Source organism: Calypte anna, chromosome 2 (assembly GCF_003957555.1).
Source record: "Calypte anna isolate BGI_N300 chromosome 2, bCalAnn1_v1.p, whole genome shotgun sequence".
In the NCBI taxonomy this organism is placed as follows: Eukaryota; Metazoa; Chordata; class Aves; order Apodiformes; family Trochilidae; genus Calypte; species Calypte anna.
In genome coordinates, this window is record NC_044245.1 from 86,111,174 (window position 1) to 86,183,262 (window position 72,089).

At 40.7% G+C, this 72,089-nt stretch overlaps 1 protein-coding gene across 1 annotated transcript; it reads right to left on the reverse strand.

Moving 5' to 3' along the window:
* Positions 1 to 25,540: 25,540 nt before the first annotated feature.
* Positions 25,541 to 27,397, reverse strand: LOC115597817 (endogenous retrovirus group K member 6 Gag polyprotein-like). Its single transcript, XM_030444667.1, has one exon. The coding sequence runs from the start codon at positions 27,395 to 27,397 to the stop codon at positions 25,541 to 25,543; it is 1,857 nt and encodes a 618-aa protein (XP_030300527.1).
* Between the last annotated feature and the right edge of the window lie 44,692 nt (positions 27,398 to 72,089).

Here is a 72,089-nt window from a genome sequence, read left to right on the forward strand (position 1 = left end):
TTTTAATGCTTACTGTAACCGCAGCCTGAAGCATCAGCGTTTTGGATATCAATAATTTACAGGAATAGATAATGACAATAGCTTTGTTCAACTTCTCGTATACACCATGGGATATAAATTGACTCAGGCAACTGGAGACACACTGCAGTGAGTTTTGAAATACCAAATTCTGTAAATTTGTGTCCAGCACTCTTTCTGATGCTGCTGACAGATGTGAAGGCTGGGCTCAAGCCTATTCATGTAAGGGGGAGTCTTGCCATTTATTTCAAGAGGTTTTTCAATGAGCCCCTTCATGACATTTCTCAAGAGGCTTAGAGTACTAAACCAGATCATCAGCTTAGTCTTCAAAGAGGAAATGCTTCACTTGCAAAAATTTAGGCTTCCTTGGGATGTCAGGCAGCAAACATTAAACCCAGGCAAGACATTATTTTCCCACTGAACTGAACAGTGATTTCATCATTGGTTCAGAGACTAATTTCCTGTGGCGGTAACACAGAAACACAAAAACAAAAGGAGGAGGATCCACAGGAGGTTTAAGGCAAGTCTATATGCACCATTCTTAAGTGAAAAGTAAAATCTACTTTAAAACTAAAGAATTTTAACACTGAGACAGAAATAGAGCAGCAGAAAGCTAATGCAATTGCCTTTTTCCATGATGGCAATGAATTTTTAAATTTCTTCAATTTTTTCTTCTAAATAAAATATAGTGAAATAATAGAATGAAAAAAATGCTATCAAATTATAACAAAACCAGCTACTTTAATCTTCAGGTAAAAGAACAAATGCCACCTTCGTGCTTTATTGAAACATGTTATAAATGGGATCAATTTCCTTATTCCCTCTGCTTCAGGACAGTTCACTGTTTAAGACTGAGAAGTAGCAGAACAGTACAGGTTGAATTGGTACTGGGCAAAGGAAAGTCGCTGGGATAAGCAAGATGCTGAATGTCAAATAATCTACATGTCTTTGTTTTCCTTGTCTGATGTACGTGACACTTTTTACTGATTTAGTATCTATGTTCTCATCACTTCGAACCAAACTTGCTTTTAACTGCCAGGTTTCTTTTCTGTTGGTTTGTGGGGCACCTTGTTCATGCTTCAAGTAAGCTCCAACCCCGTGCATTCAAATGCCAAAAGATTCTAATTGGTCATTATTATTTTTTTTTGAAATCATGAGAATATAAATCAAATCAGTGAGTGGTTTTTTTGTATATTTAGCCCCAGTTTTCGTGACTTATGAATGTTAGTTTCCAAATTTATCTGCAGCTCTGACAGATAGTAAGTCTTTTGGAATTGAAGCAGACATTTCTATGCACTAGTGTGACTACTGGTGATGCATGAAACACAAGCAACATCACGAATCACATAATACAAAAGTTAATAAGACAAAGCCTGTTGTGAGGGCCTTGCTATCTAAACAAAAACCTGCTTCCTGTTTGTGAGTTTTGAACGAGGTCTTAAGATACTTCTGTCCCAAACTACTAGCCCTTCTAGTTCATACTTGAATTATGTTCATGTATTTATTAACATTTATATAGGAGTAAAAGATCAGAGACCTCCTTAAGAAAGCAGGATAGATTTTTTTTTTACATTGAAAATTTAATTATTTTTTTTTTCTCTGGACTGAAACCTTTGCCACTGTGGTGCTGCTGCAGCTACATAGCAAATGGAAGCGTAGGAGGGGACAAGACAGCCCTGGAAATCTTTAGCAAGGCCTTTCCCAACCACAGCTCCTGTAGTATGAAGGGGACTAATTTCATCATGTGTCCATGAGTTGTGGACAAGCAAACAAAAATGGTGGGCCCATACCTACACATTTCTTTGGACTACCCACACACCCCATCATTGCTGAAGGTGGCTCTTATCCCACCAGGTTCCCCATGAAGGCCACACTGTAATGGAATGTGTTTTCCAGGCTGTCCTTGGGCTTTTTGCTTCTTGCTCCTCTGTGCTGTGGCTAAAGTGCAGATGCTCGAAGGTACCTGGGTGCCTCCTTTGCTGGGCTTGACTGGCCATCAAGCTGCAAGTAGCTCAAGAACAACCACACAGAGCAGCAACACACCCAACCATTTTGTCTGATGCAAAGCACAGGCTGTGAGCACCCCTCTGACACACAGGGGACACCCTAAGGGGATGCCATTTATATGGGCAGCCTGAAATGGAAAGGACTACGCTCCTGACCACTTTGGAGATCTCTACCTTTGAGTGCTATAGATGTAGTGATCCATTATTTTGGTTCCACTAGAGATGTGGGCTACATACTACAACCCACCATGTCTGCTAGATTTTCAAGTGTTCAGTGCCTGCAGTGGGTTTTGGTATGGAAAAGAATCCAGCTGGAACACTGGAGTGTTTTCTCAAAGCAGCTCTTACTGGCTGGCAAATGCATGTGTTCAGATTTGCTCTGAAATGCTTTGAAAACCTAAGTCTAAAAAAGAGTACAAGTTCTTTGAAAATCTAATGTAAAAGAAATAGATATTTGTCTCCCAGACTCTCCATGGAAGAAATAAAGAAAAAATGGGGTGAGGAACAGAGGCTTCACCCGGCGTTTACTGAGTGAACCATGAAGACGTCTTCTAGTAAATCATCTTCTAATGAATCGTCAGCTTAATTCAAACACACTGAATTTATATTTCACTTTCCTTTCAAAGTTGTTACAAGTAAATATAACAACATAGTCACTGTTTTAACTCCAAAGGGATGTTTTCAAGGCACTACATTACAATATATGAAGTTAAAAAAACCCATGATGCCAAATTTGTATTATGTAATTTAGTTCCAAGTGCCATAAATTTCAGGTGGCAGGTTTAGCATTTTGAGCAATTCATCTGGAAAAGTGACAGTATATTTATTTCTACCTTATTTCTCCTCTGAGCTCACAAAATAGAAGTAACTGGAAAGCTATAGCAGACCTGTAATGTAATAAATACAGCACTGCATAAGATATTTGGAAGCCTGTGACAAGGCAAAACCATAAATGTAGTCTTCAATAAATCTCATGTTTGGTATAGTACCTGTTGACCAATGCCATTTCCTCTGCTTAAATATTGTGCAAATGAGTTCTAGAGCAGATTTACTGGGGAAGGGAGAGATTTCAGAAGGGGGTTTTGAGAAAGGGTTTTTAGCCCCAACCCTTAATCCTAGTGGTGGAATGCCCTTATTCTTTCAGAAGACTCAAGATAAATCCAAAGGTATTTTACCAGTTACACTGGGGCTCTACCTGCCTCTAGCATGTGATGTGCATCCTAGATATGTAAAAATCATAGCCACATAATTCAGTGGTGACTCTTGTTTGTGGTAAGTGCAGGTGATATATATATATATGTGTGTGTGTGTATATATTCTGTAGTTTTCAGTGATTGGTATAGACTGACCTTCAGTAATTTGTTATTAGGAAGCTTCAGCTTCACAGAATTGACATTTTGACACCAATAATATTTTCATCATCTGTGAAGGCTAATAAGTGTTATTACAAAGCAAGCACTCCTGTCTTTTTGTGAAGTGCTTGATAGAATTGAACCTTTTCTAGAGGTAGGATATAATTAATACAACCTCACCCCCAGATCTAAGAATACTTTATTTTCAGATAATTAAAGCTGTTTAATTGTGCCATGAAAGGCAAATTTAAACAGATTGTGAACCTTAGCCTAGGGAGCATTAAAGATTTCTGCAGCTTGTTACCTGCAAAGGGTGAATTTTAATATTAACGTAATTATTTCGTCATTATGAACATCCTGACGCTCGTACAGATGCTTCCTAAAAACTGGATTATGATCTAAGTGTGCTGCAGATATATATAAATCTGTCAGCTATTTCATGAATGCGCCTCAAGGCAAGAAATAAATTATTCCTTAAGGAAATGTGGAAGACTAACTATAACCTTTAAACACCAAGGGAATGATATTAATAAGTATGCACATGTATGCAGCTTAGCAGAATGGCTAAATTACTGTCACATGGGACATCCAAACACACATTAAGCTACATGATTTCTTTCCCTGAAGGTTCTGATATCAGAGTTTTCTAATACTAAGTTCATCAGTATTCTCTTAGGCCTCGTGGGAGTATGACTTAGCAGCAGGGATGATAGCCAAAAGGCACAGGGTATATCATCTTTGCACAGGGCTGCAAGGAAAAGAAAAGGATGTGTTACAGGGGCCATGTCTGTGTCAGGAGGTTAAGCCTTTATCGGGTACAGTGGAAATCCATCTTGCATTATTTCTGGTCCTTTAAGCCTTGCTATGAGCATTCATATCCACAAGCAAGAGGAAATTTTTTGGCTGTGGGATTAACCAGAAGAGCTGCTGGGGACCAAGGAGGAGGTGATATCAGCAGCCACTGTTCCTAAGAATGCTGTCAGTTTCATGGAGGACTCTCATTAACAGATTGAGTGGGTGCTCTTATTCCCCTTCAGTGCAATTTCCAAGGTTAGACAACCTCCTGTCTTAATTTGGGTCACAAGTTCAAGGTTTTCTATATGTTTGTGGAGCTAGTGATTGCCTTAACACAAGGGAATGATAGATAGATAGATAGATAGATAGATAGATAGATAGATAGATAGATAGATAGATAGATAGATGCAGGACTGTGGAAAGATCCAAAATGTCTATCTTCACACTCAAATCTCTGCATGCTGCTTCTGCCCTTTCAGGAGTCTTAGTTTTTATTAGTAGTGAAGGACAACAGATTTTTATATCAAAGCCAGCTTGCATCTTGTCATAGAACTAGCTGGCACAGACAAACACCAAACTCATTTTGATTTATAAGCAAAAAAAGGAGTGGAGGGAACCCAGACTAGTAGTCCATTTGCAATTCCTGTAGGACCTCTCATTTTCCTCCTCTAATTGTTGGCATAACCTTCAAAATGGGATGTCACTACTGCCCAGTGTCAGAGTAAGGTCTTCTATGAAACCATATACTCCCATAGAGGGCAATTACATAGATAAAGAAAAAGGAAAATGGAAACAGTACTCAGTTAGTGAGATATAAAAAAGCAGAAAGGTAGCAAAAATACATTTGAAGGGGAATGTGTAAATTCATTTGGGGCCTATTTCATCAGGTTTACATAGCCATTGATATTTTAACAGGATGTACTGCTGGTCCATTACTGTAATACCAAGTTGCACCCAAGAATCACATAGATTTATTATTTTTCACATAAAAATACATTGCATGAAATAATTTTAAAATGTTCTTCAATTCAGGACACTGAATTTGGTCTTTGAAACTGTTACAAATTAACTAGCTAAGGTATTATTTTTCCCCTCTCCTTGCTGGCCTCTATATTTTTCAGCTAGGCATGATGAAGCATAGTCAGCTACATTATTTGTATTCTTGAGAGAAGGAAACAAAACAGCAGGGAAAGAGACAAAAGAAAAACCTGAGCAGTTCAGGGAAAAAAAAAAGAAATCTCTGCTAAATGAGTCAGCAAGGTCTAGATCCTTGCTTTCCATACAGTCATATGGAGAAGTGACTCTGTCACAAGAAATCCTTTTAAAGAATTACATTTTTAGGTAGAAGCATGAAAATCAAGAATAGCATTTTAACACCATTTGATCTCCAGTTTAATACTTTGCTAGGACTCATAGCAGAATGCAAGCCCCTTTGTTTTTAAAGTAAATAGGAAATGAAAACAAAACCAACAAAAGCATCCTTACCCTCTAACTGCAAAATTTGCTTTTCCTTTTTTTTCAGTTTAGTTAACAAAAATTAAATTTCAGAGTGAACTTCAGATACATGAAATGTATTAATTAGAGTAAGCTAAGGAGGTATCTGTCCTCAAAAGACCATATGGCTTAGAAGCAAGTAATTCCACATCACTGGTTTGCTGGCAATAATGGAGTGAGGCGGAAGAATGAATTAATTTTAAATCACATCCATAAGGGGAATGGATTGTTCAGAATGTTCTTTGTGCCACACAATGACTGTAATTTTAAACTGCTAATACCTTACAATGAGACCCATAAATGGGTTATTTCTTGCCTTTCTTGGGGCCGAATTCTTCTCTTTTGATGTTCTCGTGTAGCTGTTATTAAGATAAGTGGAAGTCAAACCAACTTTTACAAGTGTGGGATTTTTTTGAAGTCTATAGGGACATAGTCAGATAAAGCTTGACTTCTCAGCCCAGCTATTCCTCTGCAGGTGCCACAAAGTGCACGCAGCATTGGGTTGTGCAAACAGCTCCCTCTTCCCATCAATTAACAGTCTTTTGGGTGAGGGAATTGCTTTCACTTTCTTTTTGAAATCCTGGTAGGCTCAAAGGGTCTCTCTAAACAGGTTGCCTGTGCTGGGGCCAACATGCTTGATAAGCAACTTCCCTGGAGCATGTAAATTGTGAGGATGTGTCTTTGAAGCATAAGCTGATTCTGACAAAACAGCTGAAAATACAGTTATTAATTTAAATAGTTCAAAGTGGTTTTGTACGTCATTACCTGGAGAAGAAAGTCGTTCTTTTAGCATGCTATGGATTGTACAGTCAAGCTGCAGGCCTTGATCTGGGGGATCAATAGGAGGCTAAAATCCTCACTGTGTCAGGAGTTATGCTATTCACTGGCAGCATCTACCACCTTGGCTGATATTGGCTGATTTATGTAAGGGAGCACAGATATGGGCACTTAATTAAATACAACTGAATTACAATGACCTTAACTTTGAAAGACTGAAACTTAAGTGTTAGGACTGCAAGGCTTCAGTATTTTCTTCCTAGTTTTAAGCCTCTCTGACCAGAGACACCACAGGCAGGAGGCATGAGCTGTGACACACATGGAGTCAACCAGATATGATGACTGCCCACCTTGGACATGTGTGCAAAGGTAGGTACATGTCCTAACCTTGACTGGGGTCACCAATGGACAAGCCTTTCACGGTCTTGATGCTGTTAAATCTACAATAAGTTCTGCCAAATGCCCTAAGGAGTACCAGCAGCTGAGCTGAAGGTCCAAACATCATGTTTAAGTTGTAAACTCACTCAGAAGACACCTGAAGCCCAGCTTCTCATTGGAAAAGGTCCCACAGATTCAGCAATAATGCCCTAAGCAGTAGTGCACAAACTGATGCTGCCTTCAGCATCCTGACTGATTGTCTGTGTTCCATACAAAATGAGAGGGGATATGAGACAGGCCTCTGCTTTCAGAAAACAGTTATACAGCTAGAAAATTTGCGTGTAGGAGACCTAGGTTAATTTCAGTCCTCTTTCTAAGGAGTTCTGAGTCCATCTCCAGCCAACTGCTGGCTATCTTACCATATAGTAGCCAACCACAGAGTGTTATTTGTTGTTCCCTGGCTGGACCATTGCCTTTCATGTGACGAATTGAAAATACCTAGACCACAACAAAAGCAATCTTAACTCCCAAATCTACACTATTCCACATAGTGTTAAACTAAATAAAGCATTTATGGGACCAGGAATGGCACTCAGTTTTCCCTGATCCACATTACTAAATGAGAGATTCAGGCCTGAGCCCCTTTGTAATGTGGATGTTTAAATTTTTTATGCTGAGCACAGGCCCTCCAGTGAGAAGAACTGAGAGGAAATCACCTGCTGTCAGGACAGAGTAATGCCTTTTTGTACCCTGGCAGGAAAAGCTTGCAGGATGAGGTGCTCTAGCTAAACCCTGCTAATAAATTAACTGCACCTCCGTGCAGGTGTGGCCTTCAGATCTCTCCTCTCTTCCACAAAAGATAAATGTGAGGTAAGGATTATTAACTGTGTTAATGTAGAGAAACAGAAAGCGGAAGATGATATGATCTCAAGGGAGGCCATAGGAAACTGAAAATAATTCTACTGATGCTTTCTCACATTGTTAATTTTCATGTTCACGTGTAGTCTCCTCTGAAGGCATTCATCAGCAATCATATACCAGGAAAATGTGCTTTTTTTTTTCTCATTTAAAATCAGAAAACATGCACCTGCACACTTATTTTTCCTGTGTTGTTTTCCATAAAGTGCATTTGTAAAAGAGTAGAATTGACTAGAAAAGCCTGTGATGATCTTAGTTTGGAGATAAACATTCTATTCTGTTCCTTTCTGTAGCTGGTAGTGTCAAGATGATAGAAAGAGTAGTACAGAAGAACAGTAGCAGAAAAAGAAATTTGAAAGGGTAAAGGAACAGAAAAGAAAACTGGAAGACACTACAACAACCTTCGATGATCTTTGAATATAAATAGGCAGTTTACAAAACATCCCAGTTGGAATATTCCCATCAAAGTCTAATCAGCTCCTGAAATTCTATTAACAACAGCCCAGAACAACAGCTAGGTCATAAGCAAAGAGATTACCTTAACTTTCTGTGCTCCTCACTGAGACTGAAACTTCAGCTCATGTCCCAGAGGCTGAAGAATCTAAACTATGACTGGGGGGGTGGCTCAAAAATGAGCAGCAGGTGGGAAACACCATCAAGGATTTTAAGCAAGCAGCTTTTCAGCAAAGGTTCCCAACACCTCTGCAGCATTGTCTTGATGCAGGGGAATGGGTGCTGGGGTAGATGAGTGAGAGCCTGGTGTGTTGGAAGCGGGTATCCAAGCTCAGGGCAAACTGACACAGAACAACACTTGCCTCCTCCTCAAGACTGACTGACCTGGATCCTACTGCTCTTGTGGGGTACCCTCACTTCTCTGTCTTCTGCCATGGCAGCTCTCATGTGAAGCTGGTGAGAGACAAAGCACTGAGATCTGAAGCAGCTGCTGTCTATGTCAGCTGGTGTAAAAAGCCAGAGGAGGAGGAGTTCTATAGATCCTGCTTCTCACTTGCCTACCTCTGCTTTCCTCACTTCTTAGTTTTCCTTATAAATGTAATACAGATTCATCTTAGTGACCAGCTCCAGCTCAGTTCCACAAACAGAAAATGACTTGGTCTTAACCAGTTGTCTTTTTTTTCACAGTGAAACGCCTACAAGCTCCTCTTTTTCTTACAGAGCCTTCACATTTTTTTTTCCAGAATCATATGAGCACATGAAAGCTCTCCAAAAGGAAGTGAGAGATGAAAAATGAGTCATGAAGGGATTGTTGTGGGCAGAGGTAAAGGCCTTAATTCTCTCTTGCCCTGAGGTTGTTTTATGTTCTGCTGCATCTGTCAGCTGACCTCAGAGTGTACCTGAAAAAAACCTCTTTATACCTCCCTGGCATTGCTAGGATGCTGTCAGTGGGTCTTAGCATGGACTGAAGCAGTCTGTCTGTCAGCTGGGACTTTGTTTCCTGTTGTATGGGCAGTGTCCTAAGGGAAGAAAATTTTAACTGCACTGAGCATCTCACAGAGAACGATAAATCCGTCTCCTCTCCCAAAATGGGAACAAAATATCTCAAGTCTGTCCCTCAGAGAAGCACCCTATATCTTGTGCCAGTGCTTACTTTCTGAAAAACTTCCAACCACAGTGGCCAAACCTACATTGCTCCGTCTTGCAGCATCTGTTGCTGCCACACTCTGCAAACAGACTCTTCCTTGGAAACAACTGCAGTAAGTGTTGTATCAACATAGCAGACAGCCCTAACAAACTTCTTTTAGTTCTCAGATACACTCATTCAGCTGTCTTTGTTTTGCTTCACTGTAGTTTCTCATAAGAAAGAATGTCTTTACGGAGAGGGTGATTAGGCTATGGAATGGACTGCCCGGTGAGGTGGTAGATTCTCCGTCCCTGGAGATATTTAAAAAGAGACTGGATGTGGCACTCAGTGCCATGGTCTAGCAACCGCAACGGTGGTTCAAGGGTTGGACTCGATGATCTCTGAGGTCCCTTCCAACCCAGCCAATTCTATGATTCTATGAAAGGACAAAGAAATCAAAATCTTATGAAACTAGCCAGTGGTGGAGTGCTGTGAGAGTAAATAAAGTCATAGTTCTTTGTTGGGAGAGTTTTTGGAAGAAAGTGGACATGTGAACAATCCTGACCATTTAGCTTTAGCCAGAGTGAGCTGAGGGCCTTTAGGCCCAGCTGCAAGGTTACTAAAAGATCAGCTACAGGCAAAAGATGAGGGAGCTGGCAGCAGAAAAGAATAACAGGATGGGAAAGCATCGTATAGACAGCACATAAACAGTTGTATTTAACCAGTTAGATAGTGCCCTGTGGCATATGAGGAATGTGCTGTATCAATCAGCAATATGCTTATATATGTTATCAGCCTGACTGTATACAAGGGCTACCACTACTCCCAATAAACAGCAATACTTTGATTATATTCATCTGAGTGTTGTCCACTGCGGTGTTTCTGACAGCTGTTGGACAACCTTGATTCTGTCCCAGCCCCTGACTTATTTTGAGACTGTACACAAGTCATTTAATCACTTGGTCCATTTTTCACCTGTACACTCTGCCTTTGCTTTGGCTGCAGGGAATGTCCTCTTCCAAAATAAGGGCGTGTCTCTGAATTCTTGCAAAAGTCATAGGATAAGCAAACAAAAAAACAGCAACAAATGGTGTCCCTAGAGAAGTGTCTGAACAATTCAGTGGTGGATGAGATAAATCAAGGGTGCTCATGTGTGCTTTTACCAGGGGTGCAGGACGTATGAGCAAAGGTGGATGGATGTTGTCCTCCCATTCTATGAATCATGGTGGCTGCACCACATGGAAAAGGACTAAGAGTCTGTGCAGCTCTCCAACTGTGCTGCAACACCAGGCAGCCCTGGAGATGTTGGGTGGAGCTGTAGCAAGACGAACCTCTCTTAGGGAATGGCGCTTCAAGGTCCAACCAGGTGTTCCAGCAGAGACTCACGAGCAATGCTCTAAGCCTATGGCTCTCAGAGTTGACTAGCCCGGATAGGTGCTGTTGCTCCAAGAGCAACTGACCTCTCTGCTGGCTTGCTCGGGACTGAGCTGAGCCTGTGTCTCAGGCCTCACCTTTTATTGGCCCCCTAATCCTGTTCATGCGCAGTTGGGGCCTGCCCTAATCAGGCACAGGTGGGCTTAACACAAGCTCATGCCCACTACCTGGCAATTAGTGGCACCTGGTTGCCTTGTTACACTACACAGAGCATTCGGTAGCACTGTGCATCAAAGTGCTGAGAGAGGTAAACGCTTTGAGGGTAAAGTGTCCCCTCCTCCATCCCCTCCTAGCTGATGGGTGATAAAGAACAGGCCCTTACTGCTGCTCCAGGTAACGCAGCTCCTCTGAGTTATTACTGATCTTTACATGGTAGCTGGAGTGCTGACACAAATCCAAAAGAATTTTTTCAAAGGCAGCCACAAAGATACAGCAGAAGAAAAAGATAAGGAATTGGAACTAAGTCAGAAGCAATCAAGCCTCCCTTTTCATTGCTTACTGTAGAAAAAACAGACTGTAATTGGAAAAGTTTTAAGATGTATCTCACAGCAATTTGTGCAACTGAGAAGCCTGATAAACACAAATTAACTTTGCTTCTAACAATTTCAGAGTCATTATTGATATTCTTAATGCATGACACAGATAGAATAAGAATAAAAATTATGGCAACAGCATTTTGTATAATTTATGGTTTTTATCAGCTCGCAGAAGCTTTTATTTTGGGGGAAATACAATGCTGAAATGTTTTCTCATATTTTAGGTTTACATTTTCTGAGAGACTAGGTTCTATTTTCCCATTGTTAGATGTCTGAAAGGTTCTCCTTTCATATTTAAGTTAAATATTTTATGCACAGAACTCTTGCAATTTTACTTTTATGCATGTATACACCTAAGTGGAGAACAGAAGTCATAAATGTTATCAATTCAAGGATAATGGTTAGGAATTATACAATAGATTCACATACATATTCTTAGTATTCCTCTAAAGTTATTCATTTTACGGTAAATTTGAGAAATATCTATATTGCATTACTTTTTCTTTTCCTTTTTCTTATTTTTATTTTTAGATAAGTTCTCTATAAACAGCCAGGACTATAAAGCTAGCTGAAGCCTACCCTGTTTGGTCTCAAAAATTCAATACACTGCAGTAAGTGAGAAAGATTAAGTGACCTGAGTTCAGTAGTTTAAAAATATTTTTCAAGTCTCCTCTGTGAGAGGCTCCAGATTGTTCACATGACTTTATTCCACAGAAGTGTGATCGTAGAAAGAAAGCAATTACTCTTTCATACTTAGTCCAGAAAAAATGTGCAATGAAAGAAAACCACAGAAATTGTACAGTTCAGCACTCCAGAAATAAGAGATACCACATTTGCCACCCATTAGCATCTCTGTATCAGTATCTCTGTTTGACATAGAGAGATTAAGGTAAAAAATACCCACTAATTCTCGTTGCTCTGTTTGAAATACTTTGGACCTCTTTTATTTTTAAAGGATTTACTGTATGTAGCAGGTAGCGTATCAAAAGACAGTTTCCATGGATTTCAACAGCATTTGAAAGTTATCACTATTTCTGCAAACGAGACCCCGAGGCATTGAATCAGATATCCATAAAATGCAGAAAAAGCAGTAAAAAGACCACCAGTGAAATACCTTATTTATATGATCTTCTTTCTGCGGTGCGTTTTCCTGCATCTTCTTTCTGAAACATCTTTTTTCATTAACTGCACCTCTTCCAAATCCTGTGTGTCTTCCAAGTTTGGTGGCTGGTATCCTACAGAAAAGGAATTGAAGAAGGAATTTTTCAATTCATGAAAAATTGCACACTGCCAGGAGACTGAAAATTGAATCAAAAGCCAGTCAATACTTTCCTATATGATTATTTTTGGCTGTGTAAATCAGCGATGCACTGAAAGCAAATAATTTTGAAGAATGTACTGATTCAAGTGCTTTGAATTATTTTCTTTTTCTTAACTACAAAATGTTGCATTACCCTTGTTTCAGAATAATATTATTACATCTGTAATCCAAAGTCACTTTGTTTAGATGTATTTTCTTTTATGGTGTAACAGTGTTTAAAGAGAAAAATGTCAAAAAGTATGTGCAGCTTTTTGAACTTTATGAGTGAGGAGCTTGTCACCTGAGTTGACTTTTTTCCAGAATTAAAAGTGATTTATTATTTTTTAAATTATTTGGTTTCCTTTGCCTTTCCAGAATATTCCATCCTTCCTCAATCATGAATTTTCAGAATTTCCTACAAATGGGAAAGCCTAGGTCTTACAAATGTCAGAAGGTACTTTAACATACACATATAAAGTCTATTTTAAAATAAGGTCTATTTTAAAAGTTTTTCCTGTTTCTTTTCTACCAACTTCCATTTTCCTCACTGCATCCTAAGAACTCATGATATTTATTTTCCAGCTTCCTTCACCTTCTTCATCCAGCTCTGTTGGTTGTCATTCCCAGACTTTGTACCCATCCCACTTGTGATTCCTTATTTTTCTACTGCTTGCCAGCTTTCTCCCCTCTTTCTCTTTCTTAAGGAGCTTCCTGGACAAACTCCACTGTTCTCCACAGGCTCGTTTTCTTCTTCCCTTGCTTCTGGGTGAAGCAGCTTTTTCTTCTGAGGGCCAGCAGAATGGCATGGAGAGCTCTGATACAATCTTGTTACTCATTGTCCAGATGGCCAAGCAAAGCAGACAGACTGCTGCTTACATCAGTACTTGCCAGCAAACATTGTACAGCATCACACTCTGGATTGTGTTCACCATAGATGGGAAGTTTGGGGAATTTTACTTATTAGCAATAACCATGTTTAGATGGTAATTTTTAAACATCCTACACCATATAAAAATACAACATGTACCTCTCTGAAACGTCCTGACCTTGCTTCAGGTAATGAGGAAAAGGAAATTACTCTCAAGTATAGTTTTCATAGAATCATAGAATCATAGAATTAGCCGGGTTGGAAGGGACCTCAGAGATCATCTAGTCCAACCCTTGACCCACCAGAGCAGTTGCTAGACCATGGCACTGAGTGCCACATCCAGTCTTTTTTTAAATGTCTCCAGAAACAACCTACACCAGCATTATTCTTCAAAACAGATGGAATGTATGGAAATAAATGCCTAAATAAACCCTAAAACCAGAGCTGGAACCTTATCAAAAAGAAAAATTTAAATGTAACTAATTAAAAGCTTTACAAAGTTATAAGAAACTGTGGGGAGTTTCAAGGGCAACATCCACCAGTTTGAACAAAAGGCAGTGCTATCTGCTTCACTGATAATAAACTACAAAGTGAAATAACCCATGAGTAAGGCAATGTGTTAGCAACAGTGTTAGCAGATATCTCTCTCCCTCTGGTCAAATCTTTCCAGACCAATGTTAAACCTACAGGCATGTATAAAACAGTTGACAGCGTGTTTTGGGATTGAATTAGAGGCTTCTAGCTTCTAGAGTTACCTTAACCTTATTTTTGCTCAAACCACACAGGCATATGTTTTAGTTTCCACTGGTAGTATGAACCCTGCTTGAACTGGAGCTGACCTCTACAGAGCCATCTAAAAATCTTAGGTATTTCTGTTAGAATTTATAAAGAAAATCCAGCTGAACCACCCATGGAGATGGTACACTGACAGTGGAAGTGAGCAGTACATGCTACAAAATAATTTATGTCACATGGCACTCTGGACAGAGTTTCTGAAGGATGCTTTATAAGGTGTAAGCATTGTATTGGTCCTCATCAGCTCTATGAAAAAAAAAAAAAAAAAAAAAGCAAAAAAAAGAGGCAAACATTGTTTCTTAGGTATATTATGCATAAGGTTTGCTGAGAATATTCCCTCTCAGCAGAATAATAGTGACTGATAATGACTGAAATCTTATTTCTTCCGTAGCAACATTTGGCTTTATTTGCATCAATCATGAGAGTTCATTCTGACTTTTTTATTAGGTTGGGATGTAATGAATATAGAATGGTTGGCAGAAAACTCAGTCTGCTCTGGAGGAACAAACTGTGTGGGCTGAGTCTCATCAAAGCCATTGTGCTGATCATGGTTATGCAGATAATGGTTAATATCTGTTCAGGGAAAAAAAAACAACCTTCTTTTTGATTCTTTTAATTTTTCTTTTTTGTTTTGTTTTTTTTTTAATCATTTCTAAGGAGGAGTGAATGTCTCCTAACTCTGCCTAATCCCCTATTCACTTATTGAAAAAAGAGTCATATTTTAAACGTGGCTGAAAGAGGGCTATAATGGGGTTCACTGGATAAGATGAGGTTCTCCATCTCCATCCCTCACAGTGACCTAATTACAGATCTTGGACAGATCTTAACACACTATTTGACTGTGAATTAGTGCAATCATTAATGCCTTTGCTCTTGAGTCCACTGAATTGCCTGGTTTGGGATGTCAGTGGTTTTGATAAAGTAATCCATCCTCTCCGAACCCAATTTGAGAGTTACACACAAATCCACACACAAAGCAGATGCAGCCCAGTCTCTGACCCTAGTTCCAGCCTCAGCTAATATTACTTTCATGGTTTGACATTACCTGTTTATAAAATTCCCCCAATAATTACTAACCAGCATGCTCAGTGGTGGAGGAGGAAAAGCATCATGAAAAGAGATAAAAGGTGTCAAATGAAAAAATAGGACAGCTTATTAGCATACTAATGCATCTAGCATTTGCCACAGATAGAACAGACTCTTGGAAGTCATTTAGGCAAGAATTTGTTGTCTTCTAAAAGGAGAAGAAACTATGGAAAGACATAGTGAGATGAAGGCCTGTATCTATGTTAGTATATTGGGGCCAAAGAAATTATATTTACAGGATCCAGGACACATGTTTCCCTCACCAGGCTAAAACTTAGTGAAAGAGAACAAGCCATGACACAGATAAAGAAAACCCTCCACTCCTAGGAAGAGTGACTTGTTTGCAAGATAATTGGCTCATACATGAAATCAAAAAGGGAAAATTTTTTGAAGCATTTATATCAGACTTCACTCTAGCAAGTGAGACACACTGTTTGGAGGGTTTGTACAGTCTCTAATGTAAAATCAGATTGTAACAGGCCTCAGAGACATGGAAGAGAGATAAAAAATACTTCTGAAAATAGGCTTAAAGATAACAGAACAAGCAACTGAAATATTCCAGCCTGCAGAATGTACTCAGATCAGATTGCTAGTTTTGATTTCTCTTTTTTCTCCTCCTTGGTGTCGCAGTGGACTAGTTTTTAGAACAAAATAAAATAAAACCTAGAAACACGCAGAATAAAAGCTAACTTGAAAGAAGCAACATTGTTTCCAGCCTAGAACAAAGACTATGAATCAGACAGAGAGAAGCACAGGACTGAGCACTAACCTGCATTTGGCAGAGCTGCCCTCCCTGCAAAGAAATAAAGCCATTAGAGAACAGCCTCACTGACAGTACCTAAGGAGAAAAAAGGTACCTGCATGTAAGGAAATTGATTAGTTATTTGTAGGAACTGCTCAAAACAAAGTCACATCTACTGACTAGTATAATACCTGAAAGCTTCAACACTCAGGAGATCTCACAAGTGGGTGTGATATCTGAAGTCCCAGTGAAAGGCCTGAAGAGAAAACAAGCACGAGGAAAGCTATAGCAATGATACACTGCAGAGATTGTTCCCAGAGTGCATGGATCTGATGAGGAATAAAGGTGAGACATAGTCTTGAAAACAGAAAGGCTGGAATTGTTTCCAGAATGCTAGGGCTGAATACACGTAGGATACAGAATACTCACTACCCTTTATTTTATAGAAGAACAGGCAGCCAAGAAAGTGGCAAACTTAGAGAAGAGTAGCTGTGGTTTCAGCGAAATAAAGCAGGAAAGCTTTCTAAACTTTTAGAAAGCTTGGTAACAGAGGAAAAATACGTAGTAATAGATGAAAAAGAGAAAATATAAAGGCTGTCACTTTGATATTACTTATCTAGATAAAAGTGTTAAAGATAAGTTGGTAAAAGGTAGGTTTAGATCTGTTAGTGCTAGCACAGTTTTGAACCACTTTTCGATTTATATTCCTATTGCACAAAAATATTTTCCCATCTATACAACCAAGCATTGTTTTTCACTTCAAATATTTATGCCACGTTTAAATGTCATCAGTGATACTTACATGAATTTTTGGATTGCAGATGAGAAGGATTATTTTGCCTCTAGACAGAAATTGCCTGCTGGGCTATACAAATCATAAAAATAGTTGCATTATTTTTATAAAAGAAAAGGCTACCATAAAGAAGGCAGACAAAAAAACCCCACTTCTAATCTTCAATCAGCAACTCAGATTCATTAATGGAGGAATGAAAATCTGGGGAATTTATGCTCAACCTCAAGAAGAGGCATAGTTCATAAAAAGAGAGTCTTTGGAAGAGTCCTAATATTCCCTGATTGTAGCCCTGGCCTTTTAAAAATGCTTATAGATTGGTTAATGTGACCAAATTTTCACAGAGATAGCATAAGAAAAAGCTATAAGCAACAAGCATCATGGATCTCCTTGTGGGGAACACTGGGCAATTTCCTGTAAAGCAGGATAGAGTACAACTAATAAACTTTATTAAGAAAATGGACATAGACCAGAGCTTTGAGATGGCTCTGCTCAGGCTTTCATCTCCAATGAACTCCCCCTTCCTCTGATAAAAAAGTTTTAAAGTCCAAGAGGCTAGGTCTTGCTGTAATATTAACTAAGATCCTTAACGTTTTAAAAGGGAGAAAAGCTGAAGTGACTGTGCCAGTTGCAGTATAAATATCAACAATTAAAAGGTTCATAAATAACTCCTCCTTCCCACTGTGTCCTTGCAGGTGAGTCGTTTCCCCAAACCTACTTTCAGTGACAATTCAGGAACTCTCTGAACTGCAGCAAAATCTGCCTAGCAACTCCTTGACCTCAAGAGGTTTTTCAGGAGGACTTCTGTACCTGCTACCTGAATGATCTGCAGGGTCCCAGCTCTATGCTTGCAACCTCCTTTCTGTCACACACAGCAGAGTAAAACATTTTGGCACTAGAAACGCACAGGACCTATCTCCCATTTCTCCTGAGAATTTCAATCAAGTCAGGCTTTTTAAAGAAAGAGAACATCATTGTAAATACATAGGTATATATGTATATATAAAAATTTATAACAGTATTGTGCATCGCTGATGTAGCTGGGGTCATGAAACAAAATTGATAGGAACTTGATGCAAAAAAACCAGAGGAGGTTGTTCTTCACACAGAATGCAGCCTAGTCCTCAGCCTCCTTTTCAAAAGTTATTTTGGATGCCAAAAAATTTACATGGGTGCCAGGAGAGGCTGAACAAGTGTTTAGAATAAAACCCCACTGAAGGTTATCAAGCTCAGGAAAGCTCCAAATTGCTGGGGGCTGGGTGAACATGAGGGGAAATATCACGTGCCTCCCATGTTCTTTTGAACTCTCTATAGGAGTCAACTTAATGGCCACTACTGGGACAAAATACTGGACTAGCACTTTGATTTAAACCAGAACAACTCTTCATAGATTTTGCATATTAAAGAAAACCTCACAAAGTATTCATATTTCAAACCAAAGTTATGGATATTTCCAAACTCATCACACAGTTCATCTTGTAATGCTTCTCAGCACATATATCAATAGGATTTCATTGATACATTACATGCCACTGACGCATCACTATAGCTGATTCTCATGAAGAAACATAGCCACATGTATTTGTATGTACATGTGTATGTATGCATGTATATATGTTTGAATCTACCTATTATGTCCCTTTATTCTGTAGGTGAGCTTGCTTGTTTAGTTTTTGTTTTGTTTCCAGAGATGGCACATTTGCTGCTTTTATTCCTCAGAATCCCTAGATTGGAATATTTTTCCTCCACTTAAGGGCTGCTTCAAATAAGAGCAGACTGCAAACATATCATTTTTAGATGAGCCACCTGGATATTATCATTGCTGCTATAATTTCCCACTTTTGCATCATTGCAATTGTTTCTTTACCAGATGTTTGCAAAGACTGTGTGGATCAACTTTTTTTCCAGTTGTTGAGCACTAAACTCTGGTTTAATTATTTCAAGGCTGGTCATTTCTTTTTCTCACTAGCACATTAGAAGGTAGTCAGCCCATAAGGGATGGCTTCTCAGTCTGAGAAACTGATCTTCCTTTCAGCAATTCAGCAACTACACATTAGGACTAGGTCCCAAAGAGGGAAGAAAAACTTGTGCATAATGAAATGAATATTATTTTGAAAAGACTCTGTGTATGTTTTATACATATTCTAATGATGAACCAGGTGGGGAAGTTTCACTGTGTTTTATGAAAAAACAAAACTTCTACCGAGTGTTATTATTACACCATATTGTATGATGAAGTCAACACACTGGAGGGAAGGGATGCCATCCAGAGGGACCTAGGAAGGTTGAGAAGTGGGCTCGTGAAAACTGCATGAAGTTCAACAAGGCCAAATGCAAGGTTCCACACCTCAATCAAGGCAATCCCCTGCATCAATACAGGCTGAGAGAAGAAATGATTGAGCACAGCCCTGGGGCAAAGCACTTGGAGGTGATGGTGGAGCAGAAGCTTAACATGAGCCATCAGTGTGTGCTTGCAGCCCAGAAAGCCACCTGTGTCCTGGGCTGCATCAAAAGAACCACAGACAGTAGGTCAGGGCAGGAGATCCTAACTCTCTCCTCTGCTCTTATGGGACCCCACCTCGAGTTCTGTTCTCATTCTGGAGTCCCCAGTATAAGAAAAACATAGAGCTCCTTGAACATGTCCAGAGAAGAGACACTAAAACGATCAGCAGATTGGAGCACCTCTCCACTGAAGATAGGCTGAGGAAGGTGGGGATGTTCAGCCTGGAGGAGGTTCTGACGTGACCTTGCAGTGGCTTTCCAATACCTGAAGGGAGCCTATAGGAAAGCTGGAGTAGGGATTTTTATACAGGTGAGCAGTGAGAGGACAAGGGGAAATAGTTTAAAACTTGAAGGGGGGGATTTAGGTTAGACATCAGGGAAAAATTCTTTCTTCTGAGGGGGGTGAGACACTGGAAAAGGTTGTCCAGGGAAGCTGTGGATGCCTTCTCCCTGGAAGTGTTCAAGGCCAGGTTGGAAGGGACCTTGAGCAACCTGACCTAGTGTTAGGTGTCCCTGCCCATAGCACGGGGACTGGAACTAGACCTTCAAGGTCCCTTCCAACTCTATCCATATTATGATATTATGACTCTATGGTTGTTTTTATTTTTATTGCTGTTGTTATTACTTGTTTAAATCTAGCTATCACCTACTAGCCTGTGAAACGTGCAGCTCAGAGTGACATGACAAGATCCTGACACATGTGAGGACACACCGATCTGCATGGAAAGAAGATGGGTTTGGTGGTGGCTGGACCATTGGCACCAACAACCACAGTCAAGAATTATATGAAAGCCAGGCAGCTGGCAATCGAATACCAGGAAATTAAATAAACACTGCAGGATCCGAGACCTCCAAATCAGGTTCAAACTTGCAGTCTGAAGGCACAATGAATAACAAGTAGGCAATGCCTAGCTGGGTCATGTTTACCTACACTTAGTTATTAGGCAAGAAGACAGTGATGGCTGCTACTGCCATCCTTGAAGGGCTGGTGATCTAGAGAAGAATATGAACTATTGATCTAAAACTCCATGAGGTACCCAGTGCAGAAACTTTCAAATGGCAAACAGATAAGAAAGTACAAAAGCAGTACTGCTGTAATTACTACTTGTTGCAGATTTTTGAATAGAGTCCACGTAGTCTTTGTACGGCAGTATAACTAAGTTATGCAAATTGTACAAGTACTGAATTTCACCAAATTCTGTCTTTTGTTGCACTGAAGTAATTCATTGTTAGCATCACTTTGAATCATATAAGCCAGGGAGATTTTTAGTGTCTCCTGACTACCTAGCTGTGACAGAAGAGAAAATCAACTAAAGTTTTGCAATGGAACTGCCTGGAACTTTTCATTATAATGAGATCCCCAAAGAAGACCAAAAGACTTTAAAACTCAGAAAGCAATGTTTTGTTAGAGCTTGAACCAAAACTAGAATATTGAATAGAAAAAAACTAAAAATGGCCAATTCAAGCAGGATAGAAAAAAGTGCTCCTAAAGATGTCTTTCTCAGTTACAGGTGTGGTTTTGGTCAACTTGTTGATGTTTTAGATTTGTGACAGTCTTGACTTATCCCTAGGAAGTCCTTTCTACCAGCTTCTGAGTTCAGTCTGTCTGTCTGCTTCTTCTAAGCTGCAGGCTCCCAGCTCTGTGCTATAATTCTTCTACATGCCAGGCTCAGCTGTCTTGCAAAGGTTTTCCACCCACGTATTCCCAGCTGCTGGATGGACAGGAACCATCTGCTTTACCCTCCAAGGGGCTGCACCTGACCTAACCTTCCGAAAGGGACACCCTACAACTGTGAACAAAGGATAAAAAAACCCAATTCCTGTCCACTATGCAAATCTTCAACAATGTAATGACATCCAGTTTATGGGTTTTAGTATAAAGGGAAATGCTAACCCTAACAGATGCAGAATCATCCTGAAATTAGTTTTTCTGCAATATAACACTTAGACAACACAACACTGTTACTATCCATATTCATATATATTTGACAGGAGGGATGACTATGTTAGACATGGCCTTTGTAAAGATCTGATCAAGGAAGATGGGGCATAGAGCAGCAGCAATTAGATTTTACAATTCTTTGAGAAGTTGATGCAACACGAAGTTAGACACGATCTAACTTTGTTAAAACACAGCAAACAGAAAAATGTCTCAGGTGCCACCATTGTGGAGCTGGAACAGAAAGTGATACCTGAGTGAAATGTATTAGAAAAACACAAGACACTGATACACTGGGAAAGGAAAGCAGTGAAAGGTTTGAAAATGAGTATCTATGTGGAATGGCCAAAAAAGTGAGGTTGATGTCTGCACATATGCTAACATAGTGGTTCCTCTGGTTCCCTGTGAGGTCTGAAGGATGAGGGCTAGACAAAGGCAGAGAAGAGCATGGGGAAGGGTGTAGCGGGAGGAGAGCGAGGTTAGCCTGCTGCTAAGAACACAACCAGCCACTCTCCAAGCTAGCTCTAGAGTGAGCTTGGGTCTGGCGAAGTTCTGTGGGTGTGTCCCACCTTTATTGGCCCCCCGGCCTTGCTCATGCCCAGTAGGGGCCTGTGCTAATCAGGCACAGGTGGACTCACACCCACTCACTGGCAATTCAAGGCACCTGATTTATCTTGTTTCTCTACATTTCCCCCCCCCTTTTTTTTTTTTTTTTTTTTTTTTTTTTTTTTTTTTTTTTTTTTTTTTTTTTTTTTGTGGTTTTTTTTTGGTTTTTTTTTTTTTTTTTTTTCTTTTTTTTTTTTTTTTTTGTGGTTTTGTTTTGTTTTGTTTTGTTGAAAAAAAAGGGGGGGGGGTATAATCAAAAGTCATGAATTAGGTATGTTGGTTGTTCCTTGGGGGTCTATTTGTGGCAGGGCGCGTCCACTTACTGGGCACCCAGAGGGGTCCGTGGTCTGTGGATACGCAACTATAACCCCTCCCGGTGAACAACAGTGGTTTTGGCCCTAGCCACTGGCCTGTTGAAGGATCTTTATAATAGATCTGTACGTTCGGCATACGATTGATCTTTTGTGAAGAGTAGTGCAACAGCACGGGGGGTTGCTCTGAGTCGCGGCTTGGGCTAAGAAAATTTAGTGTGAAAAGTACCTTGCCCAGCCGCATCTGTGGGTCCGTCTCCTTGCTGTCCTTCTGTTTCTGTAGATATGTCTTCAGGGTGCGATGAGCTCTTTCTACGATCGCTTGGCCTGAAGACGAATGGGGGATTCCCGTGATGTGCTTTACCCCCCAAGTAGCAAAGAATTGTTGGACTTTCCCACCTGTATAGGCGGGTGCGTTGTCGGTTTTTACTACTTGGGGGACCCCCATGACAGCAAAACAGTTTGTTAAATGACGGACCACATGTAGAGCTTTCTCCCCCGTTTGAGCTGTTGCCCAAATCATTCCGGAGAAGGTGTCCACTGTTACATGGACATACTTTAATCGTCCAAATTCTGGGACATGGGTGACGTCCATTTGCCACGTCTCGCCAGCTTGCAATCCACGCGGGTTTACTCCCATACCCAGGGCCGGGCCAAATTGCGCGCACTGGGGGCAGGCTCTAACAATTCCTTTAGCATCCTCCCATGGTATAGAGAACATGCGCTTTAATGCCCTGGCGTTTTGATGAAATAGGGAGTGGCTGTCCCGAGCCTTTGCAAACTGGCTCACCGGGCTCTGAATCCCTAGGCTGACCAGGGAGTCAGCCTTTGCATTTCCCTCACCCAGTCCCAGGGATGTTTTATGACTTCGAATATGAAGGATACAGCAGGGCTCTGTTCGGACTTTTAGTGCTCGTTGTAACATGTAAAAGAGTTCTAGCAGACGCTTGTTCCGTACTGGTTTAATAATAGCATCTTCAATACGGTTTGCCACTCCGACTGCATATTGTGAGTCGGAGACTATGTTGAGGGGAGCCCGTTGCCACTGTGTGAGAGCCCAAATGATGGCCAGTAGTTCCAGCGTTTGTAGATTGTCTTCCGCAGTGCCTGGAATCAGATGATGTTTCCACCGACCTTTGTCTTGCCATACGCAGGCGGCCGTTTTTGATCTTTTTCCGGCATCGGTGAATACCGTAATGCCAGACACTGGGCGTTCTGAAACCGATGGACGTTCGATCCACTGGAACTGGCTGATCGCTTGCAGACGTTTATGTCTTGGGCCTCCGTGGCGGACTTCCCCAGAATAACCGAATAGTGCCAGTTGTAGAGGCTCGGAGCGTTGTAATAGCCAGTCGAAATCAGCTGTTTTTATGGGGATGCTAATCCATCCTGGCTCCTGACCGTCTACTTCTAAACAACGCTGCCGTCCTTTCCGTATCAGAAGTGCTATTATTTCGGTCTGCTGCCAAACACCCTTCTGTGGAGTGTGTGGTGTGAATAGCCACTCCAAGATGGCTATAGAGTCCGAAGTTGGGGACCTCTGCTTATGTTGACGTTTTTTGGTGGCGTGAGAATATTCCCCATTTTCCTTATTCCAGCAGAAGTCCTGGAGTAGTAGCGCGAATGGGTATGATGGATGGTTGCATACCCAGATCCCAATGGGTTGTGCGGCATCCCGCCGATCCGCGTAGCTGGTTGCCAGTTTATGGACGACCTGCTTTAAAGCCTTAGTGTGGTTGTCTGTCCAGTGTACTAACGTACCTGGATGCGTGCCCCGTAACAGTGACAAGAAGGGGTGGATATCTGTATTGGTAAGACCTATTATGGGTCGGACCCATTGGAGTTCACCCACTAATTTTTGAGCATCGTTCAAAGTTTTGATTGAACTTATTACTTCCAGTTTTTGAGGTCTTACCATCGCGTGGGTGACTTTCCACCCCAAGTAGCTCCAAGGTGATTTCGTTTGCACTTTTTCTGGAGCCACTATTAATCCTTTGGTCTTTAGTCGGTTGGTCACTGTTTGACTGAAGTCTTCGGGGAATGGGGCTTTTTGGCAAAACAGTATGTCGTCCATATAGTGATATATTAATGTATCTGGCATCTCATTGCGGATTGGTGATAATGCCCAGGCCACGTACATCTGGCATATCGTCGGGGAATTTTTCATCCCCTGTGGCAGGACAACCCATTCGTACCTTTTCGCAGGTTCACTTTTGTTGATTGAAGGAACTGTGAACGCGAATCGCGCTGCGTCTTCGGGGTGTAGAGGAATGTTGAAAAAACAGTCTTTCAGGTCAAGGACCAGAAGGTGCCAATCTCTAGGTAGCATCGTGAGTAAGGGCATCCCGGGTTGGAGGGTGCCCATTGGCCACATCTGGTCGTTGACTTTACGTAGGTCTTGAATTAACCGCCATTTGCCCGATTTTTTGGGAACCACAAATATAGGTGTGTTCCACGGGCTGACCGATGGTTGTATATGACCTGCGTCAAGTTGTTCTTTCACCAATTCTTTTGCGATTTGAAGCCGCTCTTTTTGTAACGGCCACTGCTCCACCCAGACAGGGATATCTGACTTCCATTTTAGCCTGGGTGTCGGCGGCACTTTCGCAGTGGCCCTTATTGAAAATCCTGGAGGGGTCGGGTGGGTTCGGGGATGGATAGAACTGCTCCAAGCTGGCTCAGAACCTCCCTCCCGATCAGACCTCCGAGTTGTCCTGGTAAGTTTAGGACATACGGACACACGGATATTTTTTGTCCTTCTGGAAAATGGAGTTGGATTGGCTCCAGGGCTTGTTGAGGGGTGGATCCACCACCCACTCCTTGGACAGCATCGCGGGCTTGTACCAATTTCCAGTGATGGGGCCATACGCTATGATTGATAATCGTAACGTCGGCCCCCGTATCCATCATCACCGAAATCGTTTTCCCTTCGTTTTTTGCGACCATTTTTATGACTATAATGGGTCTACTTTTCATTTGTTGAACCAGGCTTACTACTGTATTGCCTGATGACCCAAAGCCTTGGTCGCCCCGCAGTGTGTGGGTATTTTTTCCCAAATTTATTTTTGGGATGAGAACTAGTTGTGCTACCTTGGTCCCAGCCTTGATTACTAGGGGAGGTGCTAATGTGAAGCAAGTCACCATTATTTCCCCCGTTGAGTCGGCATCTATGACTCCGGGTAGCACAACGAGTCCTGCCATACCCGTTGATGATCGTCCTATCAGTAGAGCCCCAATCGTTCCATTTTCCTTATGTATCGGTCCGCGAATCCCAGTTGGTAGCTGGTAAATTCGAGTTGTTATTAACGTCATATCTATTGAACAGGGCACGTCGAAACCAAGGCTCCCTCTTGTGGCAGGAGCGGAGAGTCGTTGTAGAGCGCTGGCCCTGCCACTTGTGTCCCGGCGCGGGGGCCCTGCGCGCTGCCGCGCCAGTTTTTTGCCGACCAGCACGATTCAGTGCTGTGGGTGTCCGTTTGGCATCGGTCGCACCAAACCGTGGCCGAGCATCTCGTTGTGGAGTGCCCCGATATTCCGCAACGTCGGCAGAGGGAGGCGGGGTTTCTTCGATTGTTGGTGGGGTTTCTTTGGTTGTTCTTTTTCCTAGTAAACTGCCTATGTTCACCCAGACGCTGTGCTACTGCCGCGAGTAGTTTTTGGGTGGGTTCCAGGGCTGCGGCAAAGGCGTTGGCCATCCCCTGGTGTTGTTGATTTTGGGTGGCTCTAGCCGCGACCTCTAACATATCTGAAACCCCAGCTGTTTTTGGCAGCGTCGAGAATAAGGATTTCATTCTCGGATTAGCATTGTCAAAGGCCAAGAGTTTAAACATTGCGTCTCTTTGCTCGGCTCCTAGTTCGGACTGAGCCGTAATCGCCTGCCATAGCCTATCCACGAAGTGTTGGAAAGGCTCGTTCACTCCTTGCTTCACCGCGGTGAACGACGGAAGCGGGGTGGGTTCAGGGACCACATTGAACGCTTGTCGGGCCAGCCGTGCTGCGGCGTGATGTATCGGCGGTGGAAATTGCAACTGGATTTGCATGTCTGCGTACTGACCTGCCCCTGTCAGCATTTCGCCCGTTATTCCTGTTAACGGGTCGCCGGCTATTCGGGGGCGGATTGCCTCCATGTGAGCCAGTCGCTCCCATTCCTTTATCCAGACGATCTGCTGGGATGGAGTGAGCAGATATCTGGCCAAATTTCGGCAATCCAGTGGACAGTTCGTATCCGCTGTAAATAGCCAATCCAGGATGGCTTGGCCGCTTTCCGATCTCAACCCCTCTTCCCTTAAGGTCTTTTTAGCCTGCTGGAGCGTCTTCCACCCGTGTTGTTCGTAACTAGGCGGCCCATTGTTGTCATAGATAATAGGGAACGCCTTGTTACTGGGCTCCCAGCCCCCCTCGATGATGGCGTCACGGATGATACCGGACCATCGTCCGGGTTGGGACATGGGGGTGCCCTGGCTGCTCTGCTTTGGTAATATTGGCGTAGGCGTGGTTTCCTCATCATCGTCGAGGATGGGGGGTGGTTCCCTGTAAGTTTGAAACGGGGTCCTCTGCTCCAAGTTTGATATTCGCTTTTCTAGTGACTTTATCGTCTGGGCGGTTTGTTCTAGCAATGCTTTTATTGACGATTCTGGTCCCACCGGGGTGGTTGATGGGATGGTTGTTGCCTCGTTGCCCTTACTTCCTGGGTTGGGGGTCTCTCTTTCGCTTATTGATGGGTTTGCACTTCCTGATGCTTTTTCCTTCTGACGTTCGAAGTCGGAGAGGAATTCGGCCACGGTATGGTGGATCTTCCCTCTCATTCCTTTAACGGCAAAGCTGTTAGTTGTCAGAATTGGAAAAGCCTTTTTGGTTTCCTCCGTCTCAGTTGGCAGTGGAGGTGCCGAGGGAACCACGGCGTCTTCTATCACCGGGGGTGGTGTCTTAACGAGGCTGCCGTTTTTCGGTGCTTCGTCTATGGCCGTAATGGTGATCCTTACCTCCCTTTTTATCTCCTCTAGGGAGCTTATCACCATTTTCCAGGTGGCTTCCACCCCTTTCATATTCTTCTGAGCCTCCTTCTCATGAAGTTCGTTTAGTAGGTCTCGGACCTCCCTCAAAAGCATACGGGTAGCACTTGCAGAGTGTGCTGATCCCTGTTCGGAGGGGGTGCTTGTAGCCAAACCCATTTTTGTGATAATTAGAAAGAATAAGAAGTTTTCTTACCCGAATAGGGCTGTTGTTCACGCCGGGTCTTCGCTCTGACGAAAGTGTTTGGCTTAGACCGAGGGTCTATGCCCGCATTCTCCACCAGATGTAGCGGGAGGAGAGCGAGGTTAGCCTGCTGCTAAGAACACAACCAGCCACTCTCCAAGCTAGCTCTAGAGTGAGCTTGGGTCTGGCGAAGTTCTGTGGGTGTGTCCCACCTTTATTGGCCCCCCGGCCTTGCTCATGCCCACTAGGGGCCTGTGCTAATCAGGCACAGGTGGACTCACACCCACTCACTGGCAATTCAAGGCACCTGATTTATCTTGTTTCTCTACAGAAGGGAGCTAAAGGAGAAGGGGTAATGGACCTGGGCCTCATGTAGAATCAGACCCAAGCAGCTGGCACATGTCTTATGTGGAAGAGTTACTGGGCTTAAGTTGAAAGTCAGTGCTGAAAATCCTAGCATGAGCCAGTCTGTCAGACTCTGCTCTGCAGGATTTTACAGAACTGTTGTTAAAAGGAAGGTCTGGGTGTCTCCCCATTCCACAATGACTTCTGTGATCAGGGTGGCTCTGGAGAAGCTGCTGGAAGCAAGCAGGGAGATGAGCTATGACCTGATGTTCTTCTTCCTCTTGCAAATCCTTTAGCATTTGCTGAGGGGAAACTAAAAGGGAAATGCAAAAATACCCAATAGTCAGTATTGTGTGAACTAGCAGTACAACTGTCAGGAGTGGGAAACTAGTGGGCTTAAATGGCAGGGATCCAAGGGAACAGCTAAAGGCCATTTATTTGCCTGCCTTGTAAGAATTCATACCATGAAAATGACATTTTAACTTAAATAATAGCAAGATAATTCATTTCAATTTCAAGAATAATTTAAATAAACAAATGTTTAAAATCATGCCACAATATAAATCAGTAGATAGGCTCAAGTTCAAAATTACCAAATCAGTATACGATGCATTCAGGTTCAGGAGAGCTGCTTTAGCTTTATAAAGAAAAGCTAACTTTATACAGCCAGCACACCCCAAAAAGGGGGTACTTTTGTAATATCATGTAAGTGTCAGTATCACTTTGTAAGGTTGGTAGACTAGTAAAAGGCAACTATTTTGAAGATAGGGTTCTCCATAAAGAGTAAATACTTGGCAACAATATTGACTTACACTTGCCTTACACTTGACTCACTAATCATAGAATTGGCTGGGTTGGAAGGGACCTAATGACGTCATTTATGTAGAATTGCCATGTTCCTTAATGACTGAAACCTTATTATTTTTGTTAAAATTGTCTAGTATTTGGTTTTGTCTGGTGAAGTTGGGGGAATTCATTCAGTCTTTCTCTTTTATTAATTTGGGCTGTAAGGACTAGCAAAAGCTCTGTCAGCTCTGGGGGAACAAACTGTGTGGGCTGAATCTCATCAAATTCACTGATGTTATGCTGATCATGTTTAATATCTGTTCAGGGATGTAAAAACTTTTTACCAGGAGTGAAATTGTACTGACTCTGCTCAGTACCCATGAAAGGAAGCTAATCTAAGGGCAACTGAGGGAATACTGTCCACTGGTTAAAAATTCCTATTTTAAACAGATTCTAAAGTTGTCTCTAAGCAAAGACATTTTTTCCAGATTAATAACCCTCTCCTTTCTCAGAATCCTGGACAGATTTACATAGAGCCCTAAAGTCAGTTCATAAAATGTGTTTAAGCTGTCAGAAAAGAATTTTATGATAGAAAAAAGTTCAGTCTTTTTGAACCTATACACAAATATACTCCATGTCTCTATTACAAAAGGAAGCCCAAACCTATGGCTGTGTTTATTATTATTTAAGACCTCCTTTCTCTTAAAATCTATTTGTACATGTAGCCCTCCCTTACGCTCAAATTACTCAATTTCCTATCAAAGTGCTGAAAGAGATGCCTCTTTTTGCACCTGTCTTTTAAAGAAAATAAATCACAGGGCTAGAGTAGCTTCATATAGCAATTTATTCACATCTCTGACTTCCCCAAAGATGTAAAATCAGTATGAACATGAGACTTGCATATGCAGGTCCCTGAAGAGGCCAGACAATCTTTAATCCTGCCTTCTGCTTTTCAGGTGCTTGCAGATTTCCTCTGCTGTTCCTCTGCCTGATCTTCTCCCTCTGAGATCTCAAGATGCCAGACGCCCTCCTTTCCTTTCTTCCCTCTATGGAACATGCTTCCCCTACTCCTCTGCCACCACACTTTCCATGTGCCTCCTGAGGGTCTTTCTTGTTTTCAGGCATCCCTTCAGCTGCAGAAGAACTCTCCCTTTCACCCCTACAGTAGCCCAGCAACACTGGCAAGCACCTGGGGAGTGGGTGCCTGAGGGCTGCTGATGGGCAGTAGCCACACTGGCCACCTGTCAGACCTCCCCAGTACTGCCAAGGCTCTGCTGTTACCCAAGTGTCAATGAGAAGATTCCTCCTGGCTGCTGCAGCATGCAAGCTGGGCTGTCAGCGAGGCACAAAGGTGCAAAAGATGTGATTTTCATCTCCAAAATTCTCCGTGGGAGGCACAAGGTGCCCTTGTTAAGCATTTCCTTCTGTGGGATGGTGACCACGTTCAGTAACTTTTTGGGCCAGATATATGCTGCAGCTGAAAGTTCTAGGCCTGCTCAGATAACTTATTTAGCAGAACTAGAATCTCAAGTGATTAGTTTTCCGAGGAAAATTTTTTACTGAAATATTCTGTGTCACATTCATCCTATCCTTTAATCTACAGACGGTGCCTTGAAAACTTATTTGGAGGTAATTTGAATTTAAAAGAGGAAATAAATCCACCCAAATCATACAACAGCAGCTGACTTCACTAATCAAGAAAGATTTTTACATAGCCAGGGTAGTTCATCAAAGTCATCATGAAACCTTCAGCGGAGTCACTCAGGACTTTGCAGGATATTATAAAGCATCTTTCATGCAAGCACTGTCCAAAATTCATTACTGAACTAAGTCAGACTGTCAGAAAATGAGGATGATGCTAGGCAGGTTTTCTGTGAATGTAAGGGTATATGGTTTTCACAGAGCCTCAAACAATTCCAGCACCCATACTCCACCCTGACGTCTCCCATGGTGAACTCTGGAGGACAGAACCTGCCATCCTGAGCCACCTTCAGCCATACTCACCTGCTACGTGACACAAAACTCCTATGAGCATCTTTGTTCTCACTGCTGGATTTTCATACCCATATTATCCAATTTAGGAACCGTAGGGCCGCCTCAAATGACATTTTCTGTTTGGTTTTGATTTTGGAATTTTTCTCTGACAGTGCCGACTTCCTCAGTTCCTAGAGTAAAATCACAGAGGCATCTCACTGAGTGGGAGGATTTTTAGCTTGATCTGCCACTGAAATGAGGCTTGTTTCATTGCTCATTCTGCATGTGTAGGTACAAGATGATCTGCTTTCTAATCTGGTACGGAATTTCAATCAAATTTGACAAAGATTCTGTGGGTTTGGTGAAGGCAGCAAGCTAAAGGGCCACTAGTTCCCCACTGAAAAAGACTAATAAGATGATAAATTTTAAGGCAGAAACTCAAGCTATTGAGGGAGAGAAAGAAAGCAAGAGAGGTTATGTTGAAAAGCAGGTTTTTGCTTCCTCTGCCCAAAGAACTACTTGCTCTATTCCCTCTGTTCTTCAAGCCAGGACCCCCATCATCCTGCCACATCAACAATTTCACTAGTTTTATAGGCAACAGAATGCATTCTGGTTTCCAAAACTTTGTTTCAATTTTTAATTTTTTTTTTTTTTTTGGTGGTTTCACAAATACCTGTGGAGAAAGCAAGAGCTGAGAGAAAGAGAGCATTTTACTGCTTATGAACTGAAACAATGGGATTTTTCTGAAGCTGTCCTGGTGATAGCTTACATGTCAGTGGCCACTACTGGGTGAATTATTGACAGACAGTGCTCCGCATTATTTTGTTCCCATCCATTGGCTCTGTAAATAGTGTGGCAGGTGACAAACTGCATGGTTCAGTGCTCAGCTCTTACTGACCAGAAGGCTTCCAGGAAACACTGAGTTGCTCAGAGATCGAGCTGTAAAGAAAGCATGAATCATGTTTGAAAAAAAAAAGAAAAACCTTGATTAACAGAACAAATGTGGATCTTTTCTGCTTATGGTTTAGGGTAATCCTTTGTGTCCTTGAGTTAGGAAGGCCAATGTCATGCCAGCTGTATTGGCATGCTTGAAAATTCAGCCTTCAGCACAGAATAATGATGAAACTTGGCTTTGTAGGAGGAAATCTGATTGAGTTCCAAAGATGAAAATAAACCCCCCCAAAATAGAAATAATATTAGTAATTAGGTAAAAAAGAGTGAGATTCAATGACTTAATAGTACCATTCAAAGAGTTTAAAGCTGTTTATAATTAAGAAAAAGTTTAGAAGAACAGAATATGGAGTCTCCTGTTATGAATGGGGGTAGTTTGTTAGGGGTGTTCTGGCAAAGTAATTTCAAAAATAGAGACTGGATCCATTCCCAGCTAAAAGGAGCAAAACTTGCAGATGTTGCTAATGCAGAAAAAAACCCAAAACCAGAACATGCATATGTGACGAGATGTGGTAATACTAAGAATTGCATCTGGCACAGAACATGTGGCTGTTTTAGCATCACACCAAGAAGTGTTACTCAGTACTTCTGAACTGTATCTTTCAGAAGGCCCTGATTCAGCAAATAATTTAAATAGATGTTTAACATCAATATTGAAGTGGGATTACTCATACGTGGAGGGACATGTTTAAGTAACTTGCTGAATCACATCATAAAAGCCCTACCAATCTGATCTGACTACAGTCAACTGACTAAAAAGGTTCACCATCTTTTTCCTGAAGATGAAGGCTCTTATTTTTATGTGCTTTATTTGCTGCACTCTATTTCCTTCAGATTTATTTTGTCTCTTGTGTTTTCGGTTGCCTGCTTCCTATTGTTATTTTTCATCAAATATTTCATGTACAAGTGCTTTCCAAAATAAGGCAATCAATATAGAGCAACATATTTGCAGAAATATATAATTAAATGAGTATTTTACAGTCATGCAGTGGCTGTAGGATTTACAAAATTATTTTCTGCATGCATTTATGCTGATAAGCTAGAAAAGTAAATAAAATTTCATGCAAAATACTAAAGAGAGCAATAGACTATAGCTATTTGGCCTCACATTATACATAACTGTATTTTGGATTTTCAATTATATTCACAACACGATAAGGAGTTGTTAGGAAATTACCCACTTCACTACTTTCTCCATCTCTGGACTGTCCCACCTGTCTTGCATTCATGATTTTTCTGTCTGATGACAACCAGCAATGGGGCAATGCAAAGGCTTGAGGGCATTGATTGGTCATGGAAAATTAGCAGACCACAGAGTTCTCTTAAACAATTAAGAAAAACAACACATCATTTTCTTCTTCTAAAAAAGATAAAAGACTCATTGGTCAAATATTAGAATAATCTTTCCCCCTTTTTTTGTTCTGACTTCTATCTCTGTGTTTGTCTTAAACACTAATGGTGTTAAACTCTATCAGTGTGCAGGGAGCAATGAAAAAAGCATCACTTGCTCCCATTGCCAGGCAGGAGAACTGACTGGAAGACACATTCAGAGTGGTCATCGTTTTCCCACCAGCTGCCGGCCCTGCTTTCCTCACCCCTTGGTCTCTTTCCTGACCACCCTGGTCTCCTGTTTTCCCTTGTGCCAGCTCTGGCACTCCTAATTCTTCTCCATGAGCCAATTTAAGAAGCTAATGCAGCAGAGAACTAGCCAGAGCTGTCAGGAAAGCTGGGGAGGGAATTTTTTATAAGGGTATATAGCAACAAGACAAAGGGAAATGATTTTAAGTTAAAAGAGAGTAGATTTAGATTAAATATCAGTAAGATATTGTTTAGTGTGAGGGTGGAGAGACACTGAAACAGGTTGCCCAGAGAGGTTGCAGAAGCTCCATTCCTGGACACATTCAAGGCCAGGTTGGAGGGGGTTCTGAGCAACCTGATCTGGTTGAAGATGTCTCTCTCCCTGGCAGAGGGTTGAGCTAGATGACCTGTAAAGGTGCCTTCCAACCCAAACTGTTCCAAGAATCTATGAAGGTTTTAAGAACTGGAAAGACAACCTGTGGCAGTATCCACTTTTGCCATAGAAAATTTCTATGTGTGGTCAGGGGATCAAATAGTGTCATGTGTTCTAAAGAAGAATTACCAGAGCACCCACTTTCACATGTTTTGCAAACAGTGCATTGGACATCTAGGGACTGGAGGGAAAAAACCCATCATAGCAGGCTGGAAATACTTCACATGCAAAGGGGATTTATTTTTTGAAACTGTTGGTAGTGAGTTATTTATCTAGCTCTAATGCTTTACCTACAGGACTGTATAAGAACATTATGAGGATTAGCTGATGTTTGTGAAGTGCTTTATAGATGAAAGTTCTAAGTGTCCACGACAGAGGGTACTGACACCAATTGCTTTCTGGCACTCTGCATTATATATGCAAGAGAAGCAATGAATTTAAACAGGTTTACTAAAACCCATTTGATTAGAAAAGAAGTCTCTTGTGAAAATATTTAAAAGCAAAGCTCTTCACAGGGAAAGAGGGCAGTCCATTCACTCATTTTTGTGCAGTAGGACACAGTAGCCCTTAGCCCTTGCCATTTAAAGAACAAGCTTTAAATCAGCTAGGTGTGTGAAAAACCTCTAACCAGAGAGAGCAATGCCTTGAAATCCTTCCCCTGAGGACTAAAAAGCAGCAGATTGCAGTTAAAAATTTCATGATGGATCCCAGAAGACAGCTCTTTCAAAACTGAGCAGAGGGGTCACTAGGCCATATGTCCTGGGAGCCGGTCACCCAATTAATCTCCATTTAGGAGAGCAGAATAATTGGCCTCTGCAGTGAAAGGTGATCATTGGGAAAAGATGAGATGTTGTAAACTTTGAGATTTACCTATTACTAGTTACTAACCTTCATCAGATTTAATTAAGCCCTGTGGGTAAAGCACAAGCACCGAGTGATTTTATATCCATGTCATATTTTCTAAAGGGAGTCTGACTACCATGTCATCTATCCCTTTTTCTTTGCTGAGCGGAAATTCTGTCACCCAGTGTTTTCATGTATGTGGTGGAGAACATCTGAGAGTATTCTCTGTGGAGCAACCTGATCTGGAGCAACATCTGAGAGAATAACAGAATCACAAAATGTCAGGGATTGGAAAGGACCTCTGAAGATCATTGTGTCCAACCCCCATACCAGAGCAGGACCAAAACTAGGGCAGGTCACTCAGAAATGTATCCAGATGGGTCTTGAAAATCTCCAGAGAAGAAGACACCACAGGGCTCTGTAACCCTTACAGTAAAGAAATTCATTCTCATGTTGACGTAGAACTTCCTGTGCTCTATCTTGAATCCATTGCCCCTCGTCCTATCCCAGGCTATAAGTGAGAAGAGGTTGTCCCTTCCTTCTCGACACCCAGCCCTCATATACTCATAGCCATTATTTAGATTCCCTCTCAGTCTTCTACTCTCCAGTCAAAACCCCCTGGCACTTGTCCACTACATATTTATAAACACTAATGGGGTCACCCCTCATTCTCCTTTTCTCCAAGCTGGAGAAGAGAGATGTTTCACTCCCTTCATCATCTTGGTCGCTCTGTGCTGGACTCTTTCAAGCAATTCCCTGTCCTTCTTGAACTGAGGGGCCCAGAACTGGACACAATATTCCAGATGTGGCCTCACCAGGACAGAATAGAGAGGGAGGAGAATCTCTCTTGACCTACTGACCACCCCCCTTCTGATGCACCCCAGGATGCCATTGGCCTTCTTGGCCACCAGGGCACATCGCTGGCTCATGGTCATCCTTCCATCCACCAGCACCCCCAGGTCACTGTCCCCTGTGTTGCTCTCCAACAGCTCAGTCCCCAACCTGTACTGGTACCTGGGGTTGTTCTTTCCCAGATGCAAGACTATACACTTGCCCTTGTTGTAATACATTAAATTTCCCCCTGCCCAACTCTCCAGTCTGCCCAAGTCCCTGTGAATAGCAGCACAGCCTTCTGGGGTGTCAGCCACTCCACCCACCTTTGTGTCATCAGCAAACTTGCTGATAGTGCACTCTATTCACTCATCCAAGTCATCAATAAATATACTGAATAGTACTGGTTAAAGTACTGACCCTTGAGGGACTCCACTAGAAACAACTTCCAACTGGACTCCATCCCATTGATTACAACTCTCTGGCTTCTGTCCTTCAACCAGCTCCCAGTACACCTCACTACTCAATCATCCAGGTCACACTTCTTCAGTTTAGCTCCAAGGATTCAGGGAGAGATGGTGTCAAATGCCTTACTGAAATCAGGCATAGATCAGTGCAAAATGGAAGCTGCTCTTTCAGCATAAGTGCTGACCTCTTACTGCATAAGCATGAGAGTCGTTCTGTCACCTAAGTCCAGAAGACAGAGCTGTATGCAGAATGAATGGATGAAAGCTTTAAAACATTGTTTTTTTCTAGATGGAAAGAAAAACACATATTTTTTTCTGAAAATAACATCTTTTTAGAGCCTCCTTCCCCTGAGGTTTGCTGCTTGCTCGATAACCTTTCTTAGTGCCTGCCAAAAAACCCAGGGAGCTTTGTTTGCTGAGTGGGAAGCTGGAGATGTTTCCAGGAGCACTGTCATCACTATCATTTTCACCCACAGGTTCAGAGATGACTCAGTGCATCTGAGGATTCCAGTTTTGGAAACCAAGCTGAATGTGCTGCTCGTGCCACAGATGGGGCTGAGGTCAGGCTTGCTGAACAGGCATAGCCTCAGTCCCATCAGTCATACACTAATTGTAGGTTTTGGAGCTATTTATCTTCTTTAAGTGAAGAGAAAGGGGGGGGTGTATGATGGTGTTGCCAATAAGGTCATTACAAGTTAGCCTGACTAGACCTAGCCATGAATCCACGGTCAGAAATAGTCTGGATATAAGATTCAAATTATGTGAATGCATCATGGGCCTGTGTATGAACGATCCATGCATTTTATTTTCAAAGGCTGATATGTAAAATCCCAGCAGAATCTTCTGGCTTCAGTAAGAAACATAAAAATTCTATTTGACCTTATTTGTTTTACACTTCTAAAGATACCTGCTATTTCTAACAACAGTTAATGATCAGTTACAGTTAATAAAAATATCTAGAACTCAAGTCCATTTTTAAACAAAACCTGGCTGCATGTCGAATGCCAGTATAGTGATAAAGAAAGGAAAAAGGAGCAAGAAGTCCTCCTCTAGAGCAGCAGTAGAAAAGAACTTACACCTCAGCAAGATTTGCTAATACCAGATTGGGTGACATGGTATGTTCCAAGTGTTTAAAAATAACAGTATGACATTAATGTATAAATGGTGCAAAACCAAAGGACTGCTGTCCTGGTTGGCAGGTCACGAGTCTGGCATACGTTGCTATTTTAAGTGGTAGTAAAGTCTGTATAGTGACAGTATAACCAAGAAAATATTACTAGAAAAATTATTGCTCTTTTATACCAGTGACTGAAGGAAAATTTTAGTTGCAAAGCTGGCTGTGCACTGCAGGTTGAATCTGTCCTACTTAGTATATATTTATTCTGTGGAAAAAATCCACACAGGTAAATAATATTCACAAGCAACATGGATATAACTAAGGGTGCACAGCAACTTGAGAAAAATCTATTGGTTTGAGCAAGGTAGCTTGCCAGTGTCTAGTTATTATCACTTGGCTCTGGGAGCAAATTGAGGTGATTGTGGAATTGCCTGCCATAGTAATTATTCTGTCACCACATTCATGGTTTCCATGTTAATATCAGCAAAATTTAAAAGCTGACAAAAGTAGGAACCTGTTTTGTTAAGCACAGTGATATCTGAATGAGGATTTCATGCAGTTTGGTATTCTATTTCCTTACCCATATACCCACACAGATATTTCAAAGCAAGTTGCAGAAATCCATAAACCATCTTCAAAAGTCTTAATCCAAACTTTAGAACTCTTATTTATTTGGTTCCCAGTAAAATGGACAATTTCTTCTCATTATGAGGCTGCACCATCAAATTTTGAGAACAGTGTGAATTCCCTGTTGAAGTTTTGCCATTAGTTAAATATAGAAATGGCAGAGTAACTTTCAGAGTGGATCATTTTAAGTCTTCTAAGAGGATTAAAATATCTGATTCAGAGACACAGCCATTAGATGGATGACTTCTCAGAGTGAAGCAAAACTCAGCGCTGCTCTGATGTTTATCCTGAAACTTCTATACTTATTACAGTTTATTTTGAAGGTATGTTGCCAGTGGGCTGACTCTGTATTTCAGCAATACTGAATGTGCTCATCCTTAAAGTGATTTTTACTTTATTCTACGACATATGAAGACATATAAATCAGGATTGGAATTTTTTTAGCTATGCTCCCCATTGGCTTAATTTTACTGGGGCTTTTGAAGACCTTGCTGATGCTCTGCTTCTGGATTAGACTGGGAAAATAACTAGACCTTTTCACAATCTAGACCTAAAATCCAATTGCCAGGAGGAAGAATGTATTACTGCTGGCGTTGATATTGCATTGCTACCTGGATCTCAGAGCTGACCCTTGTGCTCAGTGCAGTGCAAAGCCTCAGCAGGACATTTCTTTCACCTAACAGCTTCTCTTGTTTAGATAAGAGATGATGGATCTAAGTACCATCTGTCATTTACATATTTTCTCCATATTTTGGCCACCATTTTGCCCAAACCTTTGTTGACAATGTATCAGTTACCAAAATAAGAGGTCAAGAACCTTGATTTACTCCTAACTTGTAGCAAGCAAAATTAGCTGTTTAATTTACAGTGTCATTTCGTCTTCATCAATAAACTAAAAGAGCACCTTGTCCTCTTGAACTGTATTGCATATCCTTTCACAGAAAGAAAAATAGGCATAGAAAAAACAGCTTCATGTGGCGAAAAGCATCATTCTAGAATTTGTGCTGAAGCACAACCAAGGTATGTTAGCATGCTCATGCTAAGTCTGCTGCTTTTTTTCAGTTTTTGCATAGATTACAGCAAGCAAGTAAAACCTAAATATGTGAAACAGCATTGGGCATCCTCAGTCACCTGTGACTCAGCACTAAACTAGACTCTGATCCAAAACCAAGCAGAGCTGCAACATTTTTTGCTAACTCCCATCAAACCAAGGTAGATGTTTCTAGGCTCCTGTCTGGAGTAAAACCTGAATTAAAACCATGAAAATTTTTGTGATTAGAAAGATAAATGAGCGGTCATTCCTACTGAATTCATTTGGCATCAATTATTTGTTGGAAGTGACAGCTGGAGTAAAGTCTTGCTCTGTTCAGACCAAAAGATGTTCCCCATGGCTTTCCCTGGAAATGTGGCAACACAGTTCATCAGAGAACAAGTTGAAGACATCAACTGAAATGTGTTAACACAGAAGAGAGTTTACAGTGGCAGCTGGAACTGGAAGGAACTTGATGATACCACAACTACACTGGTACCATTTGTCTCATTCTGGATCTGTTTTGGTTTTTTTGAAGATGCTTAATCCAACACTGGCTTGTGTTGTAATTTTCTCAAAATCATTTAGCCTAACAAGAAATAAAATAAATAGAGTTGAAGTGTCGAGACATTAATTTACCAGGCTTCACTACCACTACATTTATATTAATTCATTCAGTCATGTGTTCGTTCATTCATTGATTGACTCATTCAGCTCTTCAAGTTACTAAGTTACTTCCACAAGACTCACCCATATAGTTTTTAAGCACAGCATCAAACAAAGCTTATCAGATACATAAAAAAAAAAGATATGACCTCTTGGAGTCTCATATTTTAAAATATCTGTGGTCAGTTCTGTGCTCTAGGACTGACAAGCTATTTTCAAGCCCCAAACAGAAGAAATTACTTTTGTGCATTCCCTTCTCAGAGAGCAGAGATGGAAACTGGCTGTTTTGATTATTTGCTCATGTAGGATTTTTAGCTGCCCAAGGGGCAAATTGCAAAGGCTTTCAAACCCTGGAGACATATCTTGAGGCAGATGCTTAGAATCCAGCCCTTGCTGATGAAGTTGGGTTCTGTAAGAAATGTACATGTCTGTAAGCAGACCTGTCTCTCCTTACTCTATTTCTTTTCACAACTTTTCAAGAGGAGATTCACTGAATATTGAAGACAGAAGGGGAGAGTCCCTCCATCTCTGTCACTAACTTCTTGAATTATTACTGATTCCTCCACTCAAACCTGCCAATGTGTGTTGGATGGACAACGAAACAGATCCTTGACTGATAGAAACCATTGCTGTCCTTTTACTGGTAACCACACTGAGCATCTGTCCTGCTACGGTGAGTGTCTGGTGATGTACACTGGAGAATTTATGTATAAAAATGGGTTGGTAAAGCTTACTTTTTGTTCTTATATTATTCTTTTGTTACTGTTTTTGTAACATTAAATAGCTAGACGTTTGTGCAACAGAACAAGAGATTGTACCACGGAAGAGAACACACCACCCCTTCCACAAAGAAGCGATCGGATGTCCAAGGTCACAGCTGGGGACAGTTCTGGCATGCTGATATTTTGCACTGAATTTTAATGCACAACAAGAAATAGAGAAAATAACAATCATGTCTGAGGCAAATCACTAACCATCAGACCCACAGACAGTGAGCAGAACACAGTTCCTCAGAGGCCCTCCCCATCCAATTTTCTGTGCATTCGGCACTGTCTGTAACAATTGATGTTGAATCTCACCACCTAAATGCACTTTTTTTTATTATTATTTTAATCACCCAGCTGTAGAAGGAAGCCATGCTTTAAAACTGAACCCAGTGACAGGAATAAGAAATTCTAGGAACTGATCTTGCCTCTTGGTGATGTCAATGAAAACACTAATGTCCTGATCTTAAACTACTGAATACTGTAGCTATAAAAATACAAAATAAGGAGACAGTTGGACCCAAGCAATTCTGTAATAGAAAGCTTTGCTAGGGTATATGGATAGAGTACATAAAGAGGCATAAAGACTCAGGGTAGGGGAGGGCAAGTTACTTGCAAGAAGCTTACTCAGTTTCACACTCAGCTTTCAGGCTGAAAGGAACTGAGCAGATTCTATCTACCTGGTTAACACAGGTCACTCTAGTGAAGACAAGGGCTAGCAGGCAAAGTGAAGTCTAAGTTTCCCAGGACATTCATATTTTGTTTGCCACAGCAAACCCACACAGCAACCTCTGTATATTGTTAAAAATATTACTTGCATCCCAGAGCTCAAACATGACTGCCAACTTGCCAGGCAACTGCAACTTTATTTCCTATACTTATTCTTGAGATGAAGCATCAAAAATAAATTCCTAAGGAAAAGAAACTGATCAGTCCCCTCTGTGATATTCTTAAAAGTTTCTCCTCCCTCCCCCTATACTTAAGGCCTTATTTAGTAAATTCATTCCCATATCTACAGGACTGTGCCTCCAGCCTATCCACTGTTAGGATATCACTTGTTCTGGCTGGTATCCCACCTTCAGTAACAGTCTTAAATAATAAGCACAACCCTGGGCACCCCATGGTTTTCTCTTACCCTTTAGTACCATGATCCTTATGACCAGAATTTTTTTCCTTTCTGTGCTAATCCCCGTGACAGAAAGCTGTTGGAGGTCTCCCTTTGGTGTGCATAAAAGCAGCAACAGTTTTGATTTGTCTTTTGATCATTTGAGTTTCCCTTTTCTTTAATCAAAGGCTGACAAAGCATTTTGGTAAGGCTTGGTAAGACTTCGGTAAGGCTTTGGTAAGACTTGGTGCCCAAAAGAAACACCAGTGTACACTGTACACTCTGTATTAAGCAGTATCAAAATAGTATCTCCAAAGAGGTGAAGTTTGGAGAAAAAGGATTACAGAGCCATTTTCTTGTAGAATGGAGACATCCATAGTGATTTTCCAAGCACAGAAAGGTAACGTGGAAACCTATGGCAATTAGATATTCCCATTATCCTCCAGGTAATAATTTAGAAAAATGAAAACTCTCTCACATAAGTATGCAGAGATTACTAAATAGGTAGGCAACAGTGCAAAGATAGAAGTAGAACTAAAATAAAATTATTTAAAAATATACCCTTTATGATAGATGTCAAGTCCTAGACAGATTATAAAAGGTATTAAATAACTTCAAAGGAAAATTAATACATAAAGTTGGTTCTTAATATCAGAACCTGGTCTGCCTGAGCACAAATGTTATAATTTCTTTGGATCTCAAAAAATGCTAGTTACTTTTTGCCTACTACCAGCACATATTGCCCCACTGGATGCTAGACAAATGCCCATCAAGTAATTTGTCATTTTTTACCTAGGTAAGACCTCTGTGTTTCTTTACAAGATAGAAAATACAAAAAAAGTAGATGCTGACACATGATAACCTGACATCATTTTACTGGAGATATTCAGTAATTCTCTTTTGGCTATTTATAGTAATGCTGGAATTTAGGAAGATTTACCAAGCTGCTGATATTGCCTGCTCTGTGGAAAAAAGATAAAACTCCTTACACCTCTCAAATGGTTTTTTAAGCAGCAAATAAAAATACATTAAGAAATGAATGTTCAGAATTTTTACAACATCTTTTTATCCCTTCAGTTATTGGGTTTTATATTTTACTCTCATTCATTTTATGTTGCATTAAGTTCCTGTTTCCTGAAAAACAATCCTGAACTGAATTACAGCAAGCCTCATTCTTTCCCAGACTTCACTCATTTTTGATCATCTATAGAACATAGCAGCCCCATGAAAACAGTGCATATTTAAATTAAGTTTATTAAGAGGCTGACAAACTAAAGACACTCTTAAGGGCTAAAGAAATTTAAATACTAAATTGTGCAAATGAAAGCTAGTTAATTTTCATGGTGGCTTTTCTATGAAAACAAAATATGCTCAGCCCTTAGTCTTGAAGGAAAGATCTTGTTCTCAACTTATATAATTACAATTAGGTTAAAAACCACCAATATTTACACTGTTCTTTATTTAGATTTTGTTGCTTTTGTTGTTTTTTTTACTATTACCCATATCTATAACTTTTTGATCATGAGCACTGTAGTGACGGGTGCTGCATCCATCAGTTGGGAGAGGACAATGAGGACTCATGGCCAGATCACTGGGATTAAAGGTGTTGACAAATTATATTAGATATAAGCCTGTAGAACAACATGAAACAACATCAGGTTTCACAGATATTTTGAATCAACTGAGGAACAGCAGGACTCAGGAACTGCTGTCTCCTTTCTGGGCTCTGAGAACATGAACTATGGTCCCAGTCTGTTATACCTGTCTTTCTCCCTGTTTTGTTTTTTTTTTTGCTTGTTTGTTTTGGTTTGGTTTTTGGGTTTTGTTTTGTTTTGTTTTTTTGTTTGTTTTTTTTTCTTCTTCAGGTTGGTTATCCACATCCCCATTGCATACAACCAATATCCTCAACCTCATACCAGTCTTTCTTCATACTCGCGGTCTGGCCCTCCACCTTCTCCTTTTTCTCATTCCTCATCCAAGCCATTTCTCTTATGCGTTATTGCCTCTACCCATGCACGTTCTTCTATTTCTTAGCCTTTCCAGCACCTCAAAGAAATGCCACTTTTGAGCCCCACGAGCAGTTCTTGTTTCCCCAGACTTTATCGTGGTGCGTTGTTCCAAGCTAGGTGTCCTTCAGGACTTCATGTCTAATGGCTAATAGGAACAAAGGGATGAGATGTTATGGCCCAGGAACCTTTCTTTTTAATGTAGGAAACTAATTTCTAAACCAGATCAAACTCCAAACAAAAATTAAAGATTGTTGATTTTCTACTGGAAGTTCGTTCCAGACCTTCTTAGCTTCCAGCTTAATCAGTTTACCATCTTTTTCTTTGTGGCAGTGTTTTCCAGCATTAACCCAATGTTAACATATTTCCATATAAATGGCAAGGGTTTTTTTTAGATTTGTGTTACTCATCCCTAATGCCACTTCCAGCTCCTTTACTGGACCTTACTGGTGCCACTCTAGTTGTCAGTGACATTCTGAAGTGTACCCTGAATGATGTTTTAACCTTTCTTGAATACTGTCAGTGGTTACAACTGCTTGTTATCAGCACATTTAGCACACTGCCAGTTTTGGTGTCAGGGTCATTAATAAAAATACTTAACCAATTTTGTCTCAAGACTGATCTTTAAAGAGTGATCACTCTACAGACAGCTAGATGCTCTTTCAGCACAATCTGGAGCTCCATCTCTAGTTTTTTCCTTACTAATTTTATAATTCTTCTCTAAAAACTCCATCTACCTCAGTTTAAAAAATAGCCTCCTATGTAACATCAGGCTGAAAACAAGATAGATTAAGAAAATTCAGTGTCTCTTTAAAATCTGTGTAATCAGTTCCATAACAAAGAAAGATGTGAATTCAGTACATTGTGATTCAGAAGAATCAAGTTATATTTGATCCCATTTTGGCTTATTTTATGCTTTTATTTATTCTTCCCACAAATGTTTCTGCTAAAACCTATGTCTAGAAGACCAAACACATGAGACTTGTTATAACACTCGTCCTCCCACCAAACAATTGTCTCAAAGAATTTTATTATGAGTACAGACCCACAAAGTAACAGCTCTGTTCAAATTCCTTGCTATGAATCTTACAAACTTACATGGTGATTCTTTCATAGAATCATAGAATAGGCTGGGTTGGAAGGGACCTCAGAGATCATCGAGTCCAACCCTTGATCAACTACCGCCACAGTCACTAGACTATGGCACTGAGTGCCATATCGAGTCGCTTTTTAAACGTCTCCAGGGACGAAGAGTCCACCACCTCCCCAGGCAGCCCGTTCCAATGTCTGATCACCCTTTCCGTGAAAAAATTCTTTCTAATATCCAATCTGAACTTCCCCCGGCACAATTTAAGACCATGCCCTCTTGTCTTGCTGAGAGTTGCCTGGGAAAAGAGACCAACCCCCGCCTGGCTCCATCCTCCTTTCAGGTAGTTGTAGAGAGCAATGAGGTCTCCCCTGAGCCTCCTCTTCTTCAGGCTGAACAGCCCCAGCTCCCTCAGCCTCTCCTCATAGGATCTGTGTTCGAGTCCCTTCACCAGCTTGGTTGCCCTCCTTTGGACCTGTTCGAGGACCTCAATATCCTTCTTGAACTGAGAGGCCCAGAACTGAACACAGTACTCAAGGTGTGGCCTTACCAGCGCTGAGTATAAGGGCAGAATCACCTCCTTGGACCTGCTGGTGAGGCTTTTTCTGATACAGGCCAGGATGCCATTGGCCTTCTTGGCTACCTGGGCACACTGCTGGCTCATGTTCAGTTTCTTGTCGATGCAGACTCCCAGGTCCCTTTCTGCCTGGCTGCTCTCAGCCACTCTGTCCCCAGCCTGTAGCGCTGCATGGGGTTGTTGTGGCCAAAGTGCAGGACCCGGCACTTGGCCTTGTTGAAGCTCATCCCATTGGAGTCAGCCCATCTCTCCAGTCTGTCCAGGTCCCTCTGCAGAATCCTCCTGCCTTCCAGCTGATCAACACTTCTCCCCAGCATGGTGTCATCAGCAAACTTGCTGATGATGGACTCAATCCCCTCATCCAAGTCATCAATGAAGATATTGAACAGGACTGGGCCCAGCACTGATCCCTGGGGGACACTGCTGGTGACCGGCTGCCAACTGGATGCAGCCCCATTCAGCACCACTCTCTGGGCCCGGCCCTCCAGCCAGTTCCTAACCCAGCACAGGGTGCTCCTGTCCAAGCTGTGGGCTGACAGCTTTTTCAGGAGGATGCTGTGGGAGACGGTGTCGAAGGCCTTGCTGAAGTCCAGATAGACCACATCCACAGCCTTCCCCTCATCCACCAGGCGGGTCACCTGATCATAAAAGGAGATCAGGTTGGTCAGGCATGACCTGCCCTTCCTAAACCCGTGCTGGCTGTATTCTGTAACATGTGGTGTACCTGACCCCAGTGCCTCAAGTGCAGTGATCTTTCCATGCTGCTTTCAGTTCAGATGTGCTTATTTCCAGCTCTGAACTCTCACCTCCTTGACACATCCTGCCTTTAGCCTTATACTGAACATCCTGTCCTCTTTGTAGAGGTTGGTACCTATTAGCTGGCTCCACAGATGTTTAGTATCAAGGACCACTGATTCAGCTGCAATAACAAATATTCAGGACATCAGCAAAGCAGATCTCACAGTGTGAAGCCAGATCTTCACACAGGAGCGACCCCCAGCTGGCAGGCATTCTTCTCATTTCACACAGGAGGAGAGAGGATCCCACAAAAGGTCAGAGAATTCAAATATTTAATTTCTCCCTTACTTGCTATCCACAGTCCAAGCCTATGTCTGCCCCCAGACAGTCATTTTCCCCTCTTAGCCTTGCCTTGTTGATATTTCCTGCTACTGCAAAAATTAGGCACATCCACCACTGATTTTCTATGCATGGGAAGGGCTTGCAAGGACACTTTCAATGCAAGTGGCAGTTGGGTGACTCGAGCACAGATCCTATGAGGAGAGGCTGAGGGAGCTGGGGCTGTTCAGCCTAAAGAAGAGGAGGCTCAGGGGAGACCTCATCACTCTCTACAATTCCCTGAAAGGAGGGTGTAGCCAGGGGGGGGGTTGGTCTCTTTTCCCAGGCAACTCTCAGCAAGACAAGAGGGCACGGTCTTAAGTTGTGCCAGGGGAGGTTTAGGTTGGACATTAGAAAGAATTTCTTTACAGAGGGGGTGATCAGACATTGGAATGGGCTGCCCAGGGAAGTAGTGGATTCTCCATCCCTGGAGATATTTAAAAAGAGACTGGATGTGGCACTCAGTGCCATGGTCTGGTAACTGCAGCAGTAGTGGTCCAAGGGTTGGACTTGATGATCTCTGAGGTCCCTTCCAACCCAGCCAATTCTATGATTCTAAGGCACCTGGGAAACAGGTCCTGGCTCACAGGGCTGTCTCAGGCTTCCTCTCTAGCTAACAGATAACAGAAAACAGATGAAGCTGAGGACAAGACCATGGCTCTGAAGTTTCAGTACATCTTTCCATATGGGGCTGGGATTAAGGACACTTCATTTTAATTTTGGTGCTAGAACTCAGAACTTGCTGAGCACCCATCCATTTCACCTCCTGATTGGTAACCTAGGATGTTTTCATCTTGCTTTCCAAGCAAGTCTTCATAGGGTGTCCTCAGAGGACTTACCCCTCCTTCCACACCATCCCACTCCTAGCATCTCACCACAAAGATGAGACTGGAATTAACTGAGCTAGACAATACTAGGGCACTCAAGCACAGGAGGAAAAGCATCTCAGGGTTAGGCTGCTTGGAACAGTTTGGAGTAGACAGGACTGGAGAGGACCCCACATAAGCTGAAGAAGGAAGCTTGCAGGCCAGCTGCTCAAGCAACTGAAGAAATTCAAGCCCAGTTTCCTGCACAGCCACTGAAGGATATCACACATCCCTGGACTCCCTCAGAACAATTGGAGTAATATTGGCCACAGTGAAAAAGTACAGCAGACTCTGACTATAAAGAGTTTGTTAAAACCCAAGTAGAAAGCCTGTTCACAAAAAAGAAAAAAAAAAAAAAAAAAAAAAAGAGAGAAAGAAAAGAGAAAAAAAAAAAAGAAAGAAAGTCAAGTATTTCAAAATTTCAGTGATAATTTCAGCCATATTTGTTCACAGTTTAAAGGGAAAATTAAAGCTTTACAGTCGAGGATAGATGAACTATTCATAGCAAATAATGTAGCCATCAAACATAGACTTTTAGTCACTTGACGTATTATCAATGAATAGCCTGATTTTTATGAATATGCTCATTAGTTGTAATTGTTTAACGAATGATTTATCTGAAAAACTTTAATCCCCTGAGCTGTCTTTTATCTACTTGCCTTCTGATTATTCACTAGATGTGGTACATGATTACTTTTCCCTCCTAGAATAAGTGAAATATTACTAGTATTTGTGAACACTTGCAGCATGAATATTCATTTCTGAATGCACATGTTATATGACTTGTCATTAAAAGCACCCATTATCCCACTATGAAGAGTAGTTTGACTCTTTTTTAAAATAAATGTAATTTATTGTGGCATCTATTCATTAGAAAGGTTACTTTAAAAATAGAACTAAGCAATTACCTTTGAATGTTAATTCATCCCTTGCTGCAAATATTTTTTCCTTTTAAATACACAATTTAAATGCTGCTATAAACACAGAAAGGTTTTTTTTCAACTCTTGCACAGCAAAACACACCTTTTAGTGGGGGTTATCTTCAGCATATTTGCACTGAAACCCAGCAGTATGATAGCAATTTTATATCCACATAAATTACATTTTTCTGAAAGAATTTACATCAAGAACAGTGGCGTCCAAGAATTAAAGAGAAAGAAAACAGAAGGAGATAGGGTGAAATTATAGACATTCACAGGAAAAGCTAAATTCCCCAGGAAATAGAAAAATGCCATAAAGAAAACAAGGTAATGTGCTGATAAACAGTTAAAAAACATAGGAGATAAAAGCTTGTAACAATAAATGGCTGAAGAGAGGAAGACACTGAAGCTGGAAATTGCTTGTAAGTCAGGCATATTAAAGGAAACTTCTCCTGTACCACTGGCATGAATTTGTTTACACTGGAAAACATCACAAATTGTTTTGGAATTATATTTCTTTATCCAGAAATAGCCCTCCAAGCTCTAATTCTGTTTCAATTGCTTCTCACTTGCAAAATCAATATCTGCTAAATATGGCATATAAAGTGAGGTAGTGACAAATCATGGACCACATTATGACTGGTTAAGAGTGTTTCTGATGTTCTGCTAAAGGATATGGTTTTAAATGTCTGTGTCTGGGGTACCCGCAGAGACTTGCCCTTAAAAAACCTGTGCTAAAATTTTTAAAAACAAAACTTCAAAGCCCATAAAAAGAAATTCAGATCCCTGCTTGGTGCCACAGAGTTTAGGGGAATGCTTATAAAAATTGCATCAAATACTACCCTACAGTTCAGTAGGAAGATGAGTCTTTTGTGCAGTTCCTATTGCTAACGACAGTATCAAAATTCCTTATTGACCATGAGAAATGAGGCAGATTATGGGATAGAAGATAATGCAAGTTAAAGCTTTTTCATCCATAAGACAGTGATACAAAAAGAACAGCAAAACATGGGTGCAGAAGTCGTGTCCCTTTGGAAGATGCTACCTGCTCACTTACTGCAGCAGAGGCAGATCAGCAGGAGAAATAGGAGGCCAGATCTGTCTCTAAGAAGGAAAAAAAAAATTGCATTCTGTCTACAGATCGCAAATAAGAATGAACCAAAAAGGACCCAGCAGATAAGACATCACCAGGGAAGGAATTTCATTAACTGATTTCATTAATTAATTTCATTAACTAAAACCTCAGACCTATTGTGAAGAACTACAAGACTAAGGAGACTCTCTCAGATTGTTGTATTTTAAGTCCTGTACATCCTTCATGAGGAAGATGGAGATGTTTGACAAGCAGACATTTTAACAGAAGTTTCACTCCTTCACTCTTTAGTTTAGTGCTAAGTTTATGAAGGTATCTTATCCATGGGTTTCAACACAAAATATTCTTTTTCTACCGCTGGAGAACTACCTTAATTACCTGGAGACAGAAAAACAGAAGAAATTGGAGCAACTAGAGAATCCAGTTTGTTCAGAGTACCTACAGCGGCAGGACTGAACTGGTGAAAACAGTCCAGGAAGAAATCTGGTATCTTCATGAAGCTGGGTAGAACCACAGTAAAGAATGGCAAATGGTAAAGTACCTTTTACTGTGGAAACAGTGTGAAAAATAAAGTATACACATAATGTTGAAGCAAACACAGATGAAAACAGTGGCCTGCTATTAGAAGAGTTGCTCTATTTGTGAAAAACAAAATAACTTTTCAAAGGGCTATGAAAACCAAACTGGACAGAAAGGTATGTATTCTCCAGAAAGAAAAGATTCAGCAACAATCACAATCATTATAGTAAAAGCATAGCCACAGATTTTCTAGTGGGAAAACTGGGTCCAACAATTTGAATAGTACCTTGACTATAAATGGGCCATGTGTTAATTTTAAATGGGATAGTAGACATCAGGTTGAGTTGCACATCAAAATTACAATAAAATATTGAAAAGAAAACCCAGTCATGTGGCAAACAGGTAGTAAATCTAACATTTTATGTGGGGAAGCCTACTTCCAGTGTGAATGTTTGAGAGCGGGTAGTTAAAAGAAACAAAGTCCTGAAAGCTTATATGAATTAGCTCTGGTCATCTCCTCACTCCACTCAAACTGATCTTGATTTTAGGACTAATATCTTAAAAATGATTCTGCATGTGGACATTAGGGTAACAACAATAAACCAAGGCATTTGAGTGTCTCCCTGTAAATCATTCCTGTCTGGGTCAAACAAAGATGTTTGAAATTTCCAAAATAGAACTGAAGCCATACTACCTATGCCCACCTTTTTATTGATATATTATTCATTCAACACAGATTGAAGATAAATTGCCTCAATAAATTGTGTTATTTCATGCAACAGTGGGTATAACATTGTTGTTCTCACGTTGGCATCATTGGAAAGATATTTGACTGTTGTAATGTTATAGAGAGGGGTTTTTTTCTGCTTAGCAGCATGCAGTTTTCTGCTTTTAGCTTATATTTTGATTTTCGTTCCCCTGCCACCAGGTATTCCATTTAAAACTCATAATCATATGACTTCCTTTATGGTGAATGAATACTACTTTGTAAAAATCCCTAATAGAATTTAAATTGTTTTATCAGAATTTTCAGCAGTTAATTCTATCCTGGAATAAGAACGGATACAAAATTCACCCTCTCTAAAATAGTGGTGGAAATAAGTTTATTATAAATAGAGACTCATGAATAGACAATTTTCTTAGATTCCCTCTTGAAATACTGTAGCATCAGTGATTGGGATCTTACTGGCTCCACAAAATCTGAAGGCATGAGGTGGATACTGAATGTACAGGAGCCAGCAGGAAAACACAGATTCCAGTGTTTGTTTCTGAAGTTTAAGAAAATTGCATCTGAAGCCTGACTGGTTTATTATTTGATTGATTTTGTCCAGATTTGTGATTCAGCAGAGGAATTGCATAAGGAAAATTGAGATTTTTCTTTATTTTGGCTACACATTTTAATAAGTACTGTTGAGACAGAATGTTGGGTATCTATTAATGGATACTGATATTCTATGTGGATAGAAGGGAGTGAACAATAATCAAAAAGGAATCTAATGTCATGATTTAAAAGTACTGAGGGAACTATCACTTTCTCCAAGTGTCAGGATACAACCCAAAATGTATGGTGACATCCACTCTCTAAAATAATTTCTCATCTTTCTCATGAGTTTCCAAATATATGACAAAAGAGAGTGAGAAAAAAGAGACAAATATAGATGCTGATAATTATAGAAAAAGCCTTCTGGCACATCCAGAAATAGAAGGCAAACTTCTGACTCATAGATCTGCACCCTGGCCACTGCACCACACTGCATTTCCTAGAGACTTCTTTTTATTGAGTAAATGCATATTTCATAAATATGAAGATTGAAATGCATTGTAAAATTGCCACCAAAATCCCATTTTGAGTACTGGTAAGAGTTTACTGTGTTTATATATGCTTTAAAATAATTCCCACACAAATTCCCCAGACTGCAAGATGCTACATTTTTTCATTACTGTTACTCAATATTTTATAAAACATCAAGGTTAATCTATATGAGCTGGGCTATGAAAATCTTTCAAACATGAGTAATTGGAATTATGCAAGGATCGTTGTTTTACCAGGAAACTCAGAAATGCCAAATTATAAAGGTGTTTTCATGAACAGAGACAATATCATGCTGTCGTGAATGAAATTAATTTTAGCTTAATATTTTGTCAACAGAGAGGAAAGCTGTGTGTGTCCCTGATCTTCATTATCCATTCTCTCTGACTCCATTGCATTCCAGAAGTAATTTTGTCAACAGTTTGTAGTAGATGTTAATTAAATAAGCCTAAATGTAAAACAATCTCTTTTTTTTTTTTTAATTCTTTTTTTTTCCTAACATATATATGTGGATTTGGCTTCCTAAATGTATGCCCCACATAGCTTGCTGAGTTGTAGAAGTTCATTTGACACTTTTTCTTGGATATGTAAATCGTAAGGAGTGAATACAAGTTCAGGAAGCACAAGAAAGAGAGCTAGGGCCCTGTATTTGTGCAGGTTTGTAGGAACAATATGAATACATACACACATTCTTTATATGTCATTAATTTTTTTTTAATAAAACTTGGCACAGTCTTATATTTTAACAGATTTTTATATATCAGAAAGTTTAGGGTCCAGTCCAGACCACCTACTTGGCACAGAGTAAACTTATCTTTAGGAGCATAGCACAGACACAACCAGAGATATTAAATGGGCAATAAAAGGAGACAGGAAAAAATCAGCTCCTATTTAGTTCATATTCAAAAGACCAGACCAAATGAAAACTCTGTATATGCCAACGTATGGCTGATAGATGAGAGGTATTCAGATTGTTTGCTTATGAGCACACATTGCCCTCAGTTAGTGAAAGCAGGTAGAAGGGGCATATTAAATCAAATGTTTAAAAACTTGATATATTGGAAGGAATGAAACAGCCAAAGCAGTGAAGGAAAAGTGTCCTTACCCATTCACCACTCCCAAGTCACTGACAGCCTGGGAGCAGAAGTCTTACATTTTCATGCCCCATTATTTTAACAGAAAAATCACAGTTTGGATACAGTGGGAATGTTCTTCCTTCCACCAAATCTGAGCACAGAGTGAGCTCCAAAAGTATTCTTCAGTAATGTGCAGGAGGGTAAATTCATTATCACAGGGCCTTTCTGTCTAGCTGACAGATCTTTCAGCAAAAAATATAGTTCTACCCCTGAAGATATTAAACTATAGATGAAGATTTCCTACTTGGCCTGGGGGGCATTGTGTAGCACAGACAGTACTTGATTATCAGGCAAGTGGTGTCTAATTCAGTGGAAGCAATGCAGACTTTTTACATTTAAATACATAGAGAAATTTACCTTTCTTATGTAGAAACATAATTAAGTACCTAACTATGTAAACAGTATGTTCTATACGTGGTGCTCTAATAGGGCCAACTTAGAAATGCTGAAAATAACTATGAACCAATTCAGTTGAGAGAAAAATATAAACAGAAGCATTTGAGAGATGATGTGAATATCATATTATATACAAAATCCACTGTCCAAATAAGTGAAAAAATGTCCATGCTGCCTATAAAGCAGCTTGATAAGGAAAAAAGCAAGTACCAAATTTTACATACTTTTTATAAAAATGTATATGTACTTTAACTATGGAATAGAGGGAATATATCCATAACTACTGAAAATGTTCTTACTGTGGTTTATTATTTTTAAGGGTGCATAAACATGGGGCAAACTCTCAAGATAGTGCTCATAAGATTTTGATGAGAAAACTGTTAATTCCTGTTTAATATTAATAAAATAAGCATTTACTTCATGACAGTAAGCCTTTAAGTGAAGCAGTGAGGTTCTATGACCAGAATGAAATTAATATAAATAAGTTAGAAACAAAGACCTATAGAAAATGTATAAAAGGAGAAAAAAAGAACATAATGAAAGCCCTCTAGTCAGTAGAGTTAAAAACAATGCAAATGAGAATTTTAAGGAAACTAGGAACAAAATAAATCCTGAAAACAGTATGAGTGCTTTTTTTTTTTAAGATGGAAATTCGGTTTTCCTCTGACTAGTCAGCTCAGAATTACACTGTGACAATGACACAGTCTCAATGCAGAGGGATGTGGTAGACTTATCCTGCTTAATTCAGGAAAGAGCAAGTGGTCTGTCAGAAACGTGCTTTTCAAGCAGTGAGATGATGCACATAAGCCCTGTGGAGATGAAGGCAGTGCAGTAGTCCTCACTGCTGCTTAACTTGCTGCTTCCTTAAGTGATTTGTTTTTAAAGCAGCCCATCCAGGTAGCTTGTATTTTAGACAGGAGCTGGTTTTGTTGTCCTGAGCTTCTAACTGGTAGCTTGGTCTCAATCATTTGTTATTTTTTTGTCTCCAAAGCCTTCCTGGTAGGCTGTGTGGAGAGGACCTCTGTAGGATCTTGCATTCCCACCTCAGCCATAGCCAGACTACTGGAGAAGAGCTGCCTTGTTAACCTTCCAGGAAAATGGTGGGTGGTCAGAAACTTGGAAGTTCAAAGAATATTGACATGCAGACTGCTTAGTGTCTGTCTCCCCAGCAATCCAAACTCTAACATAAATCTGGGGAGACAAGCCAGGAAGGCTACTAAGAAGATGGAAATACCAGGGGCCACAGGGTCTTCACTTATAGATCAGAATCTCACATGAATTTATCTCTCCTTTTCCAAGGGGATTCTTTGATCTGTCAGGGCTTGATGCCATAACCAAAAGTGAATGGACTGCAACTCCTATGCAAAACCCCCCACCTGTCTCTATTGGTCCTAACATCAGCTAATGGAAGAAGTGGTGTAGAAGCTTATTTTAATGTAGATGACTCTGTCATGACCTTGTACCTCACCAACATGCTCTTCAGAACTACCCTCAGTCCCACAGTCCAGAGATCCTGTTTCTATTTTGACAGACACCACACATACACAAAGGGTAGAAGGACTGCTTTGCTCAGAGTAGTTTGGTAGACACACAAGAAAATGTTATTAAAAAAACATCTGATAGAAGCCAAATTTTTCTCTCCCAAAAGAGCACAGGACTTTTAAAAATTATTTGAATGTGAGATGTCTCTTCCTGCTCTAGTATATCATTGCTCAGGGTTACCTAAGCTCAGGTCTCAGGTCAGTTCTTAGTTCATTTCATCAGTGCCACGTCCACCTACACCCATCTACAGGCAACCTTTCATGTCACACGGGAATGCTCAGCAATTTTTCAAGTGAAATCCTTCCTTTTTTTCTCAGGACTTCTTCTGACCACACAGAGCTGATTGTGACACTCAGTGAGTCCCGTGCCTGCAGTACGTTTTCAGCTCTGCTCCTCACAACATGCCTGAGCTAAAACCTGCAGTACAGTCTTCCAAAAATGGCACCATCCCAGCTTCACCTTGTGGCATACTTAATTCTCTTAAAGCCCAAGGCATTTCAGCAATGTTGGAGTGGCTAATGTAGTTTTACACTGCATTGAAGGTCATGTCTGAGGGTCTTTTATGTTAAGCAGTCACTGGCCTGTGTTCCTAAAAGTGATGTGATTTTCAAGATTTCAGTTTTAAAGATTTCAGATTTTCAGCTTAAAGATTTCAGATTTAAATCATTCTGTAAAGAATGATTTCTCTTAGGAATTACTAGGGAGATACCCTAGAAATCAACTCTTACAGTAAGAAGAAAATTCTTAAAAAGGAAAAAAAGGAGGCAAATTAAAGGGGGAAGGAGGTAACTGTGACACTATCTCATTGCTTTTCCTGTAGTAATTTCTCCCCCATTTTTTAAAACAAATTGTTTTTCGATGAATGCATCAAGTCTCTCTTTTTGTTTTCTGTGTCTCTCTTGGAGTATGCTCTTTGAACAGTAGCTTCGGACACCTGTCTTTTTAAAGGATTTCTTTTAAATTGTGATTTGCATACTGTCAAGTATTCAAATGTAGTTGTAATAATGGTGGTTGGGAGTGACAAACACCAGGAGACCATGTATCAAACTAATTTATCTCCCTATCTGCATCGGTATCAATCCACTCACTCTTCTTCTACAGTATCAGAGATAATACGGTAATTACAGTGTTATGTAGATCTCAAATGCATGTTAATTAAGGGAAAGGCAATTTAAATGTGTCTTTGGCTGGTTTCTTCATTCAGCTGTCTTGAGAAATACTCAAAAGTCATTTCTATTAACTGCTGTGCTATTTACTGGTGAGGACAGAAATGGTCATTAGTGACTCCCTGCTGCTGAATGCAGCCCTCCACCTCATCATAATTCTTGGGGAAGGTTAGCTTTAAAATAGGAAGAAAATATAAAAGGAACTTTATGGTTCATTGTCCCAAACCTGCTGCCTTGTTGCAAATGCCAGCATAGACTGACATTTATTTTTAAGCTTAGGAGAGTTTTAACAGCTGAAGCAAGATCTGTACAGGAGCAAAAGGAACACCTTTTTTAACAGAAACTTCAGGAAAAGGGGAAAAGAACAATCAAGAGCCCAACTAATTTGGTATTCTAGACCTAGAGATTCAACACCTGAAACCAGGGAAAGTTTCTGGAATGTTTCTTTTACATCTTTTCTTTTTCCTTCTTTGTGCCAGTATGATGTGCAGAACAGCCTGGAATGGGCTAGGATAGGGGTGGAGTCCCCCCCAGTTAAACATGGGGAAAGGACTTGCTGCTTGCTCGTGCCCTGTGCCACCCTGTGCTGTTTCAGGAAGCTTGGGCAAAGACACCTGATGGGATTGTTAAAGTAGCTGTCAGTACCTTGGCCCCCTTAGGGCCGAGTTTATTTAACAAAGCATTTTAGGATGTACTGACCTTGCTCGGTAGGTCTTCCTGGGTCATATTTTTACACAGACAAACTGCCTTTGAAGAGTTTTTTCCATTCTGTAGCACAAAATTAGGCTTTTCTTTAAGAGCAAGTGAGTACTATACAAGTTCTTGTCCCACCTGGCTATTCCACACTGGTATATTAAGTGTACAACCAGGGTATTCACTGTGAAAATGGGGAGAAAATGTAATTCACATTATTTTTATAGTTCCCAAAAATTTTGCTAGCACATAATCCCAAGGTTGTAACAGAATAGAGGCTTGTTCCCTATCAACATTGTGAGAAAAAACAAACCAAAACAAAAGCCCAAACCAAAACCAAACCAATCAAAAAACAAAAACAAAGAAAAAAAAAACCCAAACCAAACAACCAAAAAAAACCCCCAAGAACCCCCAAAAACCCTAAAACCAAGCCACTATGTTGCATTTCTTCTTTTTACATAGTACTTTTTACTTTGCCCACAGCATACTGGCTGTTCACCAACATGACAAACCCTATCCTGCTGGGCAATAGCTAGAGGATGCTTTTCTAGGGGAGTTCAGCCCTACTTAAGACATACAATGTAAATACACACAAGGCAGCAGCTTTCAAATACAGTTATTAATGGGCTCAAAACCATCGATAAATTGATCCATGGGAATGAGTCGTATGGTGTAAAAGCAATCCAATTAATTTCCATGAATCACTGCACTTTTGGCTAATTCAGGTGCTTAATCACTAGTGAGAGCTGTCTCTTTTAGGCAGACTATTTTGCAATGGTACCAAATGAACTTTCCTTCTATGCAAAATTCCCCATTAGTCTTTTAGTAGACTCTCCTCTCCAAAAGAGCATATGAAATGCTTCTTTAAATATACAGACATCTAAAGCCTACACATAAATTGGTGCTAACATGTATATCAAAGTTTTTCTGCAGAACTGTATAATGCCAGAAGCGCTTTTCTTTTTCATAAAAATCTTAATGAAGCTTAAGCCAGCAACTTCTAACATCTTTACTTAGAGATACAGCATCTTGTGTGGGGGGTTTTATTGTTTGTTGTTTGTTTTTTTTTTTTTAATGAATGCACTCACTGATTTCTTTAATTACATGCAAAAAAATCCTGTAAAGGTTTATGTACACATCAAGTGAATCAAGTGACATTGCCTAGGCAAATGACATTCTAGTGCATAGGGAAGATCTGTTAAAAGAGGAATAAGACCCTGTGCTGACTCCATCAACCCTGACTGCTCTGAAAGGAGTAATGAGATTTATGACTTACAAGGAAGCTTCTTTCTCGAATGAGAAACTTCCTTACATTCCAAAAACCATCCACTCTCTTCAGGAATTTTGAAATTTTTCTTTCTAATTTGGAGAAATTTTCAGAGTTTTTCATCACTGTAGGTTAGGAAGGACTTGTCAGGTATGGGTTACAGCCAAGCAAAAGAGAGGAAAATTCCATTTTACACCCACAGAACTGTGACCAGTGGGGAGACTTGTGGTTTGCAATATTAAAGGAAATGCGTAGTCTTTGCAAGTATAAGGTCTTGGTTATTTCCTTTCTCCAAGGAATGATAATGCTGTAAATCATGCACCTATGAAGTTTTATTAAATATTTATCATAAAGATTTACCAGCCTTATTAGTTTCACCTCTTCCAGCAGCAGAGCTCTTACAAAAAGTGGGATGTGATTTGTTTTTCACTTCTCAGCCTTTGAATCTAATGCATTAAGACAATAAAATTATTTATTTTTCCAGATGTGTTTTTCTTTCTTTAAACACTCTTTTCTTCCTAGTTTTGTTTAATTTTACACTTGACTGAAGTGTATAAACTGAAGGAGTTGAGGTAGCTTCAGAAAAATATGCATGTGGGCTACAAAATCGTGAGTTTAAAAAACCCACTTGCAGCTGTAAGAAAATTATCTGGAGCCTAAATACAATTAAAAAAACCAACCAAACAAACAAAACCCAACTTGATTCACAGCAGTGGCACAGCACTTCTTCCAACCTAAATGACATGATGGACTCTGGAGATATATGCTCTATTTCTAATTTGACCTCAGGCTTTCTGACTCATGGAATACACAGGTTACCATAAAAGAGCATAAGAAGGAAATTACAAGAGAAAACATTGTTTGGGATAAAGCAGACTCTTTTTTGGTTGCCCACTACCCTAGTTTCCTAATTGTTTTCACTTTATATAATCACAGGCTGCTGGGGTTGTCTCCTCCACAGATACTTTACTAACTTCTTATAATATCTTACTCTACATAAATGTATTTGTAAAACGCATTAAAAGCATCATCAAAAGATATAACACTAATTATGAAAAAAAAACCCAACCCAATTATTCTCTAACTAAGAAGGTCTGTCTTCACTAAGACCTTACATCATTGCCTGTACATTGAAGTAGCTCTTACCATTCCTTCTTTTTCTAGGAGCCTCATCCTTCTGATAGTCAGAAGAAGAAGGGTGGAAAATCAGATCTGGTTGTGTCCATGGCCCCAAGAAAGGCATCTAGGTAAAGCTACTGATGCAGAGGTGGCAGAAGCTTCCCTTGCAACGACGTTGCTCACCTCTTGGCCTGGGTTGGTGTTTCCTTCTGCTCCACCCTGTGCCACCCTCTTGGGCCTCATACTTGCCAAAGCAGAAACAAACATCCCTACCCCAGCTTTAGTGACTACCCAGTGACTCCCAAGCATATACCAATGACCACCAGCCTGTATACACACCAACTCAGGGTCACAGGCTTTGAACTGCTTTATTGCAAAAAGCAAAACATAAAAAAAAAAATAAAATAAAAGAGAGAAAAAATAATTTGCTGCTGTACAAAGACATCCCAGGGCATGCAGGATACCTTGCTCAGAACTTGTTCAGGTACTGGTTGAGGGAGCCACTCTTTTTAATAAAGGAAGGCATCTTAAGTTTCCCCTGTTTTATTAAAACTGTATCCTTGTGAATTCATTTACCCACCTGTTCAGAAAACCAGTGCAGTTAGTGGGGTCATTCTACTTCCCTAAGCCTTGAATTTCACTTCCTTACCTTCTATTACCTATGGATTTTCTTTCAGTTGGGAAGTAACTTTGTGCCAGCTCATTGATTGGTCTCCTATATTGCAGTTAAGAATAAGAAACATCCCATTTTCTTTCAGCTTGCACTTCTCTTGTGCTATTTATTTGTGAACTCTCTCTTTGAGCTTTTCATGCCTTTCTAGCTAAACCCTCCATTTCTTTAATGTTTTGGATTTTCTGTCATGTCCAGACTGCACACCATCCACAAATTAAAGGCTTGTATTCCATTACTTCTTCTTCCTGGTAAATTCTATTTGCTTTAATCATAGCTTAATTCTGTGACGCTTCTTTTCAAGATCTCTTCTCTTATCCAAGATACAGGTACTCAAAATTGCAAGCCTAGCTCTCCAGTCTTATATCAGTCAAAAAGTATGTTTTTTCTCTCTTTTATGTAATCTCTGCTAAAATTCACCTCTTTATATATGTATTCACACATTTTCAGATGAAATACAATACTCTTAAGATTTCTCCAGTACAGTTTCATATCCAGCCTCCTCTTTCTGGGATATCTGAAAATGTGTGAAAAACATTTGCTGCTTCATAATCTGCAGTTATCAGGAATAGAGGTACCTCCACCTGCCTTTTTCCTTACAGCCCTTAGAGATACAGAGTGCTGTTCTCTAGAGTTTCAGCATTGGTGGGCATTTAAAAAAAATCTCCTTTATCTCTGGCACCATGTGCTGTCCATTAATCAACCTCAGTCAAGATTTTTACCAAAGGAATGTTTTTTACTGCACCCAAATTCTGAGAGACCAGCACAGTATGTTATGAGATTTTGCAAAGAACAATAACCCGTTGATTGATTCATAGCAAAAACTTCTAAAGCTCCCTACATGCTCTGTAATAGTAAAAGTGCTGCATTTTTATTACTTTTTCCCTGAAATTATTCTGAATTTATCTCTATGCTGTTTGATGGTGTTGGTGTTTTTAAACTGGTGAAAGAGCTTCACCTCAAATACTGCTCTTTCCACTGATACCGTTAACACAATTCCTATGGGAAATGGAGAAGCATGGAAACTTCACAGAAAAATTCTGTCTTAGGAAAACCTTCAAATCAGTATTTCACTGTTGCTTTCTCTTGACTTTTCCCTCCTCCCTGCAATAGTTTTCAAGCAAATATTCAGAAACTCCACAAAGGTTCTTCTAGATAAGAAATTTTAACTCTGTGCAACCCAAACCTGAGGTGTTGCACATTCTCGGGAGCTTTTGATGTTTTTCCACCATTGAATTTCCTAAAGAAAGGAGATAGATAACGTCTCTTGTTTATTAGGCCACACAGAGCGAGGGGAAAAAGTACCCCTTCCATTTGCAGAGCCAGGACTGAAGGCAAGCTAGAATTGCAATCAAATTTTCAAAGCTTTATCAAATTCAGTCGATTAAATGCTTATTATGGTTTATCTTTGTCTGCAGTGATTCTGAAGCTGTGTTGAGCTTCTGGAAGCCTACAATCCTTGAACTTGGGTCTCAAAATCTCATAGGGCAATCTCCAGAGGCTTAGAGCAACCTCAGGTAAGAGGTGTATGAACCATCCCATCCTAAGCAGAAGTCTGCAGAAGTGCACTGTGCCAACATGCATTCACTCACCCAGCACTAACCTTCATTTTTAGCTCCCCTTTCCCAGAGAAGGAGGGAATTGCCCCTTGCCAACCCCAAATGCCTCCCAGTCAGAGGTTGCTACAGCTGGTAATGTGCAAGTGGAAAAATTCATAGAAACCAACCCTACCTCACCAGAGAGGAAAATGCATTTAACTGCTTACACTAACCCAGCTGATTTGCTTGAAGCAATTGAGGGAGTACTCACCACTGCTGGTAGCTGCTGCTCCCATCCTGTCCCTGGGGATACTGGGAGAGGCCGCTGGCTCAGGGCCAAAGCTGAAGAAATCTGGGACATGGTTGGTGGCCTGTATTTGTGTGACTGACTCTTGCAAACACCCCTCAATGATCCAGGACACTTCCTGTCCCAAAGGACACTGGGCTTCCCCCTCCTCTGCCTGAGGCACCTTTGTGCTGAGGAGTCACAGGTGGAAATAATTGGTGTTGAGTGCTAGCGAAAACCTTCTGAAGGAGGTCAAATTGGTGGATAAAGGTTCTTGTGGAATGGGGCTCAGGATGGAAGAATTCTTGGGATATTGATGGAATTTGATATGTCAGGTGGAAAAACAAAAATAATTTTCACTGCTGGTTGAAGCAAAAATATGGCAGATTGAAATTATTCACAGAAAGAATCTGCTCCTTCCTTGTTGACATAATCAAATAATCCAAACAAATACATATACTAGTTTAATCTATTAGGCATATTCTGAGTGTATTCACTACTTAATAATTACAAATGATAAATATAATTTCTTCTTATTAAAATCAAGTAATGTGAGTATGTGCCTGCCATTTCCATACTAAAGGACTATGTCCTGTCTGTTCTTGTCATCATGCCCCAGAAATAGTAACACACCTTCTACACGTCAGTTTAAAAGTAAAAAGGCATATTTTTCATGACAACTTTTACATGAAACTTGATTTAAGATTTTTAGGTCAATTCTAGAAGTCTGATGCTTCATACATTATTGTCTGAAAGGAGAAATGAGTTATGATAACTTAGATTATCAAGTCTGTCAAATCATGCATACATTTTAATACAGGAGCTGGAGTAAATTAGATTATTGGTCAGATTTATAAGCATAATGGTAAACTAGACTTAATACAACTGAATTTGATTGATTAATTCACAAATAGCCATCTTTTTTCAAATATAGTCAGAAGTGACTACCCATGCAGTGGGCATGTTGTCAGCATGTAACCATTAAGTAGTATGCATATTCCATTAAGATATTTTTATACTGGTTCATGTTTTCACTTCACTTGTCCCACTAAGTAACATTTTAATTCATGCTGTTGTTCAATTATGTTGAACCAAGTATGGGAAATCTAGTAGAAAAAGAATGCAATCAGAGCTGGAAATAATTTGTTCTTTTGCAGAGGACTTGATAAGATTTTTTTTTTTTTTTTTTTTTTTGCCAATATTTTATTAATTGGATTTAGATAATAAAATACTAAAAAGGTAAAATTATTTAAAATATTGCAGTGCTGAATAATAAGATTTACATTTATTTTAAAATGTGCTTTTGAATGTGGATGCATAAAACGATATTGGAATTGATTCTCATGTTGTGAAATTGCTCACTGGCCCAAGGTTGTCAAGGTCAATGAGAATTGTCCCTAAATCTGTGATTAGGAAGCAGGAGGAAAATGATACATAGAAAATCTGAGATGACAGAAAAAACATCAGAAGAACTGATGATGGAAGGGTGGAACATGCATGAAACGGGAAGTGGCAGCATTAAATGAAAAGAAGGATTTTAAGTTGAGCACATGGGTTGCAAAATTACTAGATACAACTAATGATGTTCTCAAGTTATCCTGGTGTAAAACCACACTCACATCACTGCAAGGAAGATCAAAGTCTTATCTTCTGTAAGTCAGAAGCCTCTAGTAGAGTAAACAGGGAGCCAAACACACACCTAAGAGACAGCAAAACATAGTCAACTATTGACCTGATTCTGGTTTGGAAATTCTTAGTACAGCTGGGCACAGAAGTTAGAAAAACAGCAAGTAGAAGCAAAAGGGGAAGTAACCTTTCTCACAGGAAACTCTACAGACACCCAAGTAACGTAGGGACACTCACACCAAGGAGGAGCATAAGGTGCAATGGAAAAAATGAAGGTAACTTGAAGGAGAGAACAAAGAGATGGAGTACAATGACTGAGCAAAATATTCTTTTCCCTTTTTGGCACAGTCGTTTGGGCAAAGCTCTAGGTGCCTCTAAAATAGGTGAAATAAACACATATACTCAAGCTTTTCCCTTTATTTCTATAGAGGCATTAGTATTCTATACCTATGTTGTTCTCACGGGAACCCTGTTTTCTCATTGAACGAGTTTTTCTGACATCTCTTATTTTCTCCTTCCAGTTCTCACACCTCTTAGCAGCCTTCCCTCTCCCCCTCTTTTCATATTTCTGAACTGGCTTATTGTGCAACTCTTGTTTTGCAGCTTCTCTCTTTTTCCTTGGCCCCTTCCTGATGGTCCCACCTGGAGTCAACCCACACCACTGCCCAGGGGCACAGAGGCTTTTTTAATGCTAAGCCCAGTGACCTTAATCTCTTTTTTTGCCTATGCCTTAGGTATGCTAAACTTGGTATTGTCTCTGATTTGCAGGTTGATTTTCACAGCAAACTTGCCTGATCTGGACTCTTTTATGAACCTGACCATGATTTCTAGGCCCGTTTTGCTCACCTCACTTAGATGTTGTGGGATAAGTGGTGCAATGTCAGAAAGGTTTACCTCCCTTAATACCTTGTTTCCACTCCTTGAGGCAGCTACTGCCCCTTGTTGCTTCTTGACACCTGGTCTGTTGATTTCTAGGATATTTATTACCTTCAAAAATTATAGATTTATCCTCAAACTTAAGGCATTGCTTCTATAAATAAATATATTCACATATCTATAAGAATTCTTCTCTTCTGAGTAATTAATAATCCTTGAGATGCTAAAATTTTAAAAGCTCACCAAAATTAAAAAAATGACCCAATAACTGCTTTCTTGAGAAAATATTGCTGAGAGTTTTTTACATGCACAGTGCCAGAACCTGATATCTTTCTGTCACAAGCATCAGAGACAAAGAAAGGAAAAACAAAAGGAGAAATCTTGTGTACCTGTGGGTGGAGCAGGACTCTGCTACATTTTGCTATTCTATTTTATTGGCTTGATCCTGCCAATGGCACCCTGTGGCACTTGCTATGAGCTACTGTACATGTCTTTCAAGGTATTCTTATTGTCCATAATATGTTTTCTATAAGTACTTGAGATGAGTTCTAAACTCTGACCCACTGTATATGATGGGAAAGACAGACTTGACAAATGAAGAGTGAGCTTCAACTTCTTTCTGACAAATGAAGAACATGGACTGACAGCCAAATGAGAAATCCATTCTACCCTCCTTTTAAAATGGATGAACCTGTCAGTAATCTTCTTGGTCAGATAAGAATTACCAATAAGTCTGAAGAGATAGCCTTCGAAAGTTTAATAAATAAACTAATAAAAGAGGGGAAGAGCTAGTGTCATTCTAATGCATTTCAAAGAGCTTGTAGAGGTCAGCCTTGTATATATGGTGCCAGGTGGCAAAATAAGAAGCATGCTGAGTTTTTAAAAGACTATTGCAATTTCAGAACTCATTGAAGTGGAATTTTGAGAACTTGTGGATTGTTTTCTGGAAGAAGTATGTTTGGTGGCGGGAGACAAGTCACTTTGCATAGTTTCTGCAAGTCTCTGACGCAAGTCTGTGTTGAAATGTAGAAAGTGAACTGGAGTAATATGGCTTTCTTTCCAGCCCTTTCACGAGCTTTGTTGCACTCACCTGCCTACGTATGTTACCTTCACATCCTTCTTAAATTGTGAGGCCCCAAACTGCCCACAATGGTCAACATGAGGCTGCATCAAAGGTTCACCTCATGTTGGCTTCAGCATGGCTGTGGGAGAAGAGGACTAAGCCTAGGGGAGATGTCTGCAGATCTCCACTGTGGCTGAATCTACCCTGCAGCAGAACTTTTAAAGAGGTACATCTGATGGGGTGAGGCTGGCCTGGTTCATACCTGTCAGCAGTATAAGGACACTGAATACATTACCCAAACTGAAGTTTTTATCTCGCTGCCTCAAAGATTACTCTGCTGCACTGTCAGCATACATGATTTGTGTGTTTCATAACAAACCAAACACAAAGTGTGTCTTTCTCTGGACTGCCTGAGTGAAAACTAAAGGAAGGATTCCCAGCATTACCTGTTTGCAGCAACAGTGACACCCTGAAGCAATATAATGACTTGTGAGAAGTGATTTTATGTCAGTTTACATACTCTGTCTTGTTCTCTCAGTAATCTTTCTGACTACCTTTGGACTTTGATCAATTTAGAGAATTATCTATAATGTATGTATACTATCTTCTGGAAAAATTATTTCTGCAGGAGCCATTTACATAATAAAAATCTCTGATTTTAACCCTTTTCATTATTTCCATCCATCTAAATGTATGGTCAAGATGTAAAACTTACTGTTCCCCAGAATGCAAATGATTTGAATGCCATGTTGTGCTTGTAAATCAGATAATAAATATGCAAATCCTGTGACATGGCAATGGGAATGTACAGTTGAAAAAGATAAGCTGGCATGTGAGGCCTGTGCATTTAGGTGTTCTTGAATACCACCAGTGTGCGTGTTTTATCCAACCATAAAGCCATTCATCAAAGCTTTTGGTTTTGGTTTTGTTTTGTTTTGTTTTTTTTCTGGGGAAAGAAAACTAAAAATAATAGATCTGTGCAACTTCTGGCAAAGTCACTAGGGCCACAGAGGTAAAACTGGTGGCAAAAACATGCCCTGATATTAATGGGCACAGAGTGGCTCAGGGAACTGGTAATGGTCAGGGCCCCACACTGCATATTGGATGAGCCTGAGTTTTACTCAGTGCCAGTGGCACTTCTGCAAAAGTGCAAAATGATTCATAAATATTAGCAGCCAAGATACATGGCAAATACATGGTAACTGAGATGCAGTTTCTTGAAAATGAAGTGAAATTAAAGAAAATATTTAATAACATAATGTATAAAACATCACCCCCACTTTAATGTATAAAACATTTCCCTAACTTAGTTTTTGCAGAAATCAAGGCTCAAAGCAGCAGAGTTTATTTCCAGTTTCTTTACTCCCCATTGTGTGGCTGTGAATAACTTTGTATATATTTGATTTTTAAAAAGAGGGAAGTGATCCAAATATTGTGCACTCCTGGGTTCAGTCTTCAGACCACGGAACAATTTGGTTCAAAGCAGAAACTGCAGAAGAAACAGGCAGAAGGTGAGCCTGTACCAAGGCAGAAGGGGATCTTTTTCCTCTGACTCCTGTGAGAAGCTCACAAAAGGAGATACATCTTCTTATTTTATTTCTATTTCATATGAGAGATTTGGAAAGCTCATTATTTCTCCAGTTCCTCTGCTGCAAACTCATAGGAAGCACCCCTTTCCCCGGAGGAGGAAAAAGTTCAAATACAGGAAAACAAAATTGTTGTTTGGTCCTGAGAATGTCTTTTTCTATTATATGAATGATTCATTTAGCAAAGATGTTCTGGTTCTAACCAAGACGTGGGTTCAAAATACTTTACCTCTACCTGTATTTTTGCTGAGTGACTGGGAAGCCAGAGCACAGAGATAACCAGTGTGCTCCTGGAAGCCTCTGTGGGAGCATTCAGAAAGGTGCCTGCAAGACCAGAGCCATGTTCTAACCAGAGACTGAAACTGGCCACTCCATCTCTGCTTCCATATCACACCAGTGGTACCAGCATCAGGCAGTTTGGCCACCATGATGCCTTCAGCTGGGCTGCCTGTCAGGTTGGAGTCAGGTTGGCAGCAGGTTCATACACTGCCCTCCCTCCCTCTGGGTACCAAGGCCAGAATTTAGGAGCAACCATTACATACCCTGGCACCTCCATAACTTATTCCAGATGGCTTCACCTGTTACCAGGTATCAACAAATTATTGTAGTTTGAACTAGTGTCTTAGCACCAATTTACATACTGGAGCATATCCTTCTAGTATATGGACTCCTGCTTCTCTCATAGCAGCAGTGGTGCAGAAGCACACAGAGCTCGTACACTGTTTGCAAGTGGTGGATCTGACAGCTTGGTCTGCATTTGCTCTCATCATTTATGGGACGATGCCAACTTGAAATCACAAGTCATAAACAGACACGTTGACTTACAGTTGTTAATAGCCCTGTAGATAGAAATACTTTTTTAAAGCTCATTTATTTCTCTGCACTTAAATTCTCCCCCTTTTGCTTATTTTTTTTTTTTTCAATCTAGACAGTGAAAATGTAATAAGGGGTCCAAGGTTTTTATACTCATTTGCTTTAAAAAGAAACAAAAGTCCAAACCAAATAAAAAAAAAAATTTAAAAAAACGACTTACACAAAATTTATTTTTGGTTTCCAAGTGCTTCTGGGGGTGATAAGTCGGCTAAAAGCTTGCTTCCAAAACATCTAAATGTTTGCTGGGCTTTGTCAGCTGTTTAAGACAAATGTGACTCTCTGATAGTGCTCATCAACAAAACGCTGCAAGTAGCTTCCATTTGGATCACAAATGAACATCATCTGCTGGCGCCTCTCCCCGTGAAGCCCCAGTGCCGTATTAAAGGCAAGGCTGGAAGCAGTTTTACTACTTTTAATGAAAATAAGTACAGTTCTCACCCTCCCAGCTCGTTTTCGGTGCCCTCCTAGCGATACAGACAGACGGCTTGTGTGCCACGGATCCGGCAGCATTCAGCGAGTAACAGCCCGGCCGCCCAACTTTCACTTCCAAACCCGAACTCCCTTTCCCCCACGGGTGCCGTGCAAAAGCTCCGCGCAGCAGGGGCGACGAGCCCCGCACGAAGACCCCCGACGGGGACCTCCGCTCCCGCGGACGCCTCACCGGCACCTCTCCTTCCGCCACCACCAGCCCCCTCCCTCCCGCCACCGGCGCTGCCGCCGCGGAGTACCCCTGCCGCCTCGCCTCTCCTCGGGACCCCCGCCCGTTGGCGCTGCCGCCCCGCCCCTGCCCCGGAGCTTCTCCGCCGCGCCCCGGCCCGCAGCGGCGGGCGGCGGGGGGCGCCCGCGGGCGGCGGCGGGAGCGCGGGCGCGGGGGTGGCCGAGGAGCGGCGGCGGCGGCGGCGTGAACGCGGCTGCAGAGCCCCAGCGAGGCGGGAGCGGGAACGGGAGCGGGAGCGGGAGCGCCGCGCCCGCCGCAGCCGCCGGAGCCGGGCGAGGAGCGATCCCGGCCGCCCGGAGCCGCCGGCAGCCCCGGGGGGAGGCAGCCAGGGGTCCCTCGCCCGCCCCGCCGCCTCCGTCGCCCGCCCCCAGCCAAGAGAAACAAAACAAAACCCCGGCACCACCACGCTCTCCCTCCTTCGCCTCTTGGCATTTGGTGGTGGTTTGTGTTTTGGTTTGTTTTGTTGGGGTTTTTTTCCATTTTTTTTTTCCCATTTTTTTTTCTTTTCTTGGGGATTCTTCTTTCTCCTGCCAGGCTGACTTGCACCTTCCTGATAATTTCTCTTCCCCTCGTTTTTTGATACTCTTCTCCCTGCTCTCAAACCCTGTGTCTGTGTGTTTCAATACTATCACAACCTCTGCTAAAAATAGATCTTTTTATATACCCTTCCTCCTCTCTGACCCCATCCAACACCCCTTGTTAAGGTGAGTTGTGTCTTTTCATCACTTTTTCCTTGTGTGTTGGTCTTTTTTTGTGTGTGTGTGTTGTTTTTGTTTTTTGTTTTTTCTTTCCACCCCTTTAGGGCAGGTTTTAGGGAGGAGGGGATGCGGAGGAGAGAATTTCGTGGGGAGTCAGGCTTGTTTGTGAAGCCTTATTTTCCCTCCTGCAGCCTCAGCATCATTTCGGACTGCTCCCTTTTATCCCGAGGATGTAGCTAGCTGATGAAAGTGGGGAACTACTCTTCCTTATCACTGCATGCTTGGGAGCCACAGCAACAGCAGGAAAAGAAAAAAAAAAAAGCCTCTTTTTTTTTCTTTTGCCCCCTCTCCCCTCCCCCCTCATTCCCTCCTCCTCTCTGTGTTTTGTTGGGTTTGGGGGTGTTTGTAGGGTGTTTTTTGTTTCTTTATGTTTTGGTTTGGGTTTTTTGCATGTTTGGTTTTTGGTTTTGGTTTTTTTTTTTTTTGCTTGGTTGTTTCGGTTTGGGTTTTGTTTTTTTTTTGGTTTTTTTTTTTTTTGAGGGTGTGTGTGTGCTTGTTTTCTGTTTTTAAGCAACACACAAGGGATTTGGAAGGAATTGCATGTGATGTCGGGAGGGGGGGCGGGAGCGAGTGTGCGTGTGCACGTGTGTCTTGAGTGTGTGTACGTATGTGCGTGTGAAGTGTATTTGTATTTTGTGGTTGTGGAATGATGAGTGATGCAGCTTCCAAACAGCCACTGTACGTAGAGCGAGGAGCACGGCAGAGACTGCTGATGGAGAAATCGGTCAGGGATGCAGGAAAGCTGCTGAGCTCTCCACAGAGTTCGGTCTCTTGTGCTCCAGGACATCCTTCCATACATCATTACTGGCACCTTCAAGGTGATGGCTCTTATTCCTCTCCTGGCTTCTTGGTAGAAGAGTGCTGAGAGGAAAAACTTTAGGGCTAACATGAATTGATGGCATTTCTCTTCCTTCAGCAGCCCGAGACAGTGTTATTCCAGGGAAAAGTGAGGGAAATACTGTTGAGATCCAGAGCAAATGGATCATTTGCTGTCACATTAGTGTTTGATGAGAAAAAGCGAGATGAAACATGACTAGTTTGACCAGCCAGCAGAAGTGTTGCAGCCTGGTTTACTGCCCAATTCCAAACTTTTTTAGACTGTTTTTCTTTCTTCAGCTGTTCAGCTAACTGCTCCTATTGACAAGAGAAATGTGTTTCTACAGTAAAACAGCCTATTATAAATCTGCTGGGGTGCAATTTATTATTCAGAGGCAATCAAGTAATTTATCTGTTCCATGGATTTCCCCCCAGTCTTTTGGTGTGCTTTCAGCTAAGTATTTTACCTATGTGTATAAAATGGGATAATACAGAATTTAGTTCCATTTTAACAAGGAGTTAAAACTTGCAGGGTGCTATTTGCAAAGTGTCATCTAATACAAAGCAAAGTAGCAGCCCCTAGCTCTTTTTAATGGGTATTTCACATCTCCCTTGTTTGTTTCAAAACAAGCAGGTGATTTTGCTTAAGAACTTGTAGGAAACACTGACTGCACAATGATACACAGTTTCAGAAATTGAGAGCTTAGAATTATTACACTTGTTTGTGAAACCTGAATCTAATTATAGAATCTAATGGATCCAAGGTACATGAAAGAGCACTTTTTACATGTAGTTTCTATCGCTCAATTATTTTTGCATCTAGAAGCTTACAAATGCACAAATAAGGTTTCTGTCATCTTTTTTTTTGAGGCCTTCCATGATGGATGGATACAGGGACATTAATGTTGCCTGTCTAGTTAATGGAATTCCAAAATAAGCTATCTTTCCACATGCTGAGTAGATGATGTTTAACAAAAATGAATAGTCATGGAAGTAGACTTGTGCCATCAGGAGTAATTTCATAATTTCTTTTTCTTCTTAGCCTACATTAAAATATTTTGCACAAGTTTGCCTTGGGATTTTTTTTTCTTCTGTGGCTGACTGATGTGAAAGCAGAAAGCATGGTTTGAGTGAGTTGTACCATTCATAGTGCTTGGGAGCAGTGAGGGGAGAAACGCCTGATGTGCTTGGTACATCATCCCTCAAGGTATTCAGGAGTGAGAAAAAGAGATGGAAAACCAGCACAGTGCATTAGCAGTTTAAATAAATAAATAAGGGTGATGCATTTTAGCTTGTCAGCTGCTGTTCTGCAGAGCCCTGACTAGTGGGAAAAGACATTTTTTTGGTAAGTGCCACGACGTGGTACAGTTTTTTTCATTTGCTTGAGTTTGCTGTTAAAATCACATGTGGCACAGGAAATCTCTGGTTCTTGTGATAAAAATCACGCCTCCTCATTTTAATCCAGCGAAGGCTGAAATATCTGCAACGCCTTCTGAAGTCACTAGGAGTTGCTTATGTTCAGCACTCCTCAGGATTTTTTTATCTAAACATATTAGGATTTAAGATATTTCAGGGTACAACTGCCAACAGATCTGCAATGTTTTATTGTGCTTAGATTTTATATTGCATGCATACAATATGTTTACAAGTAAATGTTTTACCACAGGAACACTAAAATATCTCAGTAGATGGACAAGTTTAGCATTGGTTTTCTCAAGGTCTTTTTAAGAGAATTCTGTTGGTAGCCTTCAGCTGTCTGAGAAAAAAAGCAATGTTCACAGATCTGTGCACTGAGTTCCTTATGGCTGTTGATTAGCTGTTGACACTGGTGAAGGGAAAAAAAAAAAAAAAAGGATGGAGTATTTGTACAAAAAAGACAAGACCAAGTCATGTGTTTCTTTATTGTAATAACTGAAACACCAGAGTGCTGAAGCAAGGTGAACCTGGAGTTTGAGTTGGTCGTCATTCCCGTTGATCTGAATGGCAACACACCAATACTTAGGTTATTCTATAATGCAGTAACCCAGGTGAAACTTCATTTTATTTTTTGAGGCTTGGATAAAACCTCAAGCCTTAGATTTATTCACCTCCAAAGCCTTTTTTTTTGTTTGTTTGTTTTTGAAACAAGCCTTATAAATCTGTGAACTCCTATAAATAAAGTAATGGAGGAAGAGTTCATAAGTCACTCTGACTCTGTGGAGCTTATTGCTATAAAAGTAAAATGGGATTTCTCTGTACTGTTAGCCAACTGAAATTATTTTTTGGTATTTTTGCACTTCAATGTTCAGCAATACCAGTATAAAATACTTGGTCCAAGGAGTTTTCATTCGGTGGCTGAGGTGCTTGTACAAATGAAGAAGGTGTATGTATCATCTTGCCTTAAATTGCAGCTACCCATCAGTTTCAGTAGCATTCATAATTGCCTTTCCATTTGGACATAGTTGTTGGTGATGGTGGATCAATCCTGGATTTTCTAAAATTTTTAACAAAATAAAGGAAAACTATCACAGCGTTGCCTAGGATTTTCAGGATGGAGTGAAGTGTTGTTATCTGTATCCATGCAGGATGCAATCACAATATACATTACAAAGCAGTACCATAATCCATTTGAAAAGAAACAAATCCATTTTTCTCTGTAACCCTCTCTTTACTAGTTACTTCGTACTGTGTATGTTTCAATCTGAGTACATATTTGTAATTTTGAAATGTTGAGGTGAATGAGATTACTTTATGTAAATCTGTCTTTTTGTTTCTGCTTTGTCTGCTAGAAATATACTTTTTTTTCAATAAAATAGATTTTTTTTTCCTCCCACACTTGCTTACCTAGAAGAAAATTATTATTTCCTCCTGGGAACCATGTGTAACTCTGAAGAGCCAGGTGCTGGATGAAGCTCCAGGCTTTGTTTGGTGGTGTTGAACGGGGATGAGTATCAGGAGTGACCCGAGCTTGGGTATGGCAGGGAAAGGAAGAGCGTGGCTCATAAGGGAAGTGGAATATCTAACTATCTGGTGGTGGAGTGGCTTTGT

Bases quoted from the DNA above. Each gene is read 5' to 3' on its own strand.
- LOC115597817 (XM_030444667.1), bottom strand. From the start codon at position 27,397: ATGGGTTTGGCTACAAGCACCCCCTCCGAACAGGGATCAGCACACTCT.